Below are 71,228 nucleotides of genomic sequence, written 5' to 3'. Positions count from 1 at the left end.
TTCCAAGCTTCTGCAAAAGACTCGTCATATTTCTGTCGGAAAGATGTGATCTCCTCTCTCAACTTCTCGATCTTCATTGGGGAGTTATATTCCAAAAGAAACAATGTCTTCAGCTCTTGGAATGTTGCTATGTTGTAACCCGGTAATGAGTCATACCACCCTCTTGCTTTCTCCCTCAATGAGAACGGAAATAGGGCCCTCTTAATTCGATGATGCTCCACATTTGGAGGTCTATGAGAGTTTGTCAGCTCGTAGAAGGCATTCAAATGGCTCACCGGATCTTCATCATCCCGTCCATGAAAAAGATTTCCTCCATTCACCAAACTGATGTAGTGAGGTGGAATGTTGACGTTGTCATTTGCGTAGGCACACTCCCCTGGGTACTCAATTCCCGATCTCAGAGTGTCGCCAAACCTCACCACAGGTGGTGGAATCTCATTGTTCTCAGCCATTGATTCACCGTCTGACTCTTGTCTATCCTCCCTTTCTTCACCAAAAAGCCGGTTATTTCTGATTGGACTCGGATAGTCCGGAAAGATCTCAACTGAAGTACCTCTAACCCTTCTTCTTTGATAACAGAGTAATCCAAACGGTGGTGTACCCTGTGATCGTGTGTGCATTCACTTTTCTTTCTTTTTTTTTTTTTTTAAAAACCTACACAACAGAAAATACACCAAGCACAAGCACAAAATATTTCCTATTACCGAAAGCGAGACCTCTCGACAACTTCGGGGTAAGTACTATAAAAAGTGTGTGCTAGAGTGCAAACAAAACTACCTAAAACTAAACTAAGAGTTAGCTAAAAATTACCTAAAATAATACACTCCTTCGTCTTCAAGTCCGGACGTGGTAGATGGCTATCACACCGTAGAACACGAACAATGTACCTATAAAACTCAAAAAGAAAAATCAAACAAAATAAAAACAAACAAAAACTATAAGCTAAATAATCGATTGCCTTCCCCGGCAACGGCGCCAAAACTTGATGTGGATAATACTGGTTTGTAAAACAGATCAATTTCGCACGCAAGTTCAAATTAATTACCCAAATATTATCACTAACTGCAAGAATACAGCTTCGTGTGTAGTATTTTAGGTGTCGATCCACAGGGAAGGGAATGATTATTAAAACTTAACACTAAACAAAGCATAAAAGGTTCGATTTTTGGTTTTGATGATTAATGACACTAAGTTAACAAACTAACTACGCAAGGATTTTAAACACGAGAAAAACAGGTCACTCCAAGTTGCTCCTTAGACTCGAATCATTCTACACATTTATCACACACAAAATTGGGATTAACTTATCAACCTAATCGCTTGCACTGAACATGTTTGCGACGTATAATTCACAGTCAGCTGAACACTTGTTCCATGAATTAATTTTCGAAGGCATTCAACTCCTGCGGAAGCGCGGGAATCTAACATCATCTACTATACGAGCTTACCTAATCCACTATCAAATTATCCTCTTCTTTCCTCTAACTTATCCCCTCCTTTTCTGAAATAACTGCCATTTAGAAGTTACTCGGCAAATACGCCCGACCGGGCGAATTTAACGAACGAAACGCCCGACCGGGCGAAAGGCTTCTAGGGGTATCGCGGTGAAACGCCCGACCGGGCGTTTTGTGTCGTCACTAACCGCCCGACCGGGCGAACTTTCTGGAATCCTTATGCGTAACGCCCGACCGGGCGTTTTGAAGCTCAGAATCGCCCGACCGGGCGTTCTCATGCTTTGCCCATTTCACCTGCGAACTTCCAGCTTTCACTCTCCTAAACTTCCCTACAAATACACTTTGATGAGTGACAAGTACATGGAAAGTGTGTAGTTTAGGGGGAAAAATATAAGAAATATGCTTCGCATCATACCTCTTTGCTCCCATGTGGCTCCGCCAAGTTGAGTGATGTATATGGATGATAATAAATGGATATATTATTGAAAAGTTTATTGAGATCGAGTTGAGTGATAATTATGAATAAAGAAAGTGTAAGTGTATCCAATTAAAAATGAGAGTAAAAATGAATATTGCAAAGTGGCAAAATGAGTGTTTGTGATTTTAGCAAACTGAATTAAGATTCAAGTTTCAATCATTTAGCACTATTGCACTCTAGAATAATATAATAGAAACACATAACTTTTGAAGCAGATGAACATGGTTTCTAGATAAAGATGTGAACATATGTATACACACAACTTTTGAAGCAGATGAACATGGTTTCTAGATAAAGATGTGAACATATGTATATGGCATGCATGATAGACACATTACACCTTCTCACATGTTTTACATCAAAGCAATATATATATATATATATATATATATATATATATATATATAGAGTCTCATTATTCACAAATCCACTCTTAAAAACCGAACCACCGAACCATACCAAATTAGGGTTTTAGATCTAGTTTTTTATGGATGAGACACAAATTTATCAATTATTTTCGTCTTCATCACGAGCCTATTTTAATTCATCCGAAGGTAAATAAGTCATACTAACATGTTACGAAGATTTAACTTCATTCCAGTAGGTTTTTACTTAATTCCAGTAGGATTATTACTTCATTCCAGTACGTAAATGCGGTTTCGCCGTCGCGTGTCGTTCTTTCTCTCTACAATATCTATCACCACCGCCACAACGCTGATGTGGTGTAATAAACACATGGAATGATGTAATAAATTATTGGAATGAAATATGTGTAGAAGCATTTGAAGTCCTACTGGAATGAAGTAAAAACCTTATTCAATGAAGTAATAACGTTTCTGAATGAAGTAATAAACGCACTTGAATAAATTACATTTTTTAATGTAAATAAAGTAAAAACTCAGGTCAATGAATTCAAATGAAACATATGTTGAATCATTTCAAAACCTACTGGAAGAAAGTAAAAACATGTTGTAGTTTGAAGGTATTACGTACGGAATGAAGTAATAAACTCTATATATATATATATATATATATATATATATATATATATATATATAACTTTGATCAATACTAAACCACTCCTAAACCTTAAACGCCGAACAACATCATTATATGATAATCTAGAGTTCATTATAATGAACTAATAACAAACTTATAATGAACTTCAGATTTCTAAACTATGCATAATGATGCCATTGTTTTTAAATCTCAAAATTCCCTATAGTGAACTACAAATAAAATTGTAATGAACTACGCGTTATTATATAATGATGTGTTTGACGTTTAGTGTTTTAAACTAGTTTGGTATATAATACAACATGATAATCTACAAACCCTCTATAATACAAACTATGCAAACTTTAGGCGTTGACATTGTTGACATTCCCCCCAGTGATAGAATTTGTATTAGGCGTTGATACACACACACACACACACACACACACACACATATATATATATATATAGAGAGAGAGAGAAAGATGTATTCATTTCCTTTTTGTATCTTTTGTTATTTGTTCTTTTTAATCTCAGCCCCACGATTTTGTCATCCGACGGTTAGATTGGTGCCACGTGTCATTTAATAATGCAGATTTTCAGTTGAATAATGCACAGCGACTAATAATGCACCATTATAGTGTAATAATGCAGATTTTCAATTGAATAATCCACACCGACTAATAATGCACCATCATAGTGTAATAATGCATATCATCTGGACCGTTGATGAATGGGATCTAACGGCCCATATTAAGAAGAATAAAGGATCTAAGGGATGAATATGAGAATAACGTTCACCACAGCTAGGAGAATAACGGCCCATATATATATATATATAGAGTCTCATTATTCACAAATCCACTCTTAAAGACCGAACCATACCAAATTAGGGTTTTTAGATCTAGTTTTTTATGGATGAGAGACGCAAATTTATCAATTATTTTCGCCTTCATCACGAGCCTATTTTAATTCATCCGAAGGTAAATAAGTCATACTAACATGTTACGAAGATTTAACTTCATTCCAGTAGGTTTTTACTTCATTCCAGTATGATTATTACTTCATTCCAGTACGTAAATGCGGTTTCGCCGTCGCGTGCCGTTCTTTCTCTCTACAATATCTATCACCACCGCCACAACGCTGATATGGTGTAATAAACACATGGAATGATGTAATAAATTATTGGAATGAAGTATGTGTAGAAGCATTTGAAGTCCTACTGGAATGAAGTAAAAACATTATCCAATGAAGTAATAACGTTTCTGAATGAAGTAATAAACGCACTTGAATAAATTGTATTTTTTAATGTAAATAAAGTAAAAACTCAGATCAATGAATTCAAATGAAACATATGTTGAATCATTTCAAACATACTCGAAGAAAGTAAAACATGTTGTAGTTTCAAGGTATTACGTACAGAATGAAGTAATAAACCTATACAATGAAGTAAAATGGGCTTGTAATGAAGACCGAAAAATTTACACAACAGCACATCTCATCAAAAAAATAGATCTAATGGCCCAGATTTGGTCTCTAGTTCGGTCTTTAAAATTGGTTCGACATTGATCACAACTATATATATATATATATGAGTGTGTGTGTGTGAATCCGACTAATCCTACTCGACCAGGTTTGCGGATTAAGGCCGAAAGTTATATATATATACATATATATAGGGGAGCGTTATTCTCCTTTTCACATCTTAGATCCTTTTTCCTTCTTAATATTACGCGTTAGATCTAAGGCATCAACGGATCAGATTGATTCTATAAAACTGGTTCCGTGTTGCATTATAGAAGGTGTTTGTATGCATTACAGGGTTATTATTGACATTTGACGGAAAAGTAACTGCCACATTTGGGTATCTGCGAATAATGCACCACATGGTCACGAGTAATGCATATAATTGACTATATAATGCACAATATGTGAACTGCAATGCATACGAATAAGATGTACCATGTTATGATGTTTGGACACACGTTTCTTGTTTCTCCTAAGGGTTTAATAAGCTTAGGGGCTAGGGTATAGTACGTAGACACGTATGTAATCTTCACATGGTAACGAGTAATGGATATAATTGACTATATAATGCACAATTTGTGAACTGCAATGCATACGAACAAGATGTGTTGTGTTATGATGTTTGACACACGTTTCTTGTTCCCCTAAGGGTTTAATAAGCTTAGGGGCTAGGGTATAGTACGTACGCATTAATAACAAATTATAAAACGATACGAATAATTCACCAAATTGTCACGAGTAATGGATGTTATTAACTATATAATGCACAATATGTGAACTGCAATGCATACGAATAAGATGTACCATGTTATGATGTTTGACACACGTTTCTTGTTTCCCCTAAGGGTTTAATAAGCTTAGGGGCTAGGGTATAGTACGTAGACATTACTAACAAATTGTTGTTATTGGAATATACGTATGTGCATTATTTGGTTTAGGTAGTGCATTATGTAGCTGTTAATTGTCATTATCTCAGTATATTTATGCATTATTAGAGGTATTGTGTATATGGTTAATCAACGGATTGAAGATTACATACGTGCATTTAGTAATGTCTACGTGCTATACCCTAGCCCCTAAGTTATTAAACCCTTAGGGGAAACAAGAAACGTGTGTCAAACATCATAACATGGTACATCTTATTCGTATGCATTGCAGTTCACATATTGTGCATTATATAGTTAATAACATCCATTACTCGTGACAATTTGGTGAATTATTCGTATCGTTTTATAATTTGTTATTAATGCGTACGTACTATACCCTAGCCCCTTAGCTTATTAAACCCTTAGGGGAAACAAGAAACGTGTGTCAAACATCATAACACAGCACATCTTGTTCGTATGCATTGCAGTTCACAAATTGTGCATTATATAGTCAATTATATCCATTACTCGTTACCATGTGAAGATTACATACGTGTCTACGTACTATACCCTAGCCCCTAAGCTTATTAAACCCTTAGGGGAAACAAGAAACGTGTGTCAAACATCATAACACAGCACATCTTGTTCGTATGCATTGCAGTTCACATATTGTGCATTATATAGGCAATTATATGCATTACTCGTGACCATGTGGTGCATTATTCGTAGCGGTTTCCAGCCATTATTAGATTACTATTGTACCCTCATAATGCACAAAATAGGACAAATAATGCAACACGGGATTAATTACCCAATGTTGATCTTGACAGTCCATTTCTCTAATCTAATGGCTGATATTAAGAAGGAAAAATGAGGAAATATAGGAAAAGGAAATGAATACATCCCTATATATATATATATATATATATATATATAGAGAGAGAGAGAGAGTTGTGATCATATGATAACCCCTAAATCACGTAATAACCCTATAACCAAATCTGAACCACACATATTTTCTAATCTTGTGGTTGAGATTCAAACTTAGATTTACTTCATAAAAATAATGCGGGGGTAAATATGTCATTTCCCTCATTTAATTTCTGAATTTCACCAAATATCACGTAAAATGATAAAATGATATATGTTAGGTTTATTGCATAGAATGATAGTTTTGCCGGATAGAATGATTCTCTGAGTTGATAAAATGATAATATGTCATTTCCCTCATTTAATTTCTGAATTTCGCCAAATATCACGTAAAATGATATATGTTAGGTTTATTGCATAGAATGATAGTTTTGCCGGATAGAATGATACTCTGAGTTGATAAAATGATACTTTTTGACTAACTGATAAAATGATATATGTTAGGTTTATTGCATAGAATGATAGTTTTGCCGGATAGAATGATACTCTGAGTTGATAAAATGATACTTTTGACTAACTGATAAAATGATATATGTTAGGTTTATTGCATAGAATGATAGTTTTGACGAATAGAATGATACTCTAAGTTGATAAAATGATACTTTTGACTAACTGATAAAATGATAAAATGATATATGTTAGGTTTATTGCATATAATGATAGTTTTGACGGATGGAATGATACTCTGAGTTGATAAAATGATACTTTTGACTGACTGATAAAATGATATATGTTAGGTTTATTGCATAGAATGATAGTTTTGCTAGATAGAATGATACTCTGAGTTGATAAAATGATACTTTTGACTGGCTGATAAAATGATAAAATGATATATGTTAGGTTTATTGCATAGAATGATAGTTTTGCCGGATAGAATGATACTCTGAGTTGATAAAATGATACTTTTGACTGATAAAATGATAAAATGATATATGTTAGTTTTATTGCATAGAATGATAGTTTTTGCCGGATAGAATGATACTCTGAGTTGATAAAATGATACTTTTGACTGACTGATAAAATGATAAAATGATATATGTAAGGTTTATTGCATAGAATGATAGTTTTGCCGGATAGAATGATACTCTGAGTTGATAAAATGATACTTTTGACTGATAAAATGATAAAATGATATATGTTAGGTTTATTGTATAGAATGATAGTTTTGTCAGATAGAATGATACTCTGAGTTGATAAAATGATACTTTTGACTGATTGATAAAATGATACTTTTGACTGATTGATAAAATGATATATGTTAGGTTTATTCCATAGAATGATAGTTTTGCCGGATAGAATGATACTATGAGTTGATAAAATGATACTTTTGACTGATTGATAAAATGATAAAATGATATATGTTAGGTTTATTGCATAGAATGATAGTTTTTCCGGATAGAATGATACTCTGAGTTGATAAAATGATACTTTTGACTGACTGATAAAATGATATATGTTAGGTTTATTGCATAGAATGATAGTTTTTCCGGATAGAATGATACTCTGAGTTGATAAAATGATACTTTTGACTGATAAAATGATAAAATGATATATGTTAGTTTTATTGCATAGAATGATAGTTTTTGCCGGATAGAATGATACTCTGAGTTGATAAAATGATACTTTTGACTGACTGATAAATGATAAAATGATATATGTAAGGTTTATTGCATAGAATGATAGTTTTGCCGGATAGAATGATACTCTGAGTTGATAAAATGATACTTTTTGACTGACTGATAAAATGATATATGTTAGGTTTATTGCATAGAATGATAGTTTTGCCGGATAGAATGATACTCTGAGTTGATAAAATGATACTTTTGACTGACTGATAAAATGATATATGTTAGGTTTATTGCATAGAATGATAGTTTTGCCGGATAGAATGATACTATGAGTTGATAAAATGATACTTTTGACTGATAAAATGATAAAATGATATATGTTAGTTTTATTGCATAGAATGATAGTTTTTGCCGGATAGAATGATACTCTGAGTTGATAAAATGATACTTTTGACTGACTGATAAAATGATAAAATGATAAAATGATAAATGTAAGGTTTATTGCATAGAATGATAGTTTTGCCGGATAGAATGATACTCTGAGTTGATAAAATGATACTTTTGACTGATAAAATGATAAAATGATATATGTTAGGTTTATTGTATAGAATGATAGTTTTGTCGGATAGAATGATACTCTGAGTTGATAAAATGATACTTTTGACTGATTGATAAAATGATATATGTTAGGTTTATTGCATAGAATGATAGTTTTGCCGGATAGAATGATACTATGAGTTGATAAAATGATACTTTTGACTGATTGATAAAATGATAAAATGATATATGTTAGGTTTATTGCATAGAATGATAGTTTTTCCGGATAGAATGATACTCTGAGTTGATAAAATGATACTTTTGACTGACTGATAAAATGATATATGTTAGGTTTATTGCATAGAATGATAGTTTTTCCGGATAGAATGATACTCTGAGTTGATAAAATGATACTTTTGACTGATAAAATGATAAAATGATATATGTTAGTTTTATTGCATAGAATGATAGTTTTTGCCGGATAGAATGATACTCTGAGTTGATAAAATGATACTTTTGACTGACTGATAAATGATAAAATGATATATGTAAGGTTTATTGCATAGAATGATAGTTTTGCCGGATAGAATGATACTCTGAGTTGATAAAATGATACTTTTTGACTGACTGATAAAATGATATATGTTAGGTTTATTGCATAGAATGATAGTTTTGCCGGATAGAATGATACTCTGAGTTGATAAAATGATACTTTTGACTGACTGATAAAATGATATATGTTAGGTTTATTGCATAGAATGATAGTTTTGCCGGATAGAATGATTCTCTGAGTTGATAAAATGATAATATGTCATTTCCCTCATTTAATTTCTGAATTTCGCCAAATATCACGTAAAATGATATATGTTAGGTTTATTGCATAGAATGATAGTTTTGCCGGATAGAATGATACTCTGAGTTGATAAAATGATACTTTTTGACTAACTGATAAAATGATATATGTTAGGTTTATTGCATAGAATGATAGTTTTGCCGGATAGAATGATACTCTGAGTTGATAAAATGATACTTTTGACTAACTGATAAAATGATATATGTTAGGTTTATTGCATAGAATGATAGTTTTGACGAATTGAATGATACTCTAAGTTGATAAAATGATACTTTTGACTAACTGATAAAATGATAAAATGATATATGTTAGGTTTATTGCATATAATGATAGTTTTGACGGATGGAATGATACTCTGAGTTGATAAAATGATACTTTTGACTGACTGATAAAATGATATATGTTAGGTTTATTGCATAGAATGATAGTTTTGCCAGATAGAATGATACTCTGAGTTGATAAAATGATACTTTTGACTGGCTGATAAAATGATAAAATGATATATGTTAGGTTTATTGCATAGAATGATAGTTTTGCCGGATAGAATGATACTCTGAGTTGATAAAATGATACTTTTGACTGATAAAATGATAAAATGATATATGTTAGTTTTATTGCATAGAATGATAGTTTTTGCCGGATAGAATGATACTCTGAGTTGATAAAATGATACTTTTGACTGACTGATAAAATGATAAAATGATAAAATGATATATGTAAGGTTTGTTGCATAGAATGATAGTTTTGCCGGATAGAATGATACTCTGAGTTGATAAAATGATACTTTTGACTGATAAAATGATAAAATGATATATGTTAGGTTTATTGTATAGAATGATAGTTTTGTCGGATAGAATGATACTCTGAGTTGATAAAATGATACTTTTGACTGATTGATAAAATGATACTTTTGACTGATTGATAAAATGATATATGTTAGGTTTATTCCATAGAATGATAGTTTTGCCGGATAGAATGATACTATGAGTTGATAAAATGATACTTTTGACTGATTGATAAAATGATAAAATGATATATGTTAGGTTTATTGCATAGAATGATAGTTTTTTCCGGATAGAATGATACTCTGAGTTGATAAAATGATACTTTTGACTGACTGATAAAATGATATATGTTAGGTTTATTGCATAGAATGATAGTTTTTCCGGATAGAATGATACTCTGAGTTGATAAAATGATACTTTTGACTGATAAAATGATAAAATGATATATGTTAGTTTTATTGCATAGAATGATAGTTTTTGCCGGATAGAATGATACTCTGAGTTGATAAAATGATACTTTTGACTGACTGATAAATGATAAAATGATATATGTAAGGTTTATTGCATAGAATGATAGTTTTGCCGGATAGAATGATACTCTGAGTTGATAAAATGATACTTTTTGACTGACTGATAAAATGATATATGTTAGGTTTATTGCATAGAATGATAGTTTTGCCGGATAGAATGATACTCTGAGTTGATAAAATGATACTTTTGACTGACTGATAAAATGATATATGTTAGGTTTATTGCATAGAATGATAGTTTTGCCGGATAGAATGATACTATGAGTTGATAAAATGATACTTTTGACTGATAAAATGATAAAATGATATATGTTAGTTTTATTGCATAGAATGATAGTTTTGCCGGATAGAATGATACTCTGAGTTGATAAAATGATACTTTTGACTGACTGATAAAATGATAAAATGATAAAATGATATATGTAAGGTTTATTGCATAGAATGATAGTTTTGCCGGATAGAATGATACTCTGAGTTGATAAAATGATACTTTTGACTGATAAAATGATAAAATGATATATGTTAGGTTTATTGCATAGAATGATAGTTTTGCCGGATAGAATGATACTCTGAGTTGATAAAATGATACTTTTGACTGACTGATAAAATGATATATGTTAGGTTTATTGCATAGAATGATAGTTTTGCCGGATAGAATGATACTCTGAGTTGATAAAATGATGCTTTTGACTGATTGATAAAATGATAAAATGATATATGTTAGGTTTATTGCATAGAATGATAGTTTTGCCGGATAGAATGATACTCTAAGTTGACAAAATGATAATTTTGACTGACTTATAAAATGATATATGTTAGGTTTATTGCATAGAATGATAGTTTTGCCGGATAGAATGATTGACTGACTGATAAAATGATACTTTTGACTGACTGATAAAATGATGTATGTTAGGTTTATTGCATAGAATGATAGTTTTGCCGGATAGAATGATACTCTGAGTTGATAAAATGATACTTTTGACTGACTGATAAATGATAAAATGATATATGTTAGGTTTATTGCATAGAATGATAGTTTTGCCGGATAGAATGATACTCTGAGTTGATAAAATGATACTTTTGACTGACTGATAAAATGATATATGTTAGGTTTATTGCATAGAATGATAGTTTTGCCGGATAGAATGATACTCTGAGTTGATAAAATGATACTTTTGACTGACTGATAAAATGATATATGTTAGGTTTATTGCATAGAATGATAGTTTTGCCGGATAGAATGATACTATGAGTTGATAAAATGATACTTTTGACTGATTGATAAAATGATAAAATGATATATGTTAGGTTTATTGCATAGAATGATAGTTTTTCCGGATAGAATGATACTCTGAGTTGATAAAATGATACTTTTGACTGACTGATAAAATGATATATGTTAGGTTTATTGTATAGAATGATAGTTTTGCCGGATAGAATGATACTTTGAGTTGATAAAATGATACTTTTGACTGACTGATAAAATGATAAAATGATATATGTTAGGTTTATTGCATAGAATGATAGTTTTATTGGATAGAATGATACTCTGGGTTGATAAAATGATACTTTTGACTGACTGATAAAATGATAAAATGATATATGTTAGGTTTATTGCATAGAATGATAGTTTTGCTGAATAGAATGATACTCTGAGTTGATAAAATGATACTTTTGACTGACTGATAAAATGATAAAATGATATATGTTAGGTTTATTGTATAGAATGATTGTTTTGCAGGATAGAATGATACTCTGAGTTGATAAAATGATACTTTTGACTGACTGATAAAATGATAAAATGATATATGTTAGGTTTATTGCATAGAATGATAGTTTTGCCGGATAGAATGATACTATGAGTTGATAAAATGATACTTTTGACTGTTAAAATGATACTTAAATAAGATTTTACGTATTTAAATGAGCGAAATTTGTATATCATGGGAAATAAGCTTTTACGTATAACTGAACCTCATAAATACGTGTAACTGAACCTCATACATCTGTATATCATGGGAAATAAGATTTTACGTATTTAAATGAGCGAATTTTGGATACGTAAATTTTATCATGAGCGAAATTCAGAAATTAAATAAGCGAAATGACATATTTACCCTCTGCGCCTTTTTTATGAATGAAAACTAAGTTTGAATCTAGACCACTTGATTTTAAAAATGTGTGGTCCAGATTTAGTTATAGGGTTATTACGGAAATTGGGGTTATCATTATAATGCACTCATATGTATATATATATTTGGACCACAGGTGTACCAAACCCGCCTTTGGCGGAATCCGACTAATCCTGCTCAACCGGGTTTGCGGATTAAGGCCGAAAGTCTTCCAGCGGATGGTGGGGTTTAAACCCGTGACTTTAAGATCACCACAGCTCTGTGCTGCCAATTGCGCTGCAACCCGTTGGTTATTTTCGTTCGTTTTATACTACCTCTTTATCTTAAGTTGGATCCAAAAGCTCTTTTTAAAAGTGGTTTTATCACTTCTTTATGAGACATCAAAGTTGGTTATCAAAGTAAGTGGACATTTGGTATTTCAAGCTAATAACTTATAAGTACTATATTGCTTATGTACAAATACTAATATAGAGTTAAAATTTGTCTAACCTTAATTATTAGTAATTCGAAAACAAAACACAATTCAATTGGTGAAATATTTTCCTTTCAATCAATAGATAGGAATTTTGTAGTGTATGACTTATAATCTTAAGGAATTAAAACAATAGTATAAGTTATTATCATTTAAACTTCCAATAAAATATTATCATTTCATGCTGACACCTTCATCCTATGAAAATAAATGTGAATTAAATAGAAAACCTCAATATATAATGCTAGATGACTAAAAGTGATGAACCTTTTTTAATTACCTAAAATCGTACATTAACTTTGAAAGTTCATAAACGATAATAATTTTGATAGATACATTCATTTAATATTGATGTTTGACATGATAACGAAACTAAAGAAAATATTAATTTTTACTTAATTCAACTAAATTTGGTTATGATAGTCAATCGCCTAAGAAGTACTAATAAATTTAAAACTAAAATTAAAAAAAAAAACTAGAACCAACATTTTACCAGGCAAAAGAGAAACTAAGGAAGGCAAATATAAAATAAAACAAAAACAATCGAGAAACAAAGATAAAAATGATAAATTTGAGTATGACTTTATTCTTAAATCTGTTTTAACGCTAATAGTCGAGACAAAAAAATAAATAAAAGAGGCTACAAGTGGTCTTTTCTTGCAATTTCTTTTTCATTATTTATTTTTACAAGAGGTTTAGAATCATTAATATTATCCCATCGGACTGTTTTCTAGAAGGGCCTAAGACTAGTACTATAATTTATTTTATTAATTCTTCAAATTTTGGTATGTTTTTAGCTATACTAAATACTTGAATAGTTTATCTTAATTAAAAATAATTGTAGGCATGAAGATGGAGAGTAGGCATACCCCACTTTGCCGTCGACCCACGAAGTTAGTATCATTGCTCATCCACTTACCCACTAATTCTCACGAGCCATATACAATTTATAATTCATTAAACATAAAAAGAAGATTTGCAGAAATTAATTTCAATATATTTATTTGGCGTTAGAGGACTCGTTAGGAATTAAAAATATTCGTAAACAATCAAATCTCTTTTTGGCACAGATTTAAGAAAACTATTTTAAGTGAATTAAGTAGAGAAAATAGACTAAAGAATAAATTAAAGAGATAAAAAAAGTTTAAAGTAAGAGATATGGGGTATAATAAAATGAAAAGATTAAATATAAATATTTTTTTGATAAGAAAAACTCAATTATAATGGGATGATCCAATATGTAATATGATTGAACTGGATATGAGAGTATAAACCATTCTTTTGATTACAAAATTAAGGAAATTTATACTCCTTTTTATGAGAGTAAATCATCATTCTGAAAGTAAATGGTTCAAATATTCAAATTTAATCACAAATTAAGGAAATTTGTACTACAAATTTAATAATTGGACTACATGGAAATATGAAAGACTATACTCTTTGACCTCAAACATTATCATTTACCACTATACTAACTCACACATATATGGGAAGGGATCCCCTGTGTTAGGCCCTACGGTGCATCAAAACGCATCAAAATACTATAAAACGCTGCTTCAAACTTTTTCCCTACTTTTTAATACTAAATGATACTCCATGTAGTATAGTATTTTTTTTTATCATCACCGAGCTTTGAGAAGAAGTAACCATTTAATTAGTTACTACTATTTTATTCAATTGAAAATCATTACTATAATAAAATACTAACTATTAGTGTTAAATGAATAAATTGTGTTTAAGAAACAGAATAAAAATATTTACAACAGATAATATGTTTCAAAAAGTACAATATAAAATAAAAGATCAAATCATTGTTAGAATTACAAGAATTTTTAAGTTTCGCAATCGAATTTTATAGTACACTATTGAGTGTTTAAATAAAAAAAAGTAGTACTCCCTCCGTCCTTAAAAATAGATAAACTTGTATATGACACGAGTTTTAATGTATAATTACGAAAGTAAGATAAATATGGGAAAAAAGTACTCCCTCAGTGGAGTAGTAGATGGCATACTTGAGGAATGACACATGATTTTAGGAGATGTTATTTTTTGTGTTACGTGGAGAGCGAAAATAATATATTTATATTAATGTGAAAGAAAACTTTTTTTCCTAAAAAGAAAAAGTGACATCTTTTGTAAGATAAATTAAAAAGGAAATGTATCTTTTGTAAGATAAATTAAAAAAGAAAGCGTGACATCTATTATGAGATGAAGGGAGTAAAAAAGAGAGAGGAAAAATGTAGTGAAAGTAGTGTTATTGGATTGTGGAATATACATTATTAATGATGTGTGATTGGTTAAAATAAATTTCATATTTAGATTTTGTCTAATTTTGGAGATAACCTAAAATGGTAAAACTAGTCTATTTTTTTGGGATGGATGGAGTATTTTATAATTAAATGTACATATCATATCACATATAAACAAATGATTTTGAAGAAGTGTTGCGTTAGTGAATAAAATTATACTCTAACTAATTAAATGGATACAAAACTATCAAAATCTTTGATTCACAATAATGTGGTTCACAGATTTTGAATATGATCCAAAACTGATAAATAAAATATATAGAAAACAAACACACAAATGAACTTATTAATTGTCATAATTTTATGTGGACAATAAAAGGGATGTGGTGAAGAAAGATGTTGTCAGACCATCCACAACACTGTTCCTATACCGTTCCTTAAACCACTATTTGAGGGCTCCACTGTACTTTTTTACTCCATTCCTTAACTAAGGAACGGAACCTGCAACCCTCCGTTCCTTAACCGTTCCTTAAATTACTATTCATTCAATTTCATTTTTTTTATTTCCAACTAAATTCAATTAAAAAAACACACTTTATTAAAAAACAAACACACTTTATTAAAATACAAACACACTTGATTAAAAAACACACAACATTAAAAAAAATTACAACTTAAACTTAAAAAAAATAAAAAGCACACAATTAAAATCCTAAAAAAATAAAAGTACACAATTTTAATAATTTCATCCGCCAAAATTTGCCCAAATGTGCTCAATCAGATCCTGTTGGAGTTGGGTGTGGGCACTAGAGTCGCGTGTCCTTGCACGAATAGATAACCGTTCTTGTATAGACGGATGCGCTCCACTTCGAGGCGGACTACTTGCGGTTGAGCTTCCGGGGGATTCGTCGTCGAACCAATTTCCCGCCTCGGGTCCTTCGTCTTGGACAATCATGTTGTGCAAGATTATGCACGTATACATGATGTCGACCATGTTTTCCATGAACCACGTACGAGCTGGGGCTTTGATGATGTTGAAGCGCGCTTGGAGAACCCCGAACGCCCTCTCCACATCCTTGCGAGCAGCCTCCTGCTTCTGCGCAAAAAAGAGCCTGCTTTGGGTTTGCAAACCCACTGCACGTCTTCACGAAGGTAGGCCACTTCGGAGAAGGAAATAAAAAATAGAGAGGAATAGATGTGTATTTGTGATTGAAATGAGTATGAAATAGGAGTATTTATTGAGTAAATAAATAAATAAAAAAAAATACAAAACGGATATAAAAAAAGGTCACATTACCGTTGCAATTTTTTTATTAAATTCAAATTTTTTTAAAAAAAATTGAATTATTACGTCACCGGGACGAAGCCCACTCGCGGGGCAGCGAGTGGGCTTCACGCGTCGAATGGGAGGCCGCCACGTCGCCTCGGCGCGTGGCGGAACGTTTCGTTCCGCGTTCCTCCAGAACGGAACGCGACACGGCATAGGAACGGCATGGGCACGGAATGGCGACGGAACGGAGCCTGCAACGCGTGTCGCCGAGGAACCGTTCTGCCGGAACGACATAGGAACCGCAACGGCACAGCGTTGCGGGTGCCCTCGTGGTATACAATTTTATTCAGAGAATTAAAAACACTTGAATTCAATTGACTCAATATTTGAATCCAAAAATGCGACTGTCCGAAATTGACCTCGAGCGACCGCGAAGAAAACGGAGGAACTGGTCTAAAATGCAGGGGTACATCCGTCATAATTGAAAAAGCTCGGCCAGCTAAATCTTGAAGGAATGTGTTGCTGTGGGGCCCTCACGATCACGGACGCACATCGAAGAAAATCAACGGCCTAGATGAATTGGGGCGTGGATCTGGGGTTCTTTATAAGGTGAATTTCTTCAACACTGCAGAGTCCATTTCCATTTTCCTTTTGAACCAGAGTGGCGGCACTGCTTCGGACAAGGGGAAAGCAGAGGTTTTTTCTCTACTGATAGAGAGAGAATCTCGAAGCTAGGGCGAGAAAGGGGTGATTCATTTTCAGCGAGATTTCAAAGGTACGGCTTTAGTAGTTTTATCCGATTATTGGGTGGGTTTAATCCGGCAATGGATTGTGAAATGATTGGGTTGTTTCGTTGGTGTTGTGTTTCCTTTGTGATTTGCTTGATCTGTGAGGGTAAATGGTCTTGGTAATGAGATCTACGGGTTTGTGCACTTTTTTTGTGAATCGGGATATGTGGATCTGGAAATGGGGGTTTTGAGAGTTGAGGGATTGGAATTTGATGACTTGTTTGAGTTTCTGATCGAATAAATTTGACTGCTACGCTGAATTTGTTGAAAATATTTACTGATTTTGACTTGCCCGTTGATTACTGTTTTTACATGTGTCGTAGTGTTTTCCCCTAAAATTTGATCAATAGTATGATTTGGTGGCAGCATTGTAAGTATTGTCAGGAAGTAATCTTTGTAGAAAATATATGATACTAACTGCTTATGATCGATTTAAATTTGACGATTTTTGTAATTATGCTGATATTGGTCAGATCGACTTAAGATGATGTCACATTGTGTTGTATTACTGTCAATTCTCTATGTTAATGAATAATAGTCGTTGTTATATTGTTTCTCCAGAGCACATTAAGAAATGGCCGAAGCCGAGGATATTCAGCCCCTTGTCTGCGATAATGGAACCGGAATGGTCAAGGTAACACTTCTGATTTGAACAAACGGAAACTCATCTTTTTCGGTGTTTTCATTTGATCCAACATCTAGTTAATGTGTAAAATGCTTAAATTTAAGTCGATGTGAATACTGTCAGGCTGGATTTGCGGGAGATGATGCCCCAAGGGCTGTGTTCCCTAGCATTGTTGGGCGCCCTCGTCACACTGGTGTGATGGTTGGCATGGGCCAAAAGGATGCTTATGTTGGTGACGAGGCTCAGTCCAAGAGAGGTATTTTGACATTGAAGTATCCAATTGAGCACGGGATTGTCAGCAACTGGGATGATATGGAGAAAATATGGCATCACACATTCTACAATGAGCTTCGTGTGGCCCCAGAAGAGCATCCGATTCTCTTGACAGAGGCCCCTCTTAACCCCAAGGCCAATCGTGAAAAGATGACTCAGATCATGTTTGAGACATTTAACGCCCCTGCCATGTACGTTGCTATTCAGGCAGTTCTTTCCCTGTACGCCAGTGGTCGTACAACTGGTAAGCAAATGCTAAACCATTTTATTTTCCCCTGGTCATGATTTTATAATTCCTTTATGTTTAAGAATCATACCATTGTACTAGAAACTATCAACCCCTTAAATTATTACACTCAAATTATCATAGGTAAAATAATTTTATTGCATTATTATTGGTAGTGTTCAATCAAGTTAGACTATGGTATATGGTGGAAGTTGTACACTTGATTGAGTTCTATGAAGTTTTCTTCAAGCATCTGTTGTGTAAGATCAAAGTTCTTAACACAATAAATTAGAGGAGAAATCTCATGTCATTGATGGGTTGGTTGTAGGTATTGTTCTCGACTCTGGTGACGGTGTCAGCCATACAGTCCCCATCTATGAAGGTTATGCACTCCCTCATGCGATCCTCCGTCTTGACCTGGCTGGGCGTGATCTGACCGACCACCTCATGAAGATATTGACGGAGAGAGGCTACTCTTTCACCACCACAGCAGAGCGAGAAATTGTAAGGGACATCAAAGAGAAGTTGGCATATATTGCTTTGGACTATGAGCAAGAGATCGAGACGTCCAAGACCAGCTCTGCTGTGGAGAAGAACTATGAGCTTCCCGATGGACAGGTCATCACCATTGGCGCTGAAAGATTCCGGTGCCCTGAGGTTCTGTTCCAGCCATCGATGATTGGAATGGAAGCCGCTGGGATTCATGAGACCACTTACAACTCAATCATGAAGTGTGATGTCGATATCAGGAAGGACCTATATGGAAACATTGTCCTCAGTGGTGGATCGACCATGTTCCCGGGTATTGCTGACAGGATGAGTAAGGAGATCACCGCTCTAGCACCTAGCAGCATGAAGATCAAGGTGGTGGCTCCTCCCGAGAGGAAGTACAGTGTCTGGATCGGAGGTTCCATCTTAGCTTCTCTCAGCACATTCCAACAGGTAACGCAATATGCAGATTGCTCAACCACTTTTAGCCTTAATCAAGTAGTGCTGACTATTGATTTGGTTGTTAACATTTGCAGATGTGGATTGCCAAGGCAGAGTACGATGAATCTGGGCCATCGATCGTCCACAGAAAGTGCTTCTAAAGAGATGATCATTGCTGGTGATGAGATTTGGGATGCTGCTATTTGCTTTTGCTTGTTAGTTTCTTCGTGTTTTTTCCCCTCTGCTATGAGCCTTTTAAAATTATAAGATTTGAAGCCTTGGACATGGCAATGAATTCATTTTTTCCATTTATGTTAATTTGTAGAAGAATTTGTGTATTTATTATAATGTTCTGAGTTTTGGTTGAAATCCTACATTTCATCATTACATTTACCATGCTTCTTCTTCTCAGTTCTTTGCTTACACGTTATAGATAGCTCATACTTTACACACACTCTCTCTCACACACACAAACACACATCCACAAAAGTGCAAGTAGCATTGTTTGGTTTGATTAGTTGCTTAAATATAAAAACAATTTAACTAATGTTTTCTAAATAAATTTTATGATTAAATTGCGAGATAAGTGGACATAAAAACCACCAACTATAACCATAAAATATGGTTGCATTTGAATTGTGGTTGCGGATTTTAAACATTATGTCATCATCCAAAAAGCCAACACCACTTCCTTTCTTGCCTTTGCAGCCATCTCAGCATTCATTGCAGATGAATTAACGAATTAAAGTAAAAACATTTCTTGCAAACACTCATTGATGCAAAACAAAGCATTTGGACACAATCTCATCAGATTTGGTAATGACTAAAAGACACACACAGCGAACTAAAAGACACTATACATGTTTGGAGTGGCAAATCTTGATATAATTCGACTCTTGTTAGAAATCAAGATTCGATGGCCTGGCAGTATCGGTGTATCCTCGCAACGACAACTCCGGGCCTGCCTCTTTCCTCTCTCTATCATCTCATGATGGCTGTGATATCGTCGTGTATGAGTTTCCCCGTCCCATAAAACAATCTCTAACAAGCGAGTTCATGCTTTCGTTGGTATGATCATCTGTCAGCCATGAAACGGATAACTAAAACAAAGATAGATAATAACCATCGGAGAATCGAGTCACCTTGAGCATTTGCAGAAAACACACCATCATTCAGATGGAAGAGCACCCAAATATAACATATATTATGCTACATGAAAACAATATTGAATGTCCAGTTTAGCTATAAGTATAGTAGAGGAGTACTATCTATTGTTGTTTAATAATCAATCAATTAGCTGATTTGGGCTTTACTAGTCCATTCAGTTTTGTAGTGCTAAACCAGATTGCCCAATACAAGCCCATAACAGGCCCACTTTCTGGAGCGCTGACGTGGTACTTTGGGGGTCCCACACGCACTGCTGCACAGCTACACCACAATTACTACAGAATATCTTCTCTCCTCTCTATCCAGCTTCGTTCTCAGCTCCATTTCACACAATTCATCTCATCCTCGCCCCAACCCAGATCCCTAAAATTCTTAATTCCTCTGTTCTTAGAAATGGAAGCCGTAATTTGTTTCCAGGTTTTTTATGCCCGTTTCTACTATTAAATCTTTTGTTTTCAGGTGAATTTCCGTCGGTTACAATCTCTGTAGTTTGTTTTCTTCCGGCCCCCTTTTCACTGTGTTTTGCAATTTGGTTGACCTGGATATGCTAGGATAATTTTTCCCCCATTCATCAGCTCAATTTTTTAAAAATTGAAGTTAGGGTTTTGATTTAACTCTCCAATTGACCAGTTTGATTGCTGGGTATCGGATAGCTAGGCACGATGTATTTGTGTGTTCATCTCTGAAATTAGGGTTTCTGTAATTTAGCGCAATTCGTGCCTTTCATTTTATAGAAATTGGGTGCTTCAATTTGGTGTTATCTGTTGAGAATCGTAGCTGTGCTCGGTAAAATTTTGTAATGGCGGAAGAGAATGGTAATACAATGAACCTCGATCTCAATTTGGGGCCAGTTGATAATTCTAGTGATGGCGGTGGTGAGCCTCGGTCGGGTACTTACGTGGACCCTGCAATGAACTTAGAGGATTGGTTAGACAGTCCAGTTCATCGTGTTAGGGAGGTCGTTAGGCAGAGAAATCATAGGTGGCGATCGTTTTGGAGGCAGCTCCCAATCCCCTCAGAAACAAGGAATCTTGCTTTGGAATTGGCTGATGGGAGTGCACCGCAGATTGGTGAGGGTAGTGTGGCGTCCGAGGATAGGCCTATTGAGGTAGCTAAGATATGTGAGACCGTGGCTGGTTCTGTCGAGGATGAGGATCTCGGTAAGAAGAAAGAATGTGCTAAGAGCAATGGTGAGGAAGGTAGTTTCTTTGATTGCAATATATGCTTAGATTTAGCCAAGGATCCTGTTGTCACTTGCTGCGGCCACTTGTTTTGCTGGCCATGTCTATACCGTTGGTTGTATCATCATTCTGATGCCAAGGAGTGTCCCGTTTGCAAGGGAGAGGTCTCCACTAAGAACGTGACGCCTATATATGGCCGTGGCAACATTGTCCGCGACCAAGATCTTGATTCTAGCCTCAAGATCCCTGTCAGGCCCCATGCCCGCCGGATCGAGAGCTGGAGGCAAACTATACAGAGGACTGCAACAGCCCTCACTATCCCCGTGGAGGAGATGATCAGGCGCCTCGGGAGCGCCTTTGACGTAAACCGGGAGCTAGCTCAGATACATTCCCGGCATCCTGATGGCCTCCGCGACTCCCCAGAGAGAAGCACGGCTTTGCTCAACCGGTTCTTGACTTCTAGAGGAATGCGCAGGGAAAGAACTCCGACGCTCCCACTTGATGATGTGATTGACCTAACAGAGAGCAGCCCTCCTAACTACGAGATGAGAGAGAGGGAAAGGGAGAGGGATAGCCGTCGTCTCACATCACTGTTGCTTCGCAGATCAAGCTCCCATCGAACTGCTTCATTGTCTAACCTCACATCTGCAGTCAACTCAGCGGAGTCTCTTGCTGCCATTGAGTCGTATTTCCAGAGCAATGCGGTGGAGAGGAACCCGGAGCTTCCCCTTCCAGTGGTGGATGATAGGGATTCTGTGTCCAGCATTGCTGCTGTGATACACTCTGAGAGCCAAACTGTGGACAATGCCATAGAAATCGATTCCACTGTGGCGCTCTCAACTTTGTCTTCGAGGAGGAGGAATGATGCTTCGAGAATCTCTGACGTTGACAGTGGAGATTCGCGCGCCCCACGGCGGAGGAGGCTCAACTGAGGTGGTATATAACCAGAGGGATTTAGATATGCTTTTAACATTCACTTTGTGTTTTTCAAGTGTTTACCGTGAAGGTTTTTACCTAGAAAAACTAGTAACTATATAATCAATCATGTCTCAAGTTTTGTTCCCTAGTTTAAGATTTTTCCTTGTTTGTAGTTTAATGTTTGTTCAATCAAATCATATATGTAGCTTGTCAAATTTATGATGAAAAGAAGCACATTTGGTCAGATTTTTCAAACATGTGACCTTGTAATGATTTAATGTGTAAATTTCAACCCATGCTATACTACTTGACATGTTTCCAAATCAATAAATTCTAGGTGCTTTTCAAATCAAGATATTGTATTCAAGAAGTTATAGACAACAAATCATAGGAACAAATTGTTCATGTACACTGAAAAAATTATTGTTCTGTTTGAAATACACAATCTTAACAATCCATGGTTCAAGATGCATGGATTAGATTGGTTTCTGATCCTTCCCTACAAATTCCACATTTTTAGTAATAAGATTATTTATATCGAATATGCTATTTAGATACACCCCACCTTAAAATAATGACAATCATACTCAGAAATTTTATGGAAAATAATGCTCTCGCCGTCCACGATCAAGTGACACAAATTGACTCGATTCAGATTTTAAAAAATGTAATAGAAAGTGGGAAGAAAAAGTTAGTGAAGTGTGTCCTACTTTTATATTGTAGTTTTTATAAAAATGAGATGTGTTAGTGGAATGTAGAATCTAAAGTACTAGTAAATAGCATCTGAGACACTTAATTGTTGATGGAGGAAAAAAAGAACCTTGATACACTTAATCGTGGACAGAGGAAGTATGTTATATAGATTTATAGAGATTTTTTTTATCTGAAAAGAACATCAAAGTACATAATTTCTATCTCTCTTTGTTGGTTATGGGGCATAGAATGATTAACATAGATAGAATGATGCTCAAAATGTTAGGGAAAGGGAACATCATGAGAAAGTGGCAAGTGTTGCTTCATGTCCAAGGCATCACCACCACTATTATTTTGTCAGTATTTAGGCATGCCTTGCCCATTTCCATTTTCGCCGATGTTAGTGCGTTTCTTTACTTTTTTTGTCAATATATTTTTATGAAAATAGAAGAGGATCTATCAAGTTGAACCAAATCTAAGATATTATTCCTCTCGACCTTTATGTAACTTTACTACTTACACATATTTTTACTACAAGGGTGCGATTGATAGCATTGCTTATATAGTTACTTTACTACTTACACATATTTTACTACAAGGGTGCGATTGGTAGCATTGCTAGTGTTTTAATAAGTTCCTAGATAATGGCTTTTTCCAGTATTTTAATAATTCAATTTTAGTGGATGTGTTCATCGTCAGCATGTTAGAGCACCATGTAAGCCTCAAACTTTAAACTTGAGTTGTTCAAATAAGCCACACCAATAACGGCATACATGTGGTTGTCAGAGACCTCGATTTACCGCCGCCAAGGAGTGTCTGGTGCTGCCTCTGTGTTTGTAGAGATCGAAAACTAATAAGGCAATTTGGGCATAAAACTCCAAAACAAGAGGTCGGAGAAGCGGAGAAAAATTAATACCACAAAATTTCTGGGATAGTGAACTGCAAGAATCGCTGATTCTATTGTCAATTTCCGCGAGATCCGGGGATTTTGTGTCGGGTCGTCTGAATAATTCGACCTCTACTAAGCGGTGGAGAAGATGAGATAACTCCCATTTTTTGGGCTTTTACGTGTTTTGTGGGCTTGTATGGGCTATCAATCATGTCCTAACTTTTTAAAGGATAAAGGTCAAATTTGAGTCCATATTAACTGATCGATTAATAATTGCTTATTGCCTTATTGGTTGAATTGTATTGTAATTTTATACGTAAAGCATTAAATAGTGTCATTAAGTCATATATATTCTATAGCAAGCTAGATTACAATAAATAGTACTACTATGAGAAAGAAAACGAAATCGACGAAATAGCCTCGAACGTAAATAAACACGTAATCATGTTTCAATTAACCCCATCTTAATAAATTAAACCACAGGATCCAACAAAGCTATAAATGTAGGGATTATTATATGGTTAAGAATTAGGCCCTCTATTAACATTTTTTAATGAATTTGGTCATATTATGACTAGATTGATTCAACTTGGATAGGGTACATGCTTTTAACACTATAATCAAAAACTAAAACTAAATCTACACCCTTGGATTTTGAAATAAGTGGATGAAATTAAAGCTCACAAATTTCAATAAATAGTAGACAAAATATCAACAAAAGGGTAATATAGTCATTATGTTATCATATGATAATTTTCATGGGTGTTTTCTTATATCAACGTAGTGTATTACAAATATCACCAATATGACATTAGAATATCAACACAAGTATAAGAAAATATCAATACAGTTTTATTGATATTTTACCTACATTATAATGAGATTTTGCATACACTATATTGAGATTTTTTTTGTATTTGTTGATAAAATCTGCTTATCAATATGTACGAAAATTGAAATATAATTTGTCAAATTTCATCACCCGAACATCGTCGGAACATATGCAATTGAGATCTTGTTGGAATCCTTATAAAATTATCTTTAATTTGATATATTTTTTGCGAAAAACTAATTTAAATCGAGAGAGTTACGTAAATTTAAAGTTTAGAGATGATTTTGATGAGGAAAAAATTGACATTAATATTCTTTAAGTTTATTTAATAATTTTTTAATTTAAAATATAATTATTGTGGCATTATTTTAACCACTAGATCTCCTAATCTAATGACTAAGATTTGATCTTAATTTATGATTGCTAATTAGTTAGCAATTGATCTATATAAATATATAATAAAAAATTTAAGCATAAGAATGTTGGACTATTATGCCCTTGAGTATATGTTTCTTTTGCATCAAAAAAATATTTAACTTCAAAGTTGTACCTATTTTTAGATTGTTATAGTATCAAATTTTGCACTTTTATGTAAAAATATAAAACAATCCAAAATGACTATTTTAACGCATTGCAGTTATGTCAAAAAATCATTTCCCTTAATTTAAGTAAAAAAAAATTTGCCTTCTTTTTGTTGAATGAACTAGACATTAATTTTGCCTATCTTAATGAAAATTTTCAGGCTTTCGTGTATTAGTGTCTGCTTTATATTTCCCATATTTATAATCCGTTAGTTTTTATTTATTATTACATTGAAATAGTACTAATAATAATGAAGTACAACTACTTTGATGAAGATTGGTCTATTAGATTTCATATTCAATGTATTGAAATACAAATATGTAGTTAATGTGGAGAGTTTTAGTTCAAAACTTAATTTCTAAATAAGACATTCGATCTCGTTCTTTCATAAGTGGAAAATAAAAGGGTATTTGTGTAAGTGATTAAAGTACTAACGAACACTAACTATTACTCCATTAATAATTAATTATACCTGGAATTAATCTTAGTCAACCATAACTAATTTTTTTATCCACAAACAAACAAAATCATTAACAATTCACACATTTTTCCAGCCCATGTGCAGAGCTACATAAAACTCCTGCAGCAACAGATTACACATTTCTCTGTTTCATACAATTGGATCATCACCAATGTTCTTCTTCCATTGTATCAACCTATATTCTTCAAGTAAAAAGAAGAAAAGGTATACTAATAAACAACAATTGGATCCTCACCCAAGTCCCAAGTGTTTCATCTTGTGTAACAACACAACTAACATAACACACAGTAGCATAGAACAGACGACGAAACACCATTCGCGATAGAGGATCCCGTGTGAATGCACACACCTTAAATGTGCAATGTATAGTCTTTACTTCACCTAAGCTCTCTTGTGCGATTGCTGCTTCTGGTTCAGCCTCACCAGCAGCTCCGCGTAGAGGATCTCGTTCCATGCATCGGGCACTCCCGGGAGGCACCAATGGCTGCAGTCTTGGAAGATCAGTGGCGACCGCCTCTCCTCCTCCGTGTAATTCAGCTTCCTATAAATCGAGGGATGCCCATCCTTCCGATAATCTGTCAATTTCGTTATGTTCATGTAACCTACCGAGGTTTTCATCCCTCCAAAAACGCGCTCAAGAACACGCATCTTGTCCAGATAAGGCGAAAGAAAAGCATCATTCTTGATTGGCTCTGTTTCATTGTCACACGCCCCCCCAGAATTCCACTGCCCTCCACTGAAAATTTTATGCGCATTGCCTTATCAAACCAAGATTGGAACAAAATCAATCCAAGAATGTGAAGGGATTCACCTGAAATGCGAGGCTGAGTAGCCTCTGAAGAACACGAGGGACTTTCTTGGATCGACATTGGCATCAATCCATCTGCCCCACGTCGTTATAGCTCTGCGAAAGGCCTCAAGAACATTCAACTCGCTATACACATGGCTACCTTCTTGATAGTAGTCCTGCCTGAGAAAATGTAACATGATTCTTTAGCAACAACACAAACTTAAAGTTGATTTGTTTCTAAAATTTTATACCCTTTTGAGGTCTTGTCATGAGTCCACCAGTGACCAGTGTTGAACAAGAGCACATCTGCATCTTTGTATTTATCAGCAAAGCTGCTGACTAGATCAAGTCGAAGCGTCTCCTTCTTCGTTCCGTTCTTCTCTGTGAATTCCCATTCTTGAACCAAGAAAGGAGACACGAACAACTCCACCGTGCAGTTGAAGTCCTAAACGGATCGATAAAACCAAGTTACAGCAACTCAAACACAAGGATCAAATCAAAATTTCGTCGAAAAAGGGATCATTCGCTTACTTCAAATCGAAACGAATAAGAAGCTTCGCTTCGAAAAAATTGCCTCCCTGAAACCTCATACACTTTTTTCTCATCTTTCACAGAGTTTTTCAGAATGCAAATGAGTGATTCCCACATATTCCTATTTAGAGAATCACCAACAAAAACCAGCCGTTTCCCTCTCAGAATTTCCAACATATGGCTTCCATTCAACCTGAATATTTCCAACATTTAACACAACGCAGATGAATATGAATCAATCAATGCAATTAGGTAAGATGTCACTCTATCTAAACATCTACTCTACACAAAAGGAAACTCGATTACTGTAAAATTGTTTAATACTCCAATCAATTCACACAAACCTGGGCAAATTGCAGGATTTAGGCTTCCATTTAAGCTTAAGGTAGGAATTATCAGGCCTGCCATTGAGGAAACAGTTGAACTGTTCATCAATCAATGAACAAGAGCCAGGCGAGTACAACGGATAAGACTCATCTCTCACCCAATTTCCATCAAACAGATCACACTCGGCCAACTCATCAATCACCCTCGAATAATCGACAACATTCTTCACCAAAGAAGCCGAATTCGCAATTGTGCTGTGGTTCCTCTTCAGAGACTCGGTTAGAGTCTGATTGCGCTCCAATCGAGTCCGATTACTGATCGGTTGATTAGAAACCTCCGCATTGGTAGTTGAATTAGGATTAGACGATGAATTGGGGAAGAGGAAGAAGACGATTGAGGATAAATTCGATGTGTGAGCGCCGTGGGACGGAGCTGAGGAGTTGATGACGTCAGGGGTGAAGGCGAGGAAGATGGTGAAGGCGATGGAGAAGAAAACTAGGGCGTATGCGATGGAGGCGGTTTTAGTGGTTTTGGAGAGTGAGAGATTGGTTTTGAAGTAGGAGAGGAGAGTTCCGCCGTTGAGAGGGGCGTACTTCGCTATATCCGCCATGGACGAAGCAGGAATTGCAGTTCCCCAAATGTACTTGCAGAGAGAGGAGAGATAGATACAAGTGATATATGTATATTCTCTGCAATGAGTGTATTGTGTGAAATGATTCTTGAAGAAATACCGTTAATGATGTGATATGGTTTATTGATTTACAAAGTTCACGCATCAAAAAGATTAATTTATATCGGCAAAATTTATTTAGGCATAGCTACAAACGAGTATTCCGATTTAAAAGTAAAATTGGGTTGAAAAAATGTGATTAAAAAACAGAGCACCGTCATTAAGCCTCAGTTTGTGTCAGGCAATAGCAGTAAATGCAAATCTAAACTAAATTTAGTGGACTCTCACTTCATAACAATTTTTTAAATAAAAGGAATTTAACTTGTCGGTTACAAAAAGGAAAGACATTTGGAATTATTGGCGCAATAAGTATTTTGAAGGTATGTAACTTTAAACACTTTTTAAATCTTTACTTAAGTGGTGAAACTCCCACACTGTGGCTGCCAGCATTCGATCCTGTCTGCTTAGGGACAATCTACCACTCAGGAACCAACTGAGTTAAGCCCGTGCGGGCATTTTTTAAATCTTTACTTAATTACATGTGTCGTTACTTGTATTTATTTATGAATTTAAGAGCAATCACAGTTTATTTGCAACTATCAAATACTGAGTAGTACTAAATCTCTTTATTACTACTATTTAAATACATAGTGGTTTAAATAAGAAATTATCATAAAATACGTTGTAATCTTAGTATTATGAAAAAATTGTTGCCGACACAGTAACTGCCTAGCAAGTATTATTCGACAAAGAATACCAGCAATTAAGTTCAATTATAACGAAATTGGTGGGTGTAATTAACTCTCATATTATTGAGGTTTTAAATTATAAAATAAATGACAATAAAATGAACGGTTTTATTTAAGTACTGCTGTGATGTGCCTTTCTTGGTCGATATAATTAGTTGGACAACGCAACATTTGTTGAGAGGGTCCCAGAGAAATTAATTTTTCGAGAAGATATGTCAATATTCGTGGAATTTAGAGTTTTAATTTCTACGTTCTTCTTTACTGAAGTCAATTGGATGGATAGAAATAATACCAAGACTCATTATTTATTCGTTGATCTACTCATTATTATCAATCTATCTATACATGTATAAATACAGGGATGTATTCATTTCTTTTTCCTATATTTCCTCCTTTTTCTTTCTTAATATCAGCCATTAGATTAGAGAAATGAACGGTCAAGATCAACATTGGGTAATTAAACCCGTGTTGCATTATTTGTCCTATTTTGTGCATTATGAGGGTACAATAGTAATCTAATAATGGCTGGAAACCGCTACGAATAATGCACCACATGGTCACGAGTAATGCATATAATTGACTATATAATGCACAATATGTGAATTGCAATGCATACGAATAAGATGTACCATGTTATGATGTTTGGACACACGTTTCTTGTTTCCCCTAAGGGTTTAATAAGCTTAGGGGCTAGGGTATAGTACGTAGACACGTATGTAATCTTCACATGGTAACGAGTAATGGATATAATTGACTATATAATGCACAATTTGTAAACTGCAATGCATACGAACAAGATGTGCTGTGTTATGATGTTTGACACACGTTTCTTGTTTCCCCTAAGGGTTTAATAAGCTTAGGGGCTATGGTATAGTACGTACGCATTAATAACAAATTATAAAACGATACGAATAATTCACCAAATTGTCACGAGTAATGGATGTTATTAACTATATAATGCACAATATGTGAACTGCAATGCATACGAATAAGATGTACCATGTTATGATGTTTGACACACGTTTCTTGTTTCCCCTAAGGGTTTAATAAGCTTAGGGGCTAGGGTATAGTACGTAGACATTACTAAATGCACGTATGTAATCTTCAATCCGTTGATTAACCCATATACAGAATACCTCTAATAATGCATAATATACTGAGATAATGACAATTAACAGCTACATAATGCACTACCTAAACAAAATAATGCACATACGTATATTCCAATAACAACAATTTGTTAGTAATGTCTACGTACTATACCCTATCCCCTAAGCTTATTAAACCTTTAGGGGAAACAAGAAACGTATGTCAAACATCATAACATGGTACATCTTATTCGTATGCATTGCAGTTCACATATTGTGCATTATATAGTTAATAACATCCATTACTGGTGACAATTTGGTGAATTATTCGTATCGTTTTATAATTTGTTATTAATGCGTACGTACTATACCCTAGCCCCTAAGCTTATTAAACCTTTAGGGGAAACAAGAAACGTGTGTCAAACATCATAACACAGCACATCTTGTTCGTATGCATTGCAGTTTACAAATTGTGCATTATATAGTCAATTATATCCATTACTCGTTACCATGTGAAGATTACATACGTGTCTACGTACTATACCCTAGCCCCTAAGCTTATTAAACCCTTAGGGGAAACAAGAAACGTGTGTCCAAACATCATAACATGGTACATCTTATTCGTATGCATTGCAGTTCACATATTGTGCATTATATAGTCAATTATATGCATTACTCGTGACCATGTGGTGCATTATTCGCAGATACCAAAATGTGGCAGTTACTTTTCCGTCAAATGACAATAATAACCCTGTAATGCATACAACCACCTTCTATAATGCAACACGGAACCAGTTTTATAGAATCAATCTGATCCGTTGATGCCTTAGATCTAACGCGTAATATTAAGAAGGAAAAAGGATCTAAGATGTGAAAAGGAGAATAACGCTCCCCTATAAATACATATATAAAGGAAAATTTTGATAATATTTACTAGAATGTTATTTTAAATAGAAAAGTTTTTATTACTTAAAACCATTCTTTTTCGTTAACGTGATCAATATTTGAAAGGTCAAAACGTCTATATTAAATCAATTTATTAATGTAATTAGAGATGCCCAAGGTTTTCGGTTCCGGCGGTTAACCGCGGAACCGTAACCGCCGGTTCTGGTTCCAGTTCCGAAACGGAACCAGCACTTTTTCTTGAACCGGAACCACCATTTTTTGAACCGCGAGCCGGTTCCGGTTTCAAATTTTACGAACCGAAACCGTGTCGGAACCACCGTTTCGGACGGTTCCAAACAGGAACCGTGAAAACCGTCAGAAAACCGTGAAATCTAGTCGGAACCGCGAAAAATCGCCGGAAACGGGCGGTTCGGAACCGTGAAAAACCGTAAAAAATCACCGGAAAACCGGCAGTTCCGAACCGAAACCGGAACCGTGAAACACCCTCACGGTTCGGTTACGGTTCGACAATTTCCGAAACCGGAACCGGCGGTTCCTAACCGTAACCACCGGTTCCGGAACAGTAACTGTCGGTTCCGGAACCGTGGGCATCTCTAAATGTAACCATAATTCGAAAGATCAATATGTCTATTTATAATAAATAAAATTGGACTAAAAAAGTCCCTAGAAGAATGTTAACCATCTATCATACTTCTATAAATTTGGCTTGCTAAAGGCAATCGACTAAGCTGAGAAAGATATTAGAGAATAGATATTGTTTATGAAAAGAGTATATACACTTCTATAAACATCTTTTGCTGACTGCCGACGGCTAGAGGACTAACTCTCGTCCCAACGGTCAGTGCACTAAGCGGCAGGGGACTGGCCAAATGGAGCTCCTTTCATTTGGGTAGGGATAGAAAGTCTGGCCTCATGCTTAAGGAACGAGGTGTTGAACTACCACGCCAATCATTTTGGTTAATAATAATAGTAATACTTAATTAATATCTAGAGAGCAAAGTTGACCTATGTATATATTGCCAAAATATCTCCTAAAACTTGTAATAAACCTATGGATTATTATTTTTTTGTGACGGTTATAACGTTTAATGGTATCACTTGGCTGTTTAAAAAAGTTTATATGGTGTTTTTAGTTCAACTGTTTTGAATCAATGTTACGAAGGCTTTGTTGATAGAAATAAACTTATATATTCACATGCACATATACAAACTCTAAATTATGATATGGATCGTTATAAAATATCAACAATAAAATAACAGCAACAAAAAATGTCAACTCAATATCAACGGTTGATGTTGTGTTGATATTTTTTGTTGCTATTATTTTATCATCTCTTCACATTTTCTAACAGTCCAGATCATAGTTGGAAGTTTGTATAATATAACAGTTCAAATTATAGTTTGAAGTTTGTATAATACTGTCTATAGAGTTTGCATTTTATAACTATCTCCGGCATATAAATATATTTATTTATGTTTAAGGAGGACAATATATATGGTTTGATGTTTATTCCATAGTGATGGTGTTGAAATAGAGAATGTGGTGTGTGGCTCAAAGTGTTGCATACGACATTCCCGTTAAAACACAACAAACTGTGGGGAAATTTCCCTTTTGAATTTGCCTCTAACCGCAGAAGAAAAACTAGACAGGAAGATTTCATCGATTTGCTTCCCATCTTTCTGTCTCTTTACAGGTTGCTTTAATTTATTTTCATGTTTGAATTGAAGAAGTGCTTTTCATTATATTAATAATTTTTTACATTGCAAAAATGTATTTTATTCCCTGTTTTTAATGAATTGTGTGTGCAAGCATTGCAGATTTGTAATTGTTGGTAGGGTTAAAAGGTGAGAAATGTTCTGCTGTGGAGGTGGGGAGGAAGAAGCCGCCGCGCCTCCACCCAAGCAGCACACCACCCCGCTTAAGCCCCGCAACGCCTATGCCGGCACCGCTGGAGGAGGTATATCGTTGCTTAACACTACATACTCCCTCTATCTCATTAAAATAGTACTATGTTTCTATTCTTCACACGTATAAAAAACACATTTAATGTTTTTTTAAACGTATACATTATATATCCCTTCGGGAACATCCAATAAAATTGGAACGATACAGAGAAGATTATGTTTTTTTTTTTAATTTTTTAAGTTCAAGTTTTTTTCAAAATGGTGTCTAATTTACTAAATAAATAGGTGATCGAGGAGACCCTCGGGGTGGCGGAAGAGGCGGAGCGCCGAAAAAAGCGTTGCCAATTGAGCTTCCGGCATTGGCGTTGATCGACCTAAACCGGTTAACCGATCATTTCGGCCAAAAATCCTTCATCGGCGAGGGCTCCTATGGCCGAGTATACTTCGCCACCCTAAGCGACGGCCGGCCCGCGGCCATCAAGAAGCTCGACTCATCCGAGCCCGAAACCGACATCACCGACATCACCGAGCAGCTCTCCATCGTGTCGAGGCTAAAAAATGAGTATTTTGTGTCACTGTTGGGATATTGCTTTGAAGGAAATAATAAAATTTTAGTGTATGAATATGCGGCAATGGGTTCATTGCATGATGTTTTGCACGGCCGAAAAGGGGTGCAGGGCGCCGAGCCAGGCCCGCTGCTGACGTGGAATCAGAGGGTTAAGATTGCCTATGGCGCGGCCAGGGGCCTTGAGTTTTTGCATGAGAAATGTCAGCCTTCTGTTGTGCATCGTGATATTAGATCAAGCAATGTGCTTTTGTTTGATGATTTTCTTGCTAAGATTGCTGATTATAGCTTGACGAATCAGTCCTCCGACACGGTGGCTCGCCTGCACTCTACTCGTGTTCTTGGCACCTTCGGTTACCATGCTCCTGAGTGAGTTTTTCACCCAATTTTTCTTTACCAAACTCGTACTTGTTCAAAAGTTCTTATTTATAAGGAGTGGATGGAGTATGTCATAACTATATATGGATAGTTTAATAATGCATGTTTTAATTAGGTATGCAATGACAGGACAAATAACTCAGAAGAGTGATGTGTATAGCTTCGGAGTCGTGCTTTTAGAACTCTTGACCGGGAGGAAGCCAGTGGACCACACTATGCCCAAAGGGCAACAAAGTTTAGTCACATGGGTAAGTATATATAGTAGATTTTGCTGAAAAACACAAATGATACAAATTTATTATGGATGTTGAAATTGTATACAGGCAACACCAAGATTGAGTGAAGATAAAGTGAAACAATGCATTGATCCAAAGCTCAAAGAGGACTATCCCCCTAAGGCCATGGCCAAGGTACTCAACAAGAAAAAAAAACACTTAATTTTTTATAAATAGAGGATATGGTTTGAGTGTTTTCCGGCTTGACAGATGGCCGCGGTGGCGGCATTGTGTGTGCAATACGAGGCCGATTTTCGCCCAAATATGACTATCGTGGTTAAGGCATTGCAACCACTTCTCAATGCAAAATCAGCTGGACCTACCGGAGATTCCAATGCATAAACTACAATTTGAAATAGTTTCTATGTAACGATATTCCATGAAGATCATCAAATCCAAAAATCTAACTAAATTTTGTGTCTTCATTGTTAGCCTTTTGCCTCAAGTTGATGTAACTTAGAGATCTTCTAAACATGATAGTAAATTATCAAACATGTTGTTGCCCATGTTAGGATCTACTCCTATAATTCAATTTTATATTTTCTATTCATTATTTTGTGATCAAACCACATATAAACATATCACTACATTTTAATAAGATAATTCTACATAATATCAGTTGTGATATGTATTATAGTATTATGAACTGTATTCAGTTTTAGTAAATTTGACTTATTTAAATGGGAAAATGCACCTAATTTAGTTAAATAATTCCCACATTTTTTAGTAAAATAGAAAAAGAAAAAAAGCTGCAGGGCATTAAAGTAATAAACATAAAGCTGAGGAGGGGAAATGCAAAAAAACAACAATTCGATCGCCAGTTTTTTAGTTGAGCCGTAAGCAAAATTGCAAAGAGAGAGAACCAGAAGCGAAAATGGAAGTAGAAAAGGCGGAAGCAGTGGAATTATGGTGCCGAGAAACGTTACCGAAAGTGATGAAGATTGTCAGTGTGAGGCTCCCTCTAAGAGACCTAATTAATCTTTTGCTCGTCAGCCCTTGGATTAATCGTAATTTGGTTTCTCACCCTTCACTGTGGCTGGTAATTTGTGCTTCTTCACAGTCTATTTCCTCTCAAAGTTGTGAACTTTGATTAACTGGGTGATAGATAGGGTTTTTTCTCAATCAATTCATTGGAACTTTGGGTTTTGTTGATTTTAACTCGTTTCTTGTTATTGGGAAAGTTGGGTTCGTTGTACGATTATTAAATATTCCTCCTTTGAATGTTTTTAGTTAGAGAGAGCTTCTTCTTTTTCAACATAACTTTTTTTTGGGGTTTTTTTTTCAGGTTCTTGATTTTCATGAGATGAGTGATGCAGGGAATCGCCTTGTGGCAGCTCTCTCACTGGTTAATATCTTCTTCTATCTCTCCCCTTTTCTGCTTTAGTGCCATTTATTTCAGCTGTTGTAAATACTTTTGCTGATTCAGAAATATTTGGAAGCATATGCTGAAGAAAGATAGTACTACTACTAGTCTTAGCATTGGACATATTTGAATAAGTTGATCTTGTAAATGAGTACCTATCAAGGAAACCAGTATGTTAATAAAGAGTTATATTGATTTGTGTAGAGGAATCCAATCAAGAATGTCCTTCTATTAGCAGCATTGGCCTGCGCAATATTCGAATTATGTTATGCTTTTATTGAAGGGAGAACATTATTACTGGAGTTGCGTTTGAAGAATCTGTGTGTTATTGTTTTGCAGCCGAGATACCAGAATGTGAAGCATATAAACCTTGAGTTCGCCCGTGATATTGAAGACAAACATCTTGAAAATCTCAAAAACAAGGTGGTGACTGGAAGCTGTTATCTGGTCCTTCTATATCTCTTCGACTCGCTGATCATTTTGGGTGATAAGTTTCTCTTTTATTTTTTAGCGTGGTACATTGGCACTATCATGTAATATATCTAAGTACTAACTTGTTAACTTTCAAATTGATGAACTAGAAAAACTATAGAAATATATCTAAGGTTCTTGCAAAATGCAAAGTATTAGGATGAATGATTTTGTTTCTGAAAATCAGAACGTTGTTTTTGTGTTCATCCTCTTTTCTAATATATGTATATTTAGTAGTGACTGTATTTTTCTCTGCAGTGTGGAAATTCTGTTATGAATGTCGAGACTCTTAATTTGAATGGCTGCCAAAAGATATCTGATATAGGAATTGGATTTGTAACCAGCAATTGCTCAAGATTGAAGGTGTTCTCGATCTACTGGAATGTTAGGTAACTGATACCTGTTCTATGCACTTGGGTGTATTAGTATAGGCTCATTTTAAACTGGCACGAGTAAATCAGCAATAAACGTCCGAACTCGACAGTAACTTAAAACAATTTGTTGCAGGGTGTCAGATCTTGGCATTAGGAACTTGGTTGATAACTGCAAACTAGTGATTGATTTGAACCTGAGTGGTTGTAAGGTATGCTCAATATATTTTTTTGTCTGAGCTGCTATACACTTTTCTTTTATTTAGAATGATCATCTGACATTGGGTGGTTTTATCTGAGACTACAGAATGTCACTGATGAAAGCTTAAAATTGATTGCCGAAAATTATCAAGGATTGCAGTTGTTGAACATAACAAGGTATTATGGCCTTAGTGACCTCTGATGACTATTATTTTAAGTTTTGATGATTCAATTGGATCATATAAATGAGCCATCCCATCTGAAATACCGAACAATATATTCTGATAAATGAGCCATCCCATCTAAAATACCGATCAGTGATAATGCACCAAGTTATCTCTTTGTTTCGAAAGTAATACCTTATCCTATCTCATGAGTCCTGACAAGCTTTGCTACTTTAGATGTGTCAAGATAACGGACAAGGGTTTGGATATGATACTGGTCAAGTGCTCCTCACTTCATAGCTTGAATCTTTACGCCCTTTCCAGGTAAAGTTAATAAAATATTTCTCAGAATATAAAGCACTGAGAATATTAAGAACGATTATTCTAATATATATATCTACGTCCATACAGTTTCACAGATGCCGCCTACAAGAGGATATCGCTCTTGACTCACCTTCGATTTTTAGATCTCTGTGGTGCTCAGGTATATATAATAATCCATTCAAGAAACAAATTTTTGGTTAAAGAATTCACTTTAGCACAATAAAAATGACTCCGGGTTACTTTTCAGAATCTGTCTGATGATGGCCTTTCTTGTATAGCTAAGTGCAAGAACCTAACTTCGCTAAATTTGACATGGTACGTGGAATGTCAGTGGCTGTCCCGTTTGTCATTTGATGAAACTAAAATAGCATATTCATACCCCCAAGTGCTTGTGTCCTTTATATGAACAGGTGCGTGCGCATCACTGATCAAGGAGTTGTCTCTCTTGCAGAAGGCTGCAAGTCTCTAGAGTTTCTGAGGTGAGTATTTAGAACATTAATATATATTAATATGAGTTTCTGATGTTTTTTATGCCTAAAATATTGCGACTACGATATGATTCTTGAATTAGTTGACATATTTAGTCTGTTGAGACTCTGATGTGATTTACTAGTGCAGCCTTTTTGGAATAGTGGGAGTTACAGACAAGAGCTTGGAGGCTCTGTCAGGCTGCTGTTCAGCTACGCTTACAACGCTCGATGTAAACGGTTGTATCGGCATAAAGGTACCCTGATTTCCTGCATCATAGATACAATATACCTACTTGTAATAAGGGAGTGGATCCTCTGCTGTGGTGGGAACACAGCAGAGGCTGCTGTGCCTAAAACGACGCCGTATCACCTCAATTTACACTTTCCCATTTCCACAAAAACGACGCCGTTTAAGAGAAGGGGGACACGTTTCATATATCTTGCATTTTTGTATCTCTATGCTGGCGGTATATACATACAGAATTACATATCTCATCATCCCTTTTTTCTTCTTCTGCTTCTTTATTTCTAAACATTTCAACTTTTTCCTTTTTTTCTCTATATATTTCTTCTCAATATAATCGATCTTGCTAGAATTCAAGGAAACTTAAATCTTGGGTCTAAATCATATTTGAGGAAGTATATTTGGATTATTTTTGTGTTTTTGAGCAAAATATGTTTGGATTAGATTTCTCGCGATTACTCACGAAGATAATTGGGTTGTGTTAGACAAAAAAGAAAAAAAAAGTGTGGAAGTAAGTTTTATTAGAACCAAAATTACGAAGGACACGATAATTTACGGGATGAAGAAAACCCCCATTGTCGAAAACTTGAAAAAACATGTACTCCATATCTCTTTGCAATATTCTTCGCATTACAACTGGACTGTTGAAAGATGAAGAAATGATTCTATATCTTGTATTCCCGTAGTGAAAAAAAATAAGAGAATGATTAAGGAAAAAGTGTCCCTCTTCTTTTAAACGACGTCGTTTTTGTGGAAATGGGAAAGTGTAAATTGAGGTGATACGGCGTCGTTTTAGGCACAGCAGCCTCTGCTGTGTTCCCACCACAGCAGAGGATCCACTCCCTTGTAATAATTCTATCAATATTTATAGTGTGTTCATAATGTTTCAGAGGCGAAGCCGTGATGAATTGCTGCAGTTGTTTCCCAAGTTGGTATGCTTTAAAGTCCATAGCTGAAATGGAGAAAGATGATTTGGGTGCAGACTGTCTTTGAAATTTAACTAATGCCATTCCATGTTCGGAAAGTTTTGGATGTAATTCTTTGACATTTTCCCTAGAAAGGTTGCATTGGATATAGAATTACGTTGCAAAATTTAGAGTTTAGATTTGAAGTCAACTCGATCGTTAAATACAATGCCAAGAAAGAAAACAAGGATATTCATTAAGAAGGAATATGGATGTTTAGTAAAAAATAAGAACCAAATAAACCTTAGAGCATCCGCAGTGGGACGGATGTCTAGGTGGACATCTCGACGGACCTTTCAAAAACACCTCCTGTTAGGTCATAAGGATCTCCCATTGCATTGTTACGTCATAAGGACATCCCACTGCACAATAGCGGACATACCTAAGGACATCCCGACGGACATCCACAATAATAAAAATTCACAAATTCACCAAATTAAATAATTTACGAAATTAAAATTTCGACGCGAATACGGACGGAGAAAGTGCAATGATAATTTCATTAAATAAAAAAAATAAAAAAGTACATTTCAACAAAAAAAAATACTAAACAAATTACATTATAAATATCAATGACGACCCCTCCGCGTCCATAGCTCTTCAACTATATCGTTCTGGAGTCGAATATGGGTCTGTCGTTGGCGCATGTCGGCAAATGCATGGACCCGATCGGCCTCTTCATGGGGTATCCCCATACGTACAATGGCGGTGGCCACGCCATGGCTTGAACCTGCAGCATCAACATCATCATTGGCCCAATTAGTCAGTGCTGGACCTTCATCTTCGACAATCATGTTGTGCATGATAATACATGCGTACATGACATCAGCGATGCTGTTAATATACCACATCCGTGATGGATCCTTCACTGCCGCCCATCGAGCTTGGAGCACACCAAATGCCCGCTCCACATTCTTGTGCGCTGCCTCCTGACGACCCGCAAAATAGATCTTTTCTTCTGTTGCGCATCTGATCGTCTTCATAAAGACGGGCCACATAGAGTATATCCTATCCGCCAAATAATAGCTCATATTGTATTGGTTGCCGTTGGCGACGAAACTGACGGCCGGACCAACGCCCATGCACTGCTCGTTGAAAATGGGCGACGGCTGGAGGACGTTGATGTCGTTGTTCGACCCGGCTACTCCAAAATACGTATGCCAAATCCACAGCCGGTAGTCAGCTACCTCTTCAAGGATCATCGTGGGATTCTTGCCCTTGAAACCGGTAGTGTACGGCCCTTTCCAAGCGGCGAGGCAGTTCTTCCACTCCCAATGCATACAATCTATGCTGCCCAACATTCTCGGAAACCCGTGCTGACTCCCGTGCATATCCATCAGAGTCTGGCAATCTTCGGGGTTAGGCTTCCGAATATACCTATCCCCGAATATCTCCCTAACGCCCTCACAAAAATACTGTAGACATTCGCGGGCAGTCGTCTCGCCGATGTGGAGGTACTCATCGAACATATTGGCCGCACCTCCGTATGTCAATTGCCTGATTGCGGCAGTGCACTTCTGTATGGGCGTGTGACTGCGTTTATCAACCGCATCCTCCCTCATCCTGAAATACTCGCATCGACGCTCTAAAGCGCCCACGATACGCAGAAATAGCGGACGACGCATCCTAAAACTCGCCGGAACATGTTCTCCCCAAACCGTGGCTCTGGAGCGAAGTAGTCCTCATACAAAAGACAGTGTGCAGCGACATGGTCCTGGGGTACTATAGCTCGACGATGGATGGGTAGAGCCGGCTGCTGCTGCAAGGCCGCTTGTATCAAACGATTTATCTCCCTGGACATAACGGCCCGCACCTCTTCTTTAATTCACCGGCGTAAGTCATCAGCACCCCCACCACTACCACCCGCACCACTACCACTACCACTAGCAATATTTTATATAAAAGAAATGTAGAGAGAGAGAAACTCGTTACAACAAATGGTTCGAATAAAATGAAGTTAAACGAGACGTATATATAGAGTTTTTTTATAAAAAAAAAATCGGGATGTTCGTCGAGACGTCCGTCGTGGCACCGCAATGGCGGACGTCATAACGGACGTCGTCGGAAAGCCAAGAAACTCCAATGTCCGCAAGCGACATCCGCATCCACAAGTTTACACCTAATGGCAGAAGTACCACGCAGACGTCCGACACACCAGTCCAACATCCGCTAGGACGCCCGCCGGTGCAAATGCTTTTGTTTTATAATCGATTGTGATTGAAAAAAGAAAAAAGTTCTTTAAATCATGAACATCACAAAATAGTAAAATTATTTTTAAAATCAAGGACAAAAGAAGAATATGATACTAAAAGGTCACAAAGAAAACAAAGCTGAAATTGAAACAATCTACGGCAAAATAAATAAAGCTCGATATGTAATTGCTAGAATTGAACAGGTAAAAGTGATACACAAAACGGGTCTGTATTATCAATTTCCAACTAATTGTTCATCACAAAAATATCAAAGGAATCCTCAGTAACCACCTTTGAGATCATTAACCACATCATAGGGGATTGGAGTTACAGTCTCTAATGTTGCCCCTCCCACCATGAATCCAGGCTTTGGACCTTCTGGCTGCCTCTTCGTGCTGATGATTTTACCCTGTGCCTTTGCCTCTGCCTTCAGCTGGTCGTTCTTCTTTATCCTCACCATCACTTCTTCATGGCAACGTGACTGCTGAACGTGTTCAATGCGGACATGAATTCTTTTCTTTATAATTCTGTTACCAACCTGGAATCAAGTATAACACAACAGACAATGGTCAATAAGGATGAGATACCAAAAGTACATGATTTATGTAATAACCCAAAACATAATATAATTCTTATTATGAACATAGCATATTAAGCAAATAAGAAGTGGTGTCTCAGACATCCAAGGAGGGAGAAAGCAGCATAAGCTCTCAAGCCTGGCGAAGGTGAAAACTCTTAGACGGACACTGCGAATGTTTTGAGAAACAGCCTTAGAGTTTATATCACAGACACCAAATACAACATTTCATTTAAAGAACATCTTGGTAAAAACATTCAAAATATCATGTCTCTATACCTACGATTCATGCTAAAATTAGAGTAATCAGAATTTTAAGCAAACACACAAAAATACTCTTCGAAAGCAAATTCAAGGTAGCATTCTTTATCACTCGCAAAAAACTGAGCATCCACAATTTAGGTAACACACTACAAGAAAATTGGGATTTTCAAAAACATCACATATATCTTTTATTTATGAGCATAGTATATTAAGAAAATTGTAGTGTCTCAGACATCCTAGGAAGGATAAAGCAGCATAAGCTCTCAAGCCTGGCGAAGGCGAAAGCTCTTGGGCGGCCACTGCGAATGTTTCGAGAAACAGCCTTAGATTTTATCATCACAGACACCAAATGTAATCCCAAAATCACAATGGCTCTATCAAATGCAACAATTCAATAATCAGAAGCACAGAAAGGTACTCTAACAAAACGTATTTAAGGTATTTTTCTTTACAAATTTCTAAAACCGAGCATCCACAAATTAGGCAACACAACGACAAATAAAAAATATACATTAAAAACAAGAAAATGGGGATCTCACTCATTCAAGGAAGAATATACGCATCAAAAGCTCTCAATTGATCCCAAATAGAATAAAAAACATACAATTTGAATACGAGAAGCAAAAATACAGAAACGAAACATATCCGGCATTAAGGGGGCGAGGGATACCTGCTTGTTGACTTCAACGCCGACGGCACGCTTGGTGACGTTCCAGACGCGACCAGTTCGGCCGTGGTAGAATTTGTGGGGCATGCCTTTGTGGATGGAGCCGTTAACCTTAACATCAACATAGTCTCCGGTTTTGTAGGTGCGGAGGTAGGTGGAGAGGTGGGTCGGACCCTTCTTCCTGAAGGCCCGAGAGAAGGAATCTCTGGTGCGCGACCTCAATCCGTGGCCAGCCGGCATTGTTCTGATGGATTGAGCTGAATCTGAGTGTTAGGTTAGCGATTGGGGAAGATGAATGGTATATATAATGGGGATAAAATTAGGGTTTTACGCTATTCGGAGGGGGATGGGCCTTCTCGATGCGTGTAATTGGGCAATTGGGCTATTGGGCTTGCTAATTGGGTCTTTATATGTTTGTGGAATTTTATTTTCAAACTTACTTAGCAAACAAACCCATGTTATATTTTTCCGCCGTAGAATTCCCAAAGAGGAGTGAGAATATATCATTTACTTGTGCTGGTACATAAGGTAAAATAGAGAACAGTATTACAAAAGTATAAAATTGTTATCGAGAAAAAAAGTGAGAAAAAGTATAAAATTGTTATCGAGAAAAAAAGTGAGAAAAAGTACAAATATTTTAAATTTTCAAAAATTCTTCTAGCAATAAAAGTTAGAAACATGTAGAGATATTTTTTTATGTCAAAGTTGAAGAACCAAAAATGTGGTTCACTGTTCAGAAAATACTAGTAATAAATTTTGGCCAATTATGTCTTCAAGAGGTTTAGGAACAAAATAGGAAAGAAAGGTTGAGAATAATCTAAAATGTGATTTATGATTTTTCAAAGACATGTACTGATATTCATTTCATGGATCTAAAATATACTACCTCCGTCCACCAAAAATAGATCTAATTATGTATGACACGAATTTTATTGTGCAATTGATAAAGTATTTGGAGTGTTTCGGATGCCACATGGGTTTTAATGTTGGCCTTCTCTCTCTTCCTCATTCCTCTCCTTTTCTTCTTCACACCTTTCTGTCTCTCCAGGTTTCATAGCAGACTGAATTAAATGGCGCTTTATAAGTTGTTTCAAAACTTACTTGAGAAGCTATCATTTTATTGGACTATCAATGCAGCCAATAGTTATGTTTCCACCCAAATAGCATTCCTGTAAATAATCACACTAACTACCACTCTAGATATAGATATAGAAATGCAACTTTTGATTTATTTCCCTTGAATTTAACCTTTTAAATTTGACTAAAAAATCATACAAATGAAGTAGTAGTAGTATTATTTTGGGACATACTATGATTCCTCTTTATTCAAGTAAAAGTTAAAAAAGACATTTTCCTATAACCATTTCATCTCCCCCAAAATAAAGGGACACCGATCTCAATCCTTTGTCATGCCCTTGTAACTGTATTTGCGAGAAACAATTCTCTCTTTCTTTACTCTTTCTCTCTCAAAATCCGCCATGGCCAGAGCTGCGGTTATCTTCCTCGCATTCACCATTCTCACCCTCTCATCCCTATCCCTTTCCACAAACTCGTTCTCAACAAAACTGAACAAACGAGAAATGGGGATATCAACGAAGCGAGAGAAGCTAAGTCACCTCCACTTCTACTTCCACGACATCGTCAGCGGGCGCAGCCCCACCGCTAGCTGTCCCCGTGGCCGAGGCCGCCGCCACCAACTCCTCCGCCACTGGCTTCGGCATCGTGATGATGATCGACGACCCCCTCACCGCCAGCCCCGACGCGGGCTCCAAGATCGTGGGGAGAGCGCAGGGGCTCTACGCCTCCGCCGACTTGAGCCGGACGGGGCTCCTGATGGCGCTCAATTTCGCATTTTTTGGAGGGAAAATTCAACGGAAGCACGCTCAGCGTGCTGGGCCGGAACGCGGTGTTCTCGGCCGTGAGGGAGATGCCGATCGTCGGGGGCAGCGGCGTCTTCCGGTTCGCGAGAGGGTATGTGCACGCGAGGACTCATTTCTTTGACCTCAAAACGTTGAATGCTGTTGTTCAATATGATGTCTACGTTTTGCATTATTAATAGGCTCTTGTGATCGATTTTTCAGTATTGCATGTGTTTGTTGTAAACCCTAGTGGATATAACAAATAAGGATGATCCTTTTATTTAAAAGAGATCGAGAGAAAAATGGTTGAAATATTATTACTAGATGATGAGATTTACTTGATTAGAAAGACATGTTCACCGTAAGTAATAGTAGTATGAACTAGTTTTTGTGAAGAGACAAATATGAATTGAACGAATACTCCCTCCATTCGTCATTTATAGTCTCATTTTGACTCGGCGCGATTTTTAAAAAATTGTTTAACTTTGTAAAGAAAAATGGAGAAATGAGTTAGTGGAGTGTGGACTCCACTTTTATATATTGATTTTATAATAAGTGTGTGGATATAGTGATTTAATTGAATGGTGGGGACCACTTACCTAAAATGAAAAAAAACACATGGGACTTTAAATAGTGGTTGTTCGAAGGTGCTGCATAGATTTTAATAAAAATGATCAAGTTATTCAAGTGTAATAAAAATGTCGATTGGGCGATGGTTTAAGATAATTAAAGACTAATTAAAGAATAGTATTAATTTTTATGGTAATAATAAAACTAGGCATATCTAATTTCAAGGATAGCGTAAGGCAAATCTAATTTCAAGAATAGCTTACATGAATATTTACTCATTAATTTCCCAAACAAGTATAAATATTTATTGTTTTTGGTTTTTCTTGCATGTGAGCCTCGTTACAAATTTACAATAACAGAATAACTTGACTGATCAGGTAATTTGTATGCTTGTGTTATATTATTTGATTTTCAAAATTTACTAAAGATAAAGAAAATAAAAGAAAAGGAGTAATAGTCTTTTGGAAATAAAAATTGGATCTTCGCAATATCTTGGTGAAGTTGTAGTTAATGCTATAAGGTACTCACTCCGTCCGCCATTAGTGGACACACTTTGATCCGACACGGGTTTTAAGAAATGTAGTCGAAAGTAAGTTGAAAAGGTTGGTGGAATGTGTGTCATATTTTTATATATTAGTTTTATAATAAAATGTGAGTGAGAATGCATTAGTGGAATGTGTGGTCTATTACCAAAAGTAATAGAAGGTAACTATGACAACTATTGATGGACGGGCCAAAAAGAAAATTAGTGACAAATAATGGAAGGAGGGATTAATTTGTTTACTCTCTTTTTCCCTATAGGTGCCGTAGGGGACATTGTATGCACGACAGCGAGACATCGCTCCTTTTTGTTATATTCCCTCTGTCCCAACTAAGTTGAGTCGTATTCCTTTTTGGAATGTCCCAATTAAGTTGTGTCATTTCATTTTATGACTAAAAATAAAACATCCAATCACTCTTACTTTTTTCCATCACCTACTTTACTCCCTCTTTATCTTTCTTACTTTATTCATCTCTCCTACTTTTCAACGCAATTTTTTAATTTCCGTGCCCAAAAGTTTTGTACCCCCTCTGTCTGATATCTATCCTCATATCTTTATTAATTAGTTAATTTTGATTTATCGTATCTTTAGGATATCTATTTTCTTGTTCGTTAAGTTACTAGCATTATAAATAGGTGACATTGTTATATATTTCCCATCAATGAATGAATATATGAATTTACGTCTCTTTTTGTTTTATTTTAGTACTTGGTTTAAATCTTGAGTTGTCGACGGGATTCTGCCTCCCGGGACTTCTCGTTTATTGTCTCCGGCATCGTGATTAGGAAATACCCTTATCAAATTGGTGCTTTCATCTTCAAACTTATGGCCGAAGTCAATCTTCGTTCATGGCCGGAGATATCGCAAGCATCCGAAGACTTGCAACTGAATTCAATAGCTGCAACGTTGGAATATATCCTCGCTTGGCATGCCCGACTCAAGACCCGATTGATTGAGCATGTGTGTAGGGCAGCAGCCATGCTCCCTCCGTTGCGCCCAGAACCTGACGCACCCGACGGAAGCCCACTGTACGCAGCTGCACAGTCGCAATTCCAGTTCACCTTCTACTAGCCGTCGCAGCCTCCAAACGCCGACCAGCTGCCGCCTCCATACACCTACGCGGATTCATACACGCTGCTACAACATTTGTACGCCAAACCACTAAATCCACCACCACCCTATGTCCCGCCGCGTCAAGTGTATTCCTACGACCAACAACCTTGTTGGCCAGTTCCAGCCGCTGTCCCGCAGGAGCCCTACACCTACTCGGATTCATACGCGCCGCTGCAAAATTCCTACGCCAGATATCATTCGTGGCAGTATAACTACCAACCCACAAATTTTACGTCCCAGCCACCACTGCCGTGACCAAAATACCCGCAGCAGCCCCCACAGCCGCAACAGCCCTCCTGCTCGCACAACTGCTCCGCACCAGCGCCTCCGCCTCCAGTTGTTGGTGTCCTGAACGCAACCTCAGCTCTCAGGAAAAAGTCGAAGAGCTATGTAAGTCACTTGAAGAATCTCTGGCCAAACAAGCGGAAGAAAGTGGTGACCTAACAAACTGTGAGAGAGACTATGATATGCTTCCAATAGTGGTAGAACTCTCGGAACAGAATTGCAAGGGAGATGTGAGGCAAGCAGTTGAACCCCAGTCCCAGCCGAACGAGCTTCCTATCAAGGAGGGGCAAACCGAAGCGAACACATCTGGTGATGAAGTAAAGAATGACATTTCTTATATCTATGTGGATTTACATGCCGCTAATGCCACAAGTTTTGATCATCAATTGTCATCGTTCAACAACGATGCACGGTGGATTCCTCCACGCAATAAGATGTCATGTTTGGGCATTCTTGAACGCGTGGACAAGCATCCCGTTTTAGATTTAAGACTATTCAAAAAGTGTTGGAGTTTTACTTATTTTTTTGGATTGCTGAGCACAGGAGGAGTGATGCTCGGAATATGTGATAGAGCAGGTTAGTGCAGGTGTCGCGTCAAGCAAAGGATGTGTCCTACTGATCAGGATGGACGTCCCAGCTAAGCCTGAACCTGGTATCAATCATTCCTCAACCCACTTCTACTGACTAGTATAGTGGATGTAAGGGTCGAATCCCACAGAGATGAATGCGCTTTGATAATTGTGGTGATAATCTGGAAAGGTTGGTTAGCTACCACGCTTTGGGTTGAGATTCTAACTAGACTGGAAATTAAGGTGGTACTCTACTGACTAGGAGGTGTGAGAGATGATTGATAAGCAACTGTGTACGTGAGAGTGGGGGAAAATTATGTTTCAGGAAATATGTGGAAGGTACGGGGTTACTATAAAAGGCAAAACAAAATATCAGAGAATAAGTGGTAGTTACGTGTCTAGGCTGTCAGATCTGTAGAGTACCAGCAGAAAAAGTAGAGAAAAGTAAATGACAAAAGCAAAAAGTAACTAAAAAACAAAAGTGGTCCCAAACTTGGATGTGGATGTCTTCTTCTTCAACATGAATAAACTCAGATCAACAAACCCAGATTCATGGACGAGAAATGCAGATTAACAACTTCACAAGAACTGATCTACAATCTAAACTCCAAATCAAAAGATTAAACTAACAAAACTGAAATTACGCTTATTGGGTAACATGCAAGGTGACAGAAATCACGTAGACTATGCTTTCAAACTTACCATTTCAGATCTAAAATCTAACAGCTATCTAAATTCAGAACTCAGATTTATCAGTGCGAAAATGAAAACATGCTCGCAACACTTGGAAATTACAGTAACAACTAGATCTAAGCTATCTAGGCAGAAAGAAATTGAATCAAACAGAAAACGATGCACAAAGACAACTTCATTACATAAAAGGTGTTTGGATCTAAACGAAATACTTCAAAAAGCAAACGGAAATTGAAAGTGCAACAGGTCCAACGTAAGGAAACACGTAAAGATTAACTAAGAAAGCAAATAAAGATTGTTTTGCCACTCCGGGCGATGAAACTGCTAACACTACGAAACACGCTGGCTGGAACGAGATAATGCGGAACTCCAATGAACTGGTGAACTTCAGGTGACCATGGCTGAGGCGAGGAATGAAAAGATGTAGGACAAAGCTAAAGGAACTGATCTACCGAGAGAGAATTCTACAAAGTGTAGAGCTCCTAAAGTTGATTCCCTATGATCGATTTCTTTTTTTTTTTCTTCTCTCCAAGTGGCTTCCTTTTATAGGGAGGCCTACCCTTGATTTTTAGGGTAGACTCTCTTCGCGAAATGACTCTTTTGCCCTTACTTGTGGCTGATCTTCCCAGCAATCCTTCTTCTCCATCTCGAGCCTTTTTGGGATGCATACTGGTCAGTATAGCAACATTCTGATGCTGGAAGGGGGGGAGAGATTCAGAGAGACGCTCTTTCGTACGTATGCACAGAAATTGATCAATGCAAGCGCTCGGTCAAGACACCATGCTTCTTAAGTCCACTGGAGCACAGGGTCCAGGAACTCAAGAGAACATACAGTGCTTTAGTCGTTGGACACTCTCAACTCCCCTTTCAAAAAATAATATAAATCCCTCAACCCGAATACTATGAATTAGTATAGGGAAGTGGGGTCGATCCCACAGAGATGGACTCGCAAAGTAGTGCTCAGAGGCTTTGGACAAACAAATGGCTGCTGCCACGCAAAAGGGTTGAGAATTTTAAACTAACTCTAGACCTAGGCAGGAAATGTAAATGCTAGACCTAGGACATGTTAACTTGTAAATTCAGACTTCGACAGCAAGAAACATAACCACTTCCTGGACAGTGTAAACAACTACCTAATCTAGCTAAACAGAATATAACTGAAAGTGGGGACCATCATTCAAAAAGTGGCAAGTACAAAAAGGACTGCAGACAACAAACTTTGACGCTAGCTTGCAGCACAATGCATCCTCTCAGCTGGATTAAACTTGCAGATGAACAAAACAGAACACAAAGCGAGATTCGAACAGAATATAGAAATTTGCTCGTCGGAAACTTGCCACAAAATGGAAACACATCAGATCTGCGTACACTAGACGGAATGAAAGAAAAACACGTAAACTAGGCATAAAAATCAGATCGAAACTACTTCAGATTCACGCCAAAATACTTGATCCACTCCGGATCCAAGACATCCGAACTCAACAACAAACAAATTCAGCAGATCAAACACGGATTCCTCTACAATCCAACTCCAATCTCCCAGATCTGACCATTAACCTGCAATGACTCAAAAACAGCTGCGAAACGCATCCAACTCAGACAATTTAAAACACCAAAATCTCAACAACGAAACAATCAAACTAGAAATCAACACAATTGCCATAACAGAAAATCAAACTTGCATTAAAACCAGAGATTCTTCGGTAAAAACAGCGAACCGAGCTTCGAACAACGAAGCTCGGCAGAGTAAGTAAAATCCGGAAAGCGAAAGAGAAATTGTTTCTTCGCCCCAAATAAGAGCGGTGTTACACACTATCGAAAGCTAAGATGAAACCCCGGACGTGTGAACTGAAATCTCCGCAAATTAGTACCAAGTGTGTGTATGGAAAAATGAACTAAGCAACAGGCTGTGGTGAGGTCTCCACCGAGAAGATCCCTCCAGCTTGCATGCTTCTGCCTTTTATAGATGCGGACATAGCCCTCGAGTCTTCGTAGAAATCCCTATTCTACCCTTCAACTCTAGAGCTTCCTCCGTCGAGCAATTCTCTTCATAATCGTTCACTAAATCGCCATTTCCTCGACCCTGTGATTTTTTGGTCTTCTTTCCTGGATCTGGCGAATTCCTTCACACACCTGGCTTAAAACGTGCGTTAGCCCCAATAAAATTACGAATTAAGTCCCTAGACCCATGCATGAAATTAGCCTTATCAAACTGCTCACACTTAAACCATGCTTGTCCTCTAGTATGAAAGACAAGAAAAAGAAATAAGGCAAATTTCAATGCACGGCCCCCCCCAAGTACGATTCCACAAACAAAACAGACTCCTAGACCTAGACAACTACAAACTAAAAAAAAATGAGAACAAACATAACAGACAAGCATGAACTAGTTCAACTTTTAGGCGACCGTCCCCACAAGCTTGAGTCCTATCCGATCGTCTACATTCTCCAAATCTTCCCCCTTTTCTCGTCCACTTCAAAACGGTTTGTCGGTTCGTCAAGAAACCCCCTTTGATTTCCCAGCGGCTAGGTTCGCTCGATCACTCATTCCTCACCAGGGATGTTAGGATCAAAACGCTCCTCAGTTAAAATTATACCACTGATGCGTTGGGTTATGAGAGTTCTCCCTTCTTGCTACAATCCTCCTTTTACTTTGAATTCCTGGGTCAGGTGACGATTGCTTCCTGCCTTTTAAGGATAACTTATATCGAATTTTCTCTCTCTCTCTTTTTTTTTTTAATCCCTGGACTTCGTCCAGCTTATACCTCCTTTTCCCTGGACTTCGTCCAGCTTATACCTCCTTTCCCCTGGACTTCGTCCAGCTTATACCTCCTTTCCTCTGGACTTCGTCCAGCTTATACCTCCTTTTCCCTGGACTTCGTCCAGCTTATACCTCCTTTCCCCATTTTTTTCTCCTTTATTCTCTACTCCCTAAGCATCAAGTGGTAGCCCATTTTTATAAGTTAGCTCACAGTGTTTAGGCTTATAACTCACTCTTAATGTGGGGCTTCACAACTAGGTTATCTGAGGCTTTTTCCATCGTCCCAACTTCATCCAAACCATTCTGAATTTATTAGGAAAAAGGGGCATCAAAGTTGACATATATTCTCTCTTCAATCGCTCTTACTAAGGGAAACTTGCCTTATTATCTTACTAATTCATGCGAAACACGCAACCTAAAGACTCTAAGACACAAAAACAGAAGCTATACTTACTCCCCCCCTCCCACTTCACTCGAGCTTGTCCCCAAGCTTTCCTAGTGAAGGGGGGAAAAGAAGTAAGAACATCAGACAACAAAAACAAACAAACAAACACACAGACAAAACAAAACAAACTTCTTACTTAGACCGAACATCGTGCTAAGCGGGAGAAGAAACAACATACAACACAAAACATGCTATGACATAACAACCCCCTTCTCACACTTAGACCAAAGATTGGGCTAAGTGTGGAAGGGTTCAACACATATATACAGAACGTAGCATGTTGGCAGGTAAAAATAAAAAAAAACGAAAGAATTTAAAAAAAAATGAAAAACAGAAAAGAAGAAGTTACTTGGGTTGGCGGGGAAATTTAATTCGGGGTCTGGCCCCCGTGGGAGCCAAACTTTGGTGGCACCGTCGGCTGGGTCACCTTTGCTTTCTTCCTGGCCGGCATCTCCGGCTTTTCTGGTCTGTCATCAGTAGGTCGGGGTATGGCTGTCCTTAGGATCACGGGTCTAGCGGAAGAGGGGGTGGTGTGAGGCCTCGGGCCTTGTGATGGCTTTTGCGCAGATACACTTCCTGGACCCGGCGTTGTAATGTCGCCGCTAGACCCAGGAAGAGTTCCCGAAGCGTCTGGGAATTTCCTGCGCAGCCATTTTAGCATGGTCGTCATTAAAGCAACACTTTCCGCCATCCCGTTGGTTTGCTGATTTGACGAAGCCACCAAATCGGTGATGCGGCCCTTCAGGATTGCGGCCTCTTCCCTGCTTTTTCCGAATTCCCTTCGGATCTCGGTCATTTCTTTGCGGACCCCGTCTATTCCCTTCCGTACCTCCTCAACTTCTTTCTTAACTTCCATAACCATCAGCCTGACTTCGTCCACAGTGGCTTGATCCGTTACCTCCACCACATCGGGTTCCTGCTTGACTTGTGCCTCTGACTTACCGACCTCATAAAAACACACCTCCTTCCCTCGGGCGATCAGTAACCCCTTGTTGAAAAAAAAGTCGAAATTGAAGACTTCCGGGGCTGAGCACATCTTTACTTCACGGCAGGCCTTGCTGATTTTAATCACCACGTTGCGCTTCAAATAGGCCCCGAGAAGATGGCACGTGTACAGATGCCTGGACGGGTTGGAGGTGACCTGATGGCAGGCTTGGGCTAACCAATAACCCAAATGAACTCGTACTCCTGTGGCCATGCACCACGTAAAATATAGGTCGGCGGTCGTCAGGGCGTTGTTGGCAGTGCCCATCAAGCTGTAGCTGACAAAAGTTTGGGCGAATCGCAGGACCCGATTCTCTATATGGTGTGCCTTTGAAAAACTTGTTTTAAATTGACCCACTCTTGGGTGAGTCAAGAACTCCCACGCACTTTGCGCTTTAAATCCTAGCGTCAACTTCGGCGGACCAACCATTCTTTCGTTCCACAGGCCCTCATCATCTTCTGTCCCCGTTAGCAAGCCCATCCGCAAGGTCCACTCCCGGATACTCATCCTATGTTCTTCATTAAAAAGCCTGAAAGTTATGGATTCCGTATCCAAGTCGGCAGTGGATTTGAACCGGAATGTGGAGAAGAATTCACGGGCCGCGTCAACTGGAACTTCGAAAGTGCAGTGCTTCAGTAACCAATCAAAACCGATTGCATCTATATACCCCCTGAACTCATCGTTAGAGCTAATATGTTTGAGTTCCGCCGGGTGGTACATCTTTCCAGACTTCGCAACCTTTCCCTCAGCACTCTTCTCCTTGTATATGGCCGCACGTTTCGGATCGTCAAATTTTCTCATATCGTCCAGCAGTTCCTTTGTAATCCAAATTTCCGTCGGCTCAAAGTTCAGTACATCTGCCTCTTGGTCTTCCTCTGAATCGCTGGACCTGGCAGGACTCTCGGGCTCTGCGGCGTATGGTACCTTGGCAGGTGGAGGAAGTGGGGAATCAGTAGATATCCCCCTCGCCTTCTCGGTCGAGGAGGAAGCAATTTGTTTTCCTTTCCTTTTCTTAGCCATCGCGCGGCGCCCCTCTTCTTCACTCTCCCTTCCACTCGGTCTGGGGGAGTCTCCCTGCTCAGACACGGCTGTCGCTAGGTCCAGCGTTTCCTTATCCTTTTGTTGTGCGGATTCGTCAATGTCATCAAGAATACTTCGACGTGTCCGTCTCCTTGTTCCCCTTAGATTTAGCTGCGAATCGGCCTCCTCAGGGACCTCAGTTAGATCCACTATCATGTTGAGTCCTGCATCAACAGTTTCTTGAGCATCCTCAGAATCGAGTGCTCCACCTTCCTCTGCTAATAATGGGGTTGCCCCCGCGATATAAACAGGGGTTTCTAACCCCTTAAGATTTCCTTCAGGTTGGGCATCAGTGCCCACAGACTTGTCGGGAGTCCTTCCCGCAACAACATCTTCCTCAGCAATTTGGGCTTCATCGCCCCCAACTACTTCTAGGGTTTCCCCTTCCACATCCTTCTCAGAAATTAGGGCGGCTTCGCCCACTTGAACATCGTCACCATCAACAACGGCATCCCTCTCAACAGACGCCTTCAGAACAGGGGTTTCCCCCTCAACAACACTCTCCACTAAGTCCCCAGCAGAAATATCGGGGTTCACTCCCTCTGAAACACTATTACCTCCATCCTTTAAAACAGGGGTTTCCCTCGTAGAATCAGAATCTAACCTGGGTTCGCTTACGGCCAATAAATTCAGTCCCGCGGCCAGATCTGTCTCTACTTCCCGAATCTCCGCAAGGGTTGGTACTGGAACAGCGGGTACTGCATCGTCCTCCGGCTTGGTGGTGATGACTGGGACTGTGTCCTGTGCAGAGGTGGTTTCTTCTGGAATTATGGTAGCAGCCTCCGGTACGAGCTCGGGTACAGCAGTGGGTGGTGTCTCGACAGCCTCCGGTTGTGTCACGGTGGTTGTGGGACCGGCTGGCATGGTTTGTCCCATTGCGAACATCGCGAACGCCTGCATCGCTTTGTCGGCCCCTCCGAACTTCTGAAATAGTTCATTCATGAACTCCGCCGCACTCTTCTCGGCGGATCCAGAGGCGCTGCTGGTTCCTTGTTTGTTATCCATGGTATTCTGCAGAAATTTGTAAAGATCTTGGGCGAAATTTTGCAGATTAGGGTTAGAGAGAGAGAGAGAAATTTGGGGTTTTGATTTGAGAGAGAATATTTGGAGAGAGAATGAGTAAAGAGAAAATAAGAATGCCAAAACCGATCATAGTGTAGGCATGGGAGAGGACATTTTTCTTTTGCAGGCGGGTGCAGGTGGTGACGCTAGCGACCGTACGCCTCCCCATAAAGTGCCTTTTGAAAACCGAACCGGTGTCGACTCCCTCCAAAATTCTTTTTCCCACAATTCCTTGCGCAAGTAAATTCCTTCTGAAAAACTAAAAGAAACATCAAACTAAAAAGAATGAAACGCCAAACCCCCCGGGCCTAGGATATGACAGCATCAAAATCATTCCCGATGGGTCTGGTGTTTCGAAAATATTTTTGGAATTTTTTTTTTTTTTTTTAAAAGAAAGCAATTAAATATTTACAAAATTTGTTTTTAAGTGTTCTCAAAATTTCCTGGATCAGGGTATGGTCAAACTTTTAAGTGCTAGACCCAGGAGATATTCTAAGAACACTTCCTTCCTAGACTGGTTAGGTGATATCAAAGAGTGCACGTAGTGGCACTTCGTCCACTACACACAACTCCGAGCTATCCCTAAAGACCTTTATCCTATGTCCATTGACAAGAAAGGGTATGGAATTTGGTGCACTTCCCTGGATTTCAACTGCTCCGTTTGCTCGAAGTCCCACGATGATGTAAGGCCCAATCCATTTAGACTTTAACTTTCCAGGCATCAACTTGAGCTTGGATTGAAACAAAAGGACTTTCTGTCCTACCCTGAGTTCCTTGCCCCGGAGATTTTTATCATGCCAAAGCTTAGTTTTTTCCTTATACCACATGGCAGATTCATAAGACTCAAGCCGTAACTCTTCCAGTTCCTGGAGCTGCATCTTCCTCTCTTCTTCACAAGCCTGCGGGTTCATGTTGATCTCTTTGACCGCCCAGTATGCTCTGTGTTCGATTCCCACGGGTAAGTGGCACATTTTTCCGAATACCAACCTATATGGTGACATACCAATAGGTGTCTTATAAGCTGTCCTATAAGCCCATAATGCATCATCCAGTCTCTTACTCCAATCCTTCCTAGACGGGTTCACCGTTTTTTCGAGAATGGCCTTTATCTCCCTATTTGATATTTCTGCCTGGCCGTTGGACTGAGGATGATAAGGTGTAGACAACCTATGGTGGACTCCGTATTTCTTCATGAGAGCCTCTATTGTACGGTTCTTAAAATGGGTTCCTTGGTCTGAGATGACAGCCCTAGGGATTCCGTACCTGTTGAAAATGTTAGATCGCAGAAATTTGGCTACTTCTACAGCTTCGCAGGAGGTCGTAGCTTTTGCCTCTATCCATTTCGAAACGTAGTCCACCGCCACAAGTATGTATGTATTCCCATATGAAGATGGAAATGGACCCATAAAGTCCATACCCCAAACATCGAAAATCTCACAAACAATCACCGGAACTTGTGGCATTTCGTCCCTTCTAGAAATTCCTCCGGTCTGCTGACACCTTTCGCAATTCTGGCAGAATTCGAATGCATCCTTGTGTAATGTCGGCCAGTAGAAACCACTGTCTAAAACCTTCCTTGCAGTCTTCCTAGGTCCAAAGTGACCCCCACAAGCTAGAGCATGGCAATGATTCAGCACATCCCTTTGCTCCCACTCCGGAATGCATCTCCTAATTACCTGGTCAGCTCCCATTTTCCACAAATACGGATCGTCCCAAAAGTAGTATTTGGCTTCACTTTTTAATTTCATCTTCTGGGCCCGGGAAATTTCGTCGGAGCTGGGCACTTCTTTAGTGACCAAGTAATTTGCTAGGTCAGCGAACCATGGTTCTGCATTCGTCTGGCATTTCCCTTTTTCAGCACCTCCTGGACCTGTCGCTGCCATTACTTCTTCAAAATCGATAGGTCTAGGAGAATCGTTAAGATAATAAAGATGTTCTTCCGGGAACGCATCAGGTATTGCTTCATCTGTCTCACCTTGGTAAATGCGGCTCAAGTGATCAGCCACCTTGTTCTCCGTTCCCTTCTTGTCTCTGACTTCCCAGTTAAACTCCTGTAACAGTAACACCCAACGGATCAACCTTGGCTTAGACTCCTTTTTTGCCAGTAAGTATTTTATCGCAGCGTGATCTGTGAAGACTATCACCCTCGACCCGAGCAGATATGGTCGGAATTTTTCAAAAGAGTACACGACTGCCAACATTTCCTTCTCCGTGGTGTCGTAATTTTTCTGGGCTTGATTTAGCGTTTTTGACGCATAGAAAATCACGTAACTTTTTCCGTCAACTCTTTGACCTAGCACCGCCCCTACTGCATAGTCACTCGCATCGCACATGATTTCAAACGGCAAACCCCAATCAGGTGCTCTGATGATGGGGGCAGATACTAATCTGTCCTTCAGCAGCTGAAAAGCCTTAATGCACTCCTCATTAAAAACAAACTCAACATCGTTGTGCAACAGATGAGTGAGTGGCTGAGCAATTTTGGCAAAATCCTTTATGAATCTCCTATAGAATCCTGCGTGACCTAGGAATCCCCTTACCTCCTTTTGATTTGTCGGGTGGGGCAGTTTTGATATCACGTCCACTTTTGTTTGGTCCACCTGTATGCCCTTTTCCGATACTACATGCCCCAGGACAATTCCTTCAGGGACCATGAAGTGGCATTTCTCGAAATTCAAGACCAAGTGCTTCTCTTGACATCTTTTCAGTACTACATCCAAGCTCGCCAGACATGAATCAAATGAATCCCCGTATACAGTGAAGTCATCCATAAAGATCTCAATGCAATCTTCCAGCAGGTCTGAGAAAATACTCATCATACACCGTTGAAAAGTGCCTGGTGCATTGCAAAGGCCAAACGGCATTCTCCGATATGCATACGTTCCGAATGGACACGTGAAAGTTGTCTTCTCCTGGTCCTCGGGGTCCACGTAAATTTGGAAATACCCACTGTATCCGTCCAAGAAACAGAAATATTGCTTGCCTGCTAATCTCTCCAGCATCTGGTCGATGAACGGAAGGGGAAAATGGTCTTTCTTGGTTGCCTCGTTCAATTTTCTGTAGTCAATGCACATCCTCCAACCGGTGACTAGCCTGGTCGGTACCAACTCATTCTTGTCGTTCCTAACAACCTGGATTCCCGACTTTTTGGGTACCATATGTACTGGGCTAACCCATTCACTGTCTGGTATGGAATAAATGATTCATAGGGATAGCAGCTTCAATACCTCCTTCAATACCTCTTCCCTCATATTGGGATTCAATTTGCGTTGAGGGTCTCTGCAGGGTTTCGCTCCTTCATTTAGTCGAATGTGATGCATGCACAGATCAGGGCTAATCCCCACCAAGTCAGAAAGTGTCCAACCAATAGCGTTCTTGTTCCTTCGGATGACTTTCAGCAGCTCCTCTTCCTGTTCCTTGATCAAGTTGCTGTTGATAATCACCGGAAAAGTCTCATTCGCCTCAAGGTAAGCATACTTTAGGCCTGGCGGAAGTGTTTTCAACTCCTTCTTGGGAACATCTTTTTCCTGAGGCAAGGGGTTCTTTTCTACTGTTCCAGTCGTCGTCCCCTTAGTCGATCCAGGAAGATCTTCCTTGCTTGCCCCATAAAGTGTCTCCCTCGATCTGGTTAGCTCGGGCTTGGTGCAAAACTCCAGAATTGCTTCTGCTAGCTCTTCATCTGACAACTTGCTCGTATTCATTGCTTGGCACCAACTGGCCACTTCCCTATCAACAGCATGACTCATCTCTGAGTTCTCAATCTGTCCCTGCATTAATTCGGTCTCGAGGTATTCCTGGACCAAGGGGTTAATGACATCTACAGAATGCAAATTTTCAACATCAAGTGGCTTCTTCATTGCCTCATCTATGCTGAATGTATATTTATCCCCATTGTAATCGAGACAGATAGTACCATCAAAGACATCAATGATAGTCTTAGCGGTTCGCAAGAAAGGTCTCCCCAATAATACTCCGCCAGACTCTACAGACTCATTATCGCTCATCTTAATCACATGGAAGTCAGCCGGGTACAGGAAGTCGTGTACCTTGACTATTACGTTCTCGAGCACTCCTTCAGGGCAGATGCATGACCTGTCCGCCAATTGGATCACAACCTTCGTATCCACCATACCTACTCCCACTAACCTCTTGTATATGGACAGGGGTAACACATTTATGGATGCTCCCAAGTCACACATAGCATGCTCAATTTTTACATCGCCGATAGAAATGGGCAAAGTGAACATACCTGGGTCATTGCATTTCGAGGGCATCCTCCGCTTCTGAATCACCGCGGACACATTCTCGCCTATCAAGATTTTTCCACTAGGTCGAGCCTTCCCAGCTATAAACTCCTTGATGAACTTGCTGAAAACTGGCATTTTCAAAGCCTGTAAGAAGGGTAGATTTATCTCCAGTTTCCCGAAAATATCCATAAGATCCACTGGCTCATCCTTCTTTTTCTTTGCCTCTCCTCGGTTCGGGAAAGGTTTTGGTCGTTTCCCGGTTCCGGAACATTCACCTGCTGAAGATTTATCAACTCCTCTGTTCTCTACCAATTCCGGCTCTGGATCTAGGAAAAAGGGTTCGATTGTCCTGGGCAACTGTTTCTCTAAATCTCCTGCCCGAAGTTCATCTCTAACCGCAGGGTTGCTCTCAACCGAGTCCCTTGATTCAGTGGTTGTATCCTCTATTCCCTTATCCTTAATGGGGGTCGTGACCTCTCCGTACCTCATGACCGGCCCTTCGTACTCCTTCCCAGATCTTAGTGTGATCTGGCTAATATTGGCTCTGTCAGGTGGTCTTACCGATGCAGGAATCTTGCCCTCGTTTCCCCGCATATCACTCAAGGAAGTAGCTATTTGAGACAACTGTTTGGCCAACATATCCATTGCCGCCTTCTGTTCTTGCTGCGCATCCTGAAGCTTGTGAACCACATCATTGTTCGACTGTAAATTGTTCTGAATGTGCTGCTGGGAACTGACGAGGTCGTGAACCATCTCATCAAGGTTCCTTGGTCTAGAGCTTGGCTGACTGGGACCTGGCCCTATATTCTGGATTGTTCCACTTCCTTGGCCTGGGCGAATGTGCCCTTGACCTCCTGGATTGTTGTTGAAATTACTTCCTTGACCTGGGTAAGGTGCTTTGGCATTCCTTTGATGTGGTTGTACATAAGAGTTCCCTTGATAATTCTGATTCTTGTCTCCCCAGGTCGAGTGATCTCCTTGGTTACGGTTATTCCAATTTCCTTGCCCCTCATGATTTCTCCAGTTACCCTGCCTCTCGGGCTGCGGTGCGGACTGTATACTCAATTGGGGTGCTGGCTGGCTTTGCTCATTTTCAGACCATCTAAAGTTCGGGTGATTTCTCCAGGGTGCATCTCTTTGTCTTCCTTGGTTCCAACTTCCATCAGGATTCCAACTTCCCATCGCGTTCGCCTGGGCCAGGTAATCACCTTCCTGAGGTCCGTAATATTGCTGGAGTTGATTATCTCCTGGACCTAACATCTTAGCCGTTTCCTTTAGTGCGGCTGTATTAGTCCTTTCGATAGCATTCAGCAAGGCTTTCTCCAGCCTATCAATCCTTGCTTCAACTTTGTCATCCTCCAGCTCCCTCAATGCATTCGCAGAGCCTCTTCTCACAGCATTCCTCGTGCTGTCATACGCCTTCTTGGCGTCGATTAATCTTCCCAAAATCTCTCTTGCCTCGCTTCCTCTCTTCCTTGTAAAATTCCCCCCGCTCGAGGAGTTCATCAAATCCTTAGACTCGGGAGTTGCCCCTTCATAAAACAGAGAGTATGTCTCCGCCTCTATCATCCGATGATTCGGGCACGCGTCCAACAATCCCTTGAACCTTGACCAGTATTGGCTCAATGACTCATCGTAATCCTGCTTGCATTCCACTATCTCCTTCTTCAGAGCGTTCGTCTTGTTGGATGGAAAGAAGTAATCTAGGAACTCCAATTTAAAGTCCCTCCAGGTGCGGATAGAATCAGGGGGTAATCTCAACAACCATGTATTTGCCTCCCCCTTTAGAGTGAAAGGAATCGCGCGCAAGCGATAGTCCTCCTCTGTCGCATCATTAGGCCTCTTTTGAATGCCACACAACTTGCTAAACTCGTTCAAAAACTCGTACGGGCATTCACTCCTTCGCCCAGAAAATGTTGGCAAGACGCCTAACACATTCGTTTTGATCTCAATAGATTTCTGACGTGGGTTCATCACTATTGCATGCGCTGGCTCTCCATCGAGATGAGCCGTTAGTGACCCTATTTCTGGATCTGGGTCTGCTACGTGCGCCATCTCAACTTCCTCTTCCTCCCCTGTTTCCGACTCTGTTTCTGATTCTGGTGGGGACTCCGGATCCTTTCGTCCTGAAGATTCCCAGGATTCGTCACTCAAAAACTCAGTCGGGAACGGATCTCCCGTCGTGAACCCTGATCTGGTAGTTACGGTGGAGGCTGTATCCTTGATCTTCCAAACGGACTGACCGTGTTTCCAACCAGACGAGTTACTCCGGTAGAAGCTCCTGCTCATGCACTACATAGAAAACGAAAAAAACAGTAAATTAAAATTATTCGTACCAACTACTCTAGGCACTAACACAAAGTACGCCATCCATCCCCGGCAACGGCGCCATTTGGAAGGGGGAGAGATTCAGAGAGACGCTCTTTCGTACGTATGCACAGAAATTGATCAATGCAAGCGCTCGGTCAAGACACCATGCTTCTTAAGTCCACTGGAGCACAGGGTCCAGGAACTCAAGAGAACATACAGTGCTTTAGTCGTTGGACACTCTCAACTCCCCTTTCAAAAAATAATATAAATCCCTCAACCCGAATACTATGAATTAGTATAGGGAAGTGGGGTCGATCCCACAGAGATGGACTCGCAAAGTAGTGCTCAGAGGCTTTGGACAAACAAATGGCTGCTGCCACGCAAAAGGGTTGAGAATTTTAAACTAACTCTAGACCTAGGCAGGAAATGTAAATGCTAGACCTAGGACATGTTAACTTGTAAATTCAGACTTCGACAGCAAGAAACATAACCACTTCCTGGACAGTGTAAACAACTACCTAATCTAGCTAAACATAATATAACTGAAAGTGGGGACCATCATTCAAAAAGTGGCAAGTACAAAAAGGACTGCAGACAACAAACTTTGACGCTAGCTTGCAGCACAATGCATCCTCTCAGCTGGATTAAACTTGCAGATGAACAAAACAGAACACAAAGCGAGATTCGAACAGAATATAGAAATTTGCTCGTCGGAAACTTGCCACAAAATGGAAACACATCAGATCTGCGTACACTAGACGGAATGAAAGAAAAACACGTAAACTAGGCATAAAAATCAGATCGAAACTACTTCAGATTCACGCCAGAATACTTGATCCACTCCGGATCCAAGACATCCGAACTCAACAACAAACAAATTCAGCAGATCAAACACGGATTCCTCTACAATCCAACTCCAATCTCCCAGATCTGACCATTAACCTGCAATGACTCAAAAACAGCTGCGAAACGCATCCAACTCAGACAATTTAAAACACCAAAATCTCAACAACGAAACAATCAAACTAGAAATCAACACAATTGCCATAACAGAAAATCAAACTTGCATTAAAACCAGAGATTCTTCGGTAAAAACAGCGAACCGAGCTTCGAACAACGAAGCTCGGCAGAGTAAGTAAAATCCGGAAAGCGAAAGAGAAATTGTTTCTTCGCCCCAAATAAGAGCGGTGTTACACACTATCGAAAGCTAAGATGAAACCCCAGACGTGTGAACTGAAATCTCCGCAAATTAGTACCAAGTGTGTGTATGGAAAAATGAACTAAGCAACAGGCTGTGGTGAGGTCTCCACCGAGAAGATCCCTCCAGCTTGCATGCTTCTGCCTTTTATAGATGCGGACATAGCCCTCGAGTCTTCGTAGAAATCCCTATTCTACCCTTCAACTCTAGAGCTTCCTCCGTCGAGCAATTCTCTTCATAATCGTTCACTAAATCGCCATTTCCTCGACCCTGTGATTTTTTGGTCTTCTTTCCTGGATCTGGCGAATTCCTTCACACACCTGGCTTAAAACGTGCGTTAGCCCCAATAAAATTACGAATTAAGTCCCTAGACCCATGCATGAAATTAGCCTTATCAGATGCCCTTTTCACCCGAGTTATCCGATACCTTTCCTTCTGACTGGAACCCTTTCCATGCACACTTTAGCAACTGTTTTGTAGATATATTCCAATTATGCACGTTATACTGACCAGTAACCAAGGCCTAGAATACGACTTATCAAACTGCTCACACTTACCACATGCTTGTCCTCAAGCGTGAAGAATAAACAAAAAAGAAATAAGTCAAATTCTAGCCTGGTTACTCCCCTGACCGACCATATCCTAAACTAGACTCTAAATCATGATGCAAAAAACACAAAAACAACACAAACACACATAAACCGACACAAAAAACACTTAAACACATTAATCGGGCTATATTTTCAACCATCCTTCCCCTTGGGATCAGGTGCAATCCGGCCTTAGACAGCCTTGAATTTCTGCCGCCCCCCTTTCCTTCCCAGTCAGTATATCCGCGCGTCAAGATCACCCATCCTCGCGGCCAAACATTAGATTCGCTCAGTCACTCATTCCTCACCAGGGATGTTAGGACTGTTTTCTCTCATAATGCTGAACCACGGATGCTTCGGACTCAGATCTCATGTGCAGATCCTGAAGGTCTTTAAGGCTGGTAACGGGGATATTGGTTTGTAGCGTTTAGGGTGGTTGTTCCTAAGTCTCTAAGGCTCAAAACTACTACTTATTTTGATGTGGGGAAACTGTGTGCATTAAGGCTTTCGGCTGCTACTTCTCTCGGTTAGACATTTTCTGATATTGGTCTCCAACTGGTCAGTAGTGTCTTGTGGCTTCGCCACCCTTATTCCTTCTTTTTCTCTTTCTTTTTTGTGGTCAAGTGTTTTCGACCATTTTCTTCAACATTCTTTATGTGGCTTCGCCACCCTTATTCCTTCTTATCTTTTTGGGCCTGGAATTTCTTCCTGGTCTGTTTTCTCCTTGCTTCTCGATTTCCTTTTCCAGTTGGTTTCTTTATTGTATGTCCTTCTGGCCAGTTGCCTTCTTACCTTATGCCTCGCACACACAGTCCCAGCGGCTAGGGGGTTATATATAGGTGTAGATACGGCTAGAAAAAAGGTTCTAAATGTGGTTTTTTTTTGGGGGGGGGGTTTCCTACTGCCTTCAGGTCTTGCTACACGCGGTCACCTCACCCTAGGCATCATGTGGCAGCCACTGTTTTCTAGTTTGGTGGAAAGTGGTTCCACTTTAGGCTTTTAATTCACATTTTAAGAGGGCTTTTGTGTTTGGCTCTTAGGATGGGCTTTTCTCTCATACTTGCATCATCTGTACCGACTAGGAGATACTAAGGGGGGTGGTTTCCATTGTCCAGCATGTCCTATCTCCCTCAATACCCCTCACCGTCAGCTCGAGACAGTTGAGTTTTAAGCCCAATCAACACGTATAAGAAAAAAAAACTAGACCTAGAAAAACACTATACAAACACTAAACACAGACTACACATATACACATATAAACATATGTCATACTGGTCATTGCATCCCCCCTCCCACTTCACAAGTGTCTGCCCTCAGATAAAGCTGTGAAGTGGAAAAGGTAATGGCTAGTATGGCTGACACACAGACATACCAAAACAAAAACGACACATGCTGATACTAAAAACTTCTCACACTTAGACTATGCAATAGGCTAAGTGGGAGAGTTTTAAACCTAAACAGCGCTCAACAAAAACAAACCCATATATACATAAACTCCTCACACTTAGGTTACGCAGTACGCAAGTGTGAGTTAACATGCACACAGAAAGAAAACAACATAAACGCAAACAAATGCGTCTAAGTGTTATGAAAAGGGTTTACACTCACATGCTACAAAAATTTACTCTACCTAAAAACAACAAAATTAACAAATAAAAAAACTGAAATTAAAAGAAAAGAAAAACATACTGGTCAGTGGGGTGGTCATATATTTCTCCTACTCCTCCGTGGGGTAGGGGTTGGTGCAGGTGGTTCTTCGGACTCCTCTCTCTCGGATTTGGATTCACTTCCCTCAGATTCTGTCGGTTCCTCGATACCTTTTTCCTCTGTCGCTTCCGCTTCTGTCTCGGTTACTTCCGGTTCATCAGTCTGGCCTCCGTGGCCACTCGGTCCAGCTCCTCGGATTGTTTTCCCTTGCGCTAACTCCCTCAGAATTTTTTCCATTACATTGGTCAAGCGGGTCAACTCCGCTCTGGCCTGCCTATTTTCCTCCGCTAGCTCTGCCACTGTTCTCTCCAATCTCTCTTGCCTCTGCGCTTGAGCTTGTGTTCCCTGGCTCGCTACCCATTTAGAGACGTAGTCAACTGCGACTAAGATATACAAGTTCCCATAAGACGAAGGAAAAGGACCTATGAAGTCCATCCCTCATATGTCGAACAGCTCACAAACAATGATCGGGACTTGTGGCATTTCATCTCGTGCAGAAATCCCACCGGTCAGTTGACAACGCTCACAACATCCACAGAATTCATAGGCATCTTTGTTGAGGGTTGGCCAATAAAATCCGCTATCCAAGATATTCCTTGTCGTTTTCTTGGGACCGAAGTGTCCTCCACAGGCCAAGGTGTGGCAATGTATTAGTACGTCCCTTTGCTCCCAGTCAGGAACGCATCTTCTTATCACTTGATCTGCTCCTACTTTCCAAAGATATGGGTTGTCCCAAAATTAGTATTTTGCTTCACTCTTGATCTTCATTCTTTGAGCTTTGGTGATGTTTGGCACTTCTGGAAGCTCTCCCGAAACTAGGTAGTTGGCTAGGTCCGCATACCATGGCTCCTGCCCTACTTTTTCTTTCTTTTTTACTGTTTCATTCTGGCCAGTAAGCTTCATCACTTCCTCCCAATTAATTTTTCTAACGGAAAAAATCACTTCACATAAGTGTTTTTCCGGAAATCGGTCATGTACCTCCTCGCTGCTCCCATCGTGCACTATCCTGCTCAAATGATCTGCGACTTTATTCTCGACCCCTTTCTTGTCTTCCACCTCCCAATCGAACTCTTGTAACAGAAGTACCCACCGGATCAAGCGTGGTTTGGATTCTTTCTTGGTAATCAGGTACTTAATGGCTGCATGGTCAGTATAGACGATGACCTTGGATCCCAACAAGTACTGTCGAAACTTCTCGAATGAGTACACCACAGCTAGCATCTCCTTCTCAGTGGTGTCGTAATTTCTTTGAGCTTGATTCAATGTCTTAGATGCATAGAAGATCACATACCTTTTCCCTTCGATCTTCTAACCCAGAACAGCTCCCACTGCGTAATCGCTGGCATCACACATCACTTCGAAAGGATGATCCCAGTCAGGAGCCCGAAAATTGGTGCAGATACCAGCTTTTCTTTGAGGAGATTGAAAGTAGCCTCGCATTGTTCATCAAAATTGAATTCCACCTCATTTTGAAGAAGTCGGGTAAGGGGTTAGGCTATTTTGGCGAAGTCCTTAATAAATCGTCGATAAAATCTTGCATGCCCCAAAAAACCCCTTATTCCCTTCTGGTCAGTAGGGAATGGCAGTTTGGAAATGACGTCCACTTTGGCTTGATCCACCTGTATACCTCTCTCTGACACCACGTGTCCTAGGACGATCCCTTATGTGACCATGAAATGGCATTTCTAAAAATTCAAAACCAGGCTCTTTGCTTGACACCTCCCCAAAACTATATCCAAGTGATGAAGGCATGAGTCGAAAGAGTCCCCGTAGACTGTAAAGTCATCCATGAATATCTCTATGCACTCCTCGATCAGATCGGAAAATATGCTCATCATGCATCGTTGGAATGTTCCTGGAGCGTTGCAGAGACCGAATGGCATTCGTCTGTACGCGTAAGTTCCAAATGGGCAGGTAAAGGTGGTTTTGTCCTGGTCTTCAGGGTCCACGTAGATTTGAAAATACCCGCTGTACTGATAAGGCTAATTTCATGCATCGGTCTAGGGGTTCATTTCATGAAATTGTTGGGTCTAACGCATTGAATTAAGTCAGGTATGTGAAGTTTTTCGCCAGATCCAGGAAAAGAAGAGGACGCTTGCATGGTCCTAGGAAACTGGCGAAAGGGTGAACAATTGGAAGAAAATTGCTAGACGGAGGAAGCCTCGGAGTTGAAGGGTAGAATAGGGATTTCTACAAAAACTCTAGAAGGCTATGTCCGCATCTATAAAAGGGAGAAGCATGCAGGCTGGAGGGACCTTCTCGGCTGGAGGCCTCACTAACAGCTCCTTGCTCGATTCACCTTTCCACACACTTGACTCTGAATTTGCGAGAGATTCCAGTTAGCACTTGACTGGTGGTTCACGTTTAGCTTTCCGACAATAGTTCGAGGGTTGTAACACCGTCCTAGTTCAAGGGCGAAGAAACAATTTACATTTCTGTTGCTATTTACACTGATTCTGCCGAGCTTCGCTGTTCGAAGCTCGGTTTTCTTTTGACAACCAATATTTCCGGTTTTATTCCAGATTTTACTTTCGCTTATGTCTATTGTGTTCATTTCTGGTTTGCTGGTTGAGTTCGATTGATTTCGAGTTAGGATTGTCGGAGTTAGTTATTTTTGCAGTTGGTTCTGATTTATTGCCGATACTTGTTGTTTGGATCTGAAGAATGGTTCTGCTTTTTGGATGAATCGGAGGTTGGGTTTTGCTGGAGTTTGTGATTTGTTTGCAGATTGTTCATGATTGATTGAGATTGGAGTAGATCTGTGAAAATCGGAGTTATGGCGTTGGTTTTGCTGTTTGTTGGGTTCGGATGGCTTGGATCCGGAGTGGATTAAGCGTCCGACGTAATCTGAGAAGGAGTACTTGATTTCCATGCCTAGTTTACGTATTTACATTTCATTTCGCCTAGTTTACGTAGATCTGTCGTATCTTCGAGTTATTGTAAGTTTCCGTCGACCAAATCTGTTTATTATGTTTGAATCTGGGCATTTCCTCTGTTTTCTCCATTTGCGAATCTGAATTAGTTAGAAAAGTGCATGAAGATTGTTAGCTGCAGCTTTACCGTACGTTGTCAGGCTTGGATTTCATGGTCCCCACTTTTTATTTCCTTTGTCTAGTGGTTATCGGTAGTTATGTACTCGGTCTAGGAATTGTTTAAACTTTTCTGCCTGTTACTTGGTTTAAGAGTCCTTTGTTCTTCGGTCTAGTATTTACGTTTTGTGCCTAGGTCTAGTAGTAGTTAAAATCTCAACCCCTTTTGCGTGGCAGCAGCCATTTTGTCCAAATTCTCTCAATACTAGCCTACGAATCCATCTCTGTGGGATCGACTCCACTTCCCTATACTAATCCATAGTATTCGGGTTGAGGAAATTTAATTGTTGAAGGAGAGTCGTGAGTGCCCAACGACCGGAGCGCCATTCGATCCCTCGAGTTACTGGACCCTGTGATTCAGTTAATTCGGAGAAGCGTGGTGTCTCGACCTAGAATTTTCTTAGATCGAATTTTGCAAGCGCATAACTCATAAGACTACTCACACACCACCCCTTCAAATGGCGCCGTTGCCGGGGATGGATGGCGTGCTTAGTGCTAGTGTTCAGAGTCTGTGGTGTAAATAGTTTTGATTTGTTTTCTTTCTCTTTTTGTTTGCAGTTTATGAGCAGAGGCTCAAGGTCTACCTACTGGAGCAACTCATCTGGGTGGACACACGGCCAGTTTGGTTGGCGGGTTAAGGATACAGTCTCTACTGTGACCACCAGATCAGGGTTCACCACGGGAGGCCCGTTTCCGAGTGAATTTACTAGCGATGAATCTTGGACGTCGTCAGGACGCGAAGATCCAGAATCACCACCCGAATCAGAAACAGAGTCAGAAACAGGGGAAGCACAGGAATTAGTCATGGCGCATGTGGTAGACCCAGATCCAGAAATCGGCTCTCTCACTGCCCATTTAGATGGAGAACCAGCTCAAGCTATAGTAATGAATTCACGCCAGAGGACTATCGAGATCAAGACAAACGTACTCGGCATCTTGCCGACGTTCTCTGGGCGTAGAAATGAGTGTCCGTATGAGTTCTTAAATGAATTCAGTAAGTTATGTGGTATTCAGAAGAGGCCGAATGATGCAACAGAGGAGGATTATCGCTTACGAGCGATTCCGTTTACCTTGAAGGGGGAAGCTAATACGTGGCTATTGAGGTTGCCTCCGGATTCTATCCGCACGTGGAGGGACTTCAAGTTGGAATTCTTAGATTATTTCTTCCCATCCAACAAGACGAATGCACTTAAGAAAGAAATACTAGAGTGTAAGCAAGATTACGATGAATCGTTGAGTCAGTACTGGTCGAGATTTAAGGGGTTGTTGGATGCATGCCCGAATCACCGGATGATAGAGGCAGAGACCTACTCTCTGTTTTACGAAGGAGCCACTCCCGAGTCAAAGGACTTAATGAACTCCTCGAGTGGGGGAAATTTCACAAGAAAAAGGGGAAGTGAGGCAAGAGAGATCCTAGGGAAGTTGATTGACGCTAAGAAGGCGTACGATAACCCTAGGAATGCAGTGAAAAGAGGATCGGTGCATGCTGGGAGAGAACAAGAAGATAACAAAGTCGAAGCGAGAATTGATAGGCTCGAGAAGGCTCTTTTGAACGCGATTGAAAAGACGATTCCACTGGCTTCACAAGGGAAGGAGAAATCTCCTGGTCCAGGAGATAATCAAATGCAACAATATTACGGGACCCAGGAAGGAGATTATCAGGCCCAGGTCAATGCAATGGGAAGTTGGAATCCCGATGGGAGCTGGAATCCAGGGAGACAGAGAGATGCACCTTGGAGAAACCATCTGAATTTCAGATGGACTGACAACGAACAAAATCAGCCGGCACCACAACAAAGTCAGCAGTTTGCACCTCAGCCCGAAAGACAAGGTAACTGGTCAGGAAGGAATCAAGAGGGGCAGGGCAACTGGATTAATCGGAACCAAGGAGACCACTCGAGCTGGGGAAACAGGAATCAGAATAATCAAGGGAACCCTTATGTACCACCGCACCAAAGGAATTTCCAAAACAATTACCAGGGCCAAGGAAATCAATACAATAACTCTTCAGGCGGTCAAGGAAACGCTCGTCAGAATCAAGCAAGTGGACCGACTCTGAGTATAGGGCCGGGACCCAGTCAACCACCTAAGTTAACAAAGAATATCGATGATATGGTGCAAGACCTCGTCAGCTCTCAGCAACATATGCAAAACAACCTGCAATCGAACAATGACGTAGTGCACAAGCTGCAAGATGCTCAACAGGAGCAGAAAGCAGCCATGGATATGTTGGCTAAGCAATTGTCCCAAATAGCCACTTCTTTGAGTGACATGCGGGGAAACGAAGGAAAAATTCCGGCCTCAGTAAGGCCACCTGATAGAGCTAATATAAGTCAGATTACCTTGAGGCCCGGGAAAGGATATGAGGGACCGGTGGTGAGAACAAAGGAGGGGACAGATCCTAAGGAAGGCAAGAAGAAAGAGGATACAACTCCCAGACCCAGACACTTGGAGGGAGGAAGTCCCTTGGTCAAGGATGACCTTGAGGAGAAAGATTTGGAGAAACAATTGCCTAGACCGACCGAACCATTCTTCCTCGATCCAGAGCCGGAGTTGGAAGATGAGGCAGTGGGAAAAGAAACTGGAGAGTTATCAGCTGAAAGTTCTACCGGAGCAGGGAAGTGACTGAAACCCTTTCCGAGTCGGGGGGAAGCCAAGAAACAGAGGAAGAACCGGTAGACTTCATGGACATTTTTGGGAAGTTGGAAATCAATCTGCCATTTTTACAGGCCCTGAAGATGCCAGTCTTTAGCAAGTTCATCAAGGAATTTATAGCTGGGAAGGCTAGGCCCAGTGGGAAAATTCTGATAGGCGAGAATGTCTCCGCAGTAATTCAGAAAAGGAAGATGCCTTCAAAATGCAATGACCCAGGTATGTTCACCTTACCCATCTCTATTGGTAATGTGAAAATCGAGCATGCTATGTGTGATTTAGGTGCGTCGATAAACGTGTTACCACTTTCCATATACAAGAAGTTAGTTGGGGTAGGCATGGTAGATACGAAAGTTGTGATTCAATTGGCGGATAGGTCATGCATCTGTCCTGAAGGGGTGCTTGAGAATGTGATAGTCAGGGTACATGACTTCTTGTACCCTGCTGATTTCCATGTGATTAAGATGAGTGATAATGAGTCTGCTGAGTCGGGCGGAGTACTTTTAGGGAGACCCTTCCTACGAACCGCTAAGACTATCATTGATGTTTTTGATGGAACAATTTGCCTTGATTACAATGGGGAGAAATATACATTCAGCATTGATGAGGCAATGAAGAAACCTCTTGACGTTGAAAATTTGCATGCTATAGATGTTATTAACCCTTTGGTCCAGGAATATCTTGAGACGGAATTAATGCAGGAACAGATTGAGAACTCCGAGATGAGTCTTGACATTGATAGAGAGGTAGCCAGTTGGTGTCAAGCAATGAACACAAGTGAG

General features: G+C 39.1%; 6 protein-coding genes, 3 non-coding genes and 1 pseudogene across 12 annotated transcripts in view; 6 read left to right on the top strand and 4 right to left on the bottom strand.

Moving 5' to 3' along the window:
- Positions 1–65, top strand: part of LOC121769633 — a 107-nt gene extending 42 nt beyond the window's left edge. The window contains exon 1 of the small nucleolar RNA XR_006043653.1: positions 1–65. This exon is cut by the window's left edge and continues 42 nt beyond it. This is a non-coding gene — a small nucleolar RNA (small nucleolar RNA R71).
- A 17,230-nt stretch (positions 66–17,295) lies between these two features.
- LOC121768456 (actin) lies at positions 17,296–19,858 on the top strand. Its single transcript, XM_042164979.1, has 5 exons — positions 17,296–17,422; positions 17,997–18,069; positions 18,184–18,577; positions 18,888–19,501; positions 19,585–19,858. Exons 2-5 carry the CDS (start codon positions 18,010–18,012, stop codon positions 19,648–19,650), a joined length of 1,134 nt encoding a protein of 377 aa, XP_042020913.1. The 5' UTR covers positions 17,296–17,422; positions 17,997–18,009; the 3' UTR covers positions 19,651–19,858.
- Positions 19,859–20,953: 1,095 nt separating this feature from the next.
- LOC121768124 lies at positions 20,954–23,010 on the top strand. Its single transcript, XM_042164503.1, has one exon. The coding sequence runs from the start codon at positions 21,456–21,458 to the stop codon at positions 22,767–22,769; it is 1,314 nt and encodes a 437-aa protein (XP_042020437.1). The 5' UTR covers positions 20,954–21,455; the 3' UTR covers positions 22,770–23,010.
- Positions 23,011–26,229: 3,219 nt separating this feature from the next.
- Positions 26,230–28,636, bottom strand: LOC121768123 (protein trichome birefringence-like). Its single transcript, XM_042164502.1, has 5 exons — positions 27,898–28,636; positions 27,554–27,746; positions 27,274–27,467; positions 27,044–27,202; positions 26,230–26,968 (listed from the first exon to the last, which is right to left on the bottom strand). Exons 1-5 carry the CDS (start codon positions 28,488–28,490, stop codon positions 26,614–26,616), a joined length of 1,494 nt encoding a protein of 497 aa, XP_042020436.1. The 5' UTR covers positions 28,491–28,636; the 3' UTR covers positions 26,230–26,613.
- Positions 28,637–32,931: 4,295 nt separating this feature from the next.
- LOC121768125 (probable protein kinase At2g41970) lies at positions 32,932–34,911 on the top strand. The gene is made up of 6 exons (XM_042164504.1): positions 32,932–32,987; positions 33,112–33,251; positions 33,484–34,132; positions 34,257–34,389; positions 34,465–34,551; positions 34,627–34,911. The coding sequence occupies exons 2-6, from the start codon at positions 33,146–33,148 to the stop codon at positions 34,756–34,758; spliced, it is 1,107 nt and encodes a 368-aa protein (XP_042020438.1). The 5' UTR covers positions 32,932–32,987; positions 33,112–33,145; the 3' UTR covers positions 34,759–34,911.
- A 322-nt stretch (positions 34,912–35,233) lies between these two features.
- LOC121769480 (F-box protein At3g58530-like) lies at positions 35,234–39,116 on the top strand. 4 transcript variants are annotated; one of them, XM_042166299.1, is made up of 12 exons: positions 35,234–35,455; positions 35,702–35,761; positions 36,119–36,202; positions 36,509–36,639; positions 36,758–36,833; positions 36,929–36,999; positions 37,224–37,310; positions 37,398–37,470; positions 37,558–37,625; positions 37,721–37,789; positions 37,943–38,034; positions 38,915–39,116. In XM_042166299.1, exons 1-12 carry the CDS (start codon positions 35,291–35,293, stop codon positions 38,926–38,928), a joined length of 990 nt encoding a protein of 329 aa, XP_042022233.1. In that variant the 5' UTR covers positions 35,234–35,290; the 3' UTR covers positions 38,929–39,116. The 4 variants fall into 4 exon arrangements, 3 of the variants coding, with proteins under 3 accessions (XP_042022233.1, XP_042022232.1, XP_042022234.1); XR_006043588.1 differs by having other exon boundaries at positions 35,235–35,455; positions 37,924–38,034; positions 38,915–38,969; XM_042166298.1 differs by having other exon boundaries at positions 35,235–35,455; positions 37,929–38,034.
- A 2,230-nt stretch (positions 39,117–41,346) lies between these two features.
- On the bottom strand, positions 41,347–42,969 carry LOC121769357 (60S ribosomal protein L21-1-like). The gene is made up of 2 exons (XM_042166136.1): positions 42,693–42,969; positions 41,347–41,719 (listed from the first exon to the last, which is right to left on the bottom strand). Exons 1-2 carry the CDS (start codon positions 42,927–42,929, stop codon positions 41,462–41,464), a joined length of 495 nt encoding a protein of 164 aa, XP_042022070.1. The 5' UTR covers positions 42,930–42,969; the 3' UTR covers positions 41,347–41,461.
- On the bottom strand, positions 41,852–41,972 carry LOC121769609. Its single transcript, XR_006043632.1, has one exon. It is a non-coding gene; the product is annotated as a small nucleolar RNA SNORD14 (small nucleolar RNA).
- On the bottom strand, positions 42,246–42,367 carry LOC121769608. The gene has a single exon (XR_006043631.1). It is a non-coding gene; the product is annotated as a small nucleolar RNA SNORD14 (small nucleolar RNA).
- A 1,156-nt stretch (positions 42,970–44,125) lies between the features above and the next one.
- Positions 44,126–44,845, top strand: LOC121767925 (annotated as a pseudogene).
- Positions 44,846–71,228: the final 26,383 nt, after the last annotated feature.

This window comes from Salvia splendens, chromosome 15 (genome assembly GCF_004379255.2).
Source record: "Salvia splendens isolate huo1 chromosome 15, SspV2, whole genome shotgun sequence".
NCBI lineage: Eukaryota > Viridiplantae > Streptophyta > Magnoliopsida > Lamiales > Lamiaceae > Salvia > Salvia splendens.
The sequence above is the reverse complement of the archived record's forward strand: the minus strand, read 5'-3'. Positions and strand labels throughout refer to the sequence as shown.

Excerpts from the sequence above, each read along its gene's own strand:
- LOC121768125 (XM_042164504.1), top strand. The coding sequence starts at position 33,146 with ATGTTCTGCTGTGGAGGTGGGGAGGAAGAAGCCGCCGCGCCTCCACCC. Across the intron at positions 33,252-33,483 it reads TGCCGGCACCGCTGGAGGAG|GTGATCGAGGAGACCCTCGG; the intron begins GTATATCGTTGC and ends CTAAATAAATAG. Across the intron at positions 34,390-34,464 it reads AACAAAGTTTAGTCACATGG|GCAACACCAAGATTGAGTGA; the intron begins GTAAGTATATAT and ends AATTGTATACAG.
- LOC121769357 (XM_042166136.1), bottom strand. The coding sequence starts at position 42,929 with ATGCCGGCTGGCCACGGATTGAGGTCGCGCACCAGAGATTCCTTCTCT. Across the intron at positions 41,720-42,692 it reads GCGTTGAAGTCAACAAGCAG|GTTGGTAACAGAATTATAAA; the intron begins GTATCCCTCGCC and ends ACTTGATTCCAG.
- LOC121768123 (XM_042164502.1), bottom strand. The coding sequence starts at position 28,490 with ATGGCGGATATAGCGAAGTACGCCCCTCTCAACGGCGGAACTCTCCTC. Across the intron at positions 27,468-27,553 it reads CTTATTCGTTTCGATTTGAA|GACTTCAACTGCACGGTGGA; the intron begins GTAAGCGAATGA and ends CGATCCGTTTAG. Across the intron at positions 26,969-27,043 it reads TACTCAGCCTCGCATTTCAG|TGGAGGGCAGTGGAATTCTG; the intron begins GTGAATCCCTTC and ends TAAAATTTTCAG.
- LOC121768124 (XM_042164503.1), top strand. The coding sequence starts at position 21,456 with ATGGCGGAAGAGAATGGTAATACAATGAACCTCGATCTCAATTTGGGG.
- LOC121768456 (XM_042164979.1), top strand. The coding sequence starts at position 18,010 with ATGGCCGAAGCCGAGGATATTCAGCCCCTTGTCTGCGATAATGGAACC. Across the intron at positions 18,070-18,183 it reads ATGGAACCGGAATGGTCAAG|GCTGGATTTGCGGGAGATGA; the intron begins GTAACACTTCTG and ends GAATACTGTCAG. Across the intron at positions 18,578-18,887 it reads CGCCAGTGGTCGTACAACTG|GTATTGTTCTCGACTCTGGT; the intron begins GTAAGCAAATGC and ends GGTTGGTTGTAG.
- LOC121769480 (XM_042166298.1), top strand. The coding sequence starts at position 35,291 with ATGGAAGTAGAAAAGGCGGAAGCAGTGGAATTATGGTGCCGAGAAACG. Across the intron at positions 36,834-36,928 it reads TGAACCTGAGTGGTTGTAAG|AATGTCACTGATGAAAGCTT; the intron begins GTATGCTCAATA and ends CTGAGACTACAG. Across the intron at positions 37,000-37,223 it reads CAGTTGTTGAACATAACAAG|ATGTGTCAAGATAACGGACA; the intron begins GTATTATGGCCT and ends TTGCTACTTTAG.